Here is a 71892-nt window from a genome sequence, read left to right as displayed (position 1 = left end):
ATGGGCAGACATGGTGGCTTGGGCAGAGGGAGCCCAGCCAATGGTGGGGCGGGACATGTGTGCATTTCTGGGCACTGAGTTGAAGGCGAACATAGGACACCGGTGGTCCTGAGGGACGGGAATGTAGGGGGTGGGGAATCTCTGTGCATCCCAGGGGAAGCTACCAGAACAGGAGCGGGTAGGTGTCAAACAGTGAGGTCAGATGAGGACGGATTGGGAACTGTTAAGTGTGGTAATTGGGATGTCGCTGGTGACCTTTTCACAGTCAGTGCAAGAACGGAGATTGAGAAAAGATTTCAAATGTTCCATTTCCTAAAGAAGAACCAATGTAACCTGACTCTGGCATTTTCTATTCAGCCTAGTAGCAGAACTATAAGTGAGTAAGAAGATGGCATTTGGACACTTTATTTGCTATCCCCTCAGTGTGGGAATGAAATCCTGGGTTTGTTAGTTTCCCCTAATGGTGCCTTGGGAAATGGCCTGCCTCAAGGTCTCATACCGGGCGAGGGAATGAAAAGCTAATCATGTTCGGAGGGCAGCATCAGAGTCGACAGAATCTCTTGACCCCTGACATTCCCACGGGGCAGTTGTGATGCCAGGGGCTTCCTGAGGTGGCTATTTTGACACGGCCATTTAGAAGGAAGTGAAGAAGAGGGTGAGGCAGAAAGGAGGGTTCAGAGATGGAGTTGGAAACACCCAATAGTCTCATAACTTGGTCATTCAAAATGCCAAGTGAATGCCATGCCCTTAAGTAGCCCATTAGTCAGCTTCTCCAGAGAAACAGAACCAATAGGAGGTTACACACACACACACACACACACACACACACACACGCACACACACAGATGAGGAGATTTATTATAGGAATTGGCTAATGGGGTTATGGGGGCTCAGAATTCCCATCATATGCTGTCTGCAAACTGGACAACCAGGAAAGCAGGTGGTGTAGATACAGACTGAGTCTGAAGGCCCCAGAACCTCTGATGCCCGAGGGCAGGGCTGAAAATGGACGTTCCCGCTCAACAAGGGCACGTTTGTCTTTCCTCTGCCTGTTTGTTCTATTCAGGCCCTCAGCGGGTTGGATGGTGTCCACCTACGTTGGTAAGAGCCGAGTCTCCGCCCATGGCTTTTAAACTTGAAGCAGAGTGAATCATGTGAGGCGAGCAGTTGTCTTGAGGAAATTGTTGGGTCAGCTTTTCCCGTTGCCCCATGTTTTGGATCCAAAGCACGGTGTGCTGGAAGTTTGGGTCTGATCTCCTTGAGGCTCCTTCACTGGTTGAGGAAAGGAGGTTTCTTTTTTTAAGTTTATTTATTTATTTTGAGAGCGAGAGAAATGCACATGCACGAGCAGGGCAGGGGCAGAGAGAGAGAGAGAGAAAGAGAGAGAGAGAGAGAGAGAGGAAGAGACAGAGAATTCCAAGCAGGCTTCACGCTCTCAGCTCAGACCCTGATGCGGGGCTCTATCCCACGAACCATGAGACCATGACCTGAGCTGAAATCAAGAGTTGGTCACTCCAACCGACTGAGCTACCCAGGTGCTCCAGGAAAGCAATTTTTAAGGAGAAGAACCCAGAATGGCCACACCACTGCAGTCAGGACAGCCACGCCCAGGGTGATCCAAAAGGGATACATCCCCCTTGATCAGAAAACCTGGACAGTTATTAAAAGCCATTCTTATGAGTTTATGTCAATAAATCATTATATGTTATAGTTATCGTCTCTGAGAAAAGTGCAAGACTCATTATGGTTTGGGGAGATTGCCATGATGTCTTCACGATAATTTCACATAGCTTTGGGTAAAATAACACATTTTATTATTTAATTTTCTTGGTGCCTTGTTACTAAAACATACTCCAGAGCAATGGTTGGCTGCATGCTTTACGCAGCGTGTATGTGACAGATGCTTCGTCACTGTAGATTCACCATCAGGGCTTCATGACATGTACTAATTTAGAATTTTGCTGAAGTAGGTAGGGTCTTGGTTCAAGGGGCCAAGAAGTCTATGTGTGTGTGTGTGTGTGTGTGTGAGTGAGTATGTGGGGTAGCATGGCGGGCAAAGGGTACCAGTACATGATGTGTTTCCAACCCCCAAATTCCTCTCCCAAGGGGTCTCGTTCTTGAATCTTTGCTTTGACACAATATCATCTTTTGTACTGGTAGGTCTTTTTTCCACTAGGAAAACAAATCCACAGGAGAAATCTGGGTTGTCACGGCATTTCACTATTTGGGAATCTAGGAAAATTCCGGAAGATCCTTCAAGGAGGTCAAGGCCCTACTAACATGCACATATAATATTGTACTTTCGTGCACACGTATACATTGTTGCACACTTCTGTCTCAAAAAACGTAGTAAGTACAAGAGATGTGCCTTTCCTTTCCCAGAACAGAAAAACAAAAATTTTATGGGATCTTGGAGATCATTTACCTTATTTTAGAGACGGGATACCAGGTCCCTGAGAAGTCACCCGGCCGACCCAGCTCCATGCTGTTTTTGCAGAAGCTAGAATCCATGCCTGAGGGTCCCCCAGCTTTTTTCCATCACATCATGTTCTCCTGTGAATCTCTTCCTCTTCCTCCACACCCCCGCCCCCCCCCCCCCCCCCCGCGAGGCTCTCTGCTTCAGAACAGCGACTGTGGAAAGACAAGGGCCACCTCTGCTTTTGATGAGCCCACCTGGGGCTCACCCACTATCGTAGGCACCAGTGCAGTGAGCAAATGGGAAAAAGGAACCTCTCTACAGAACTCAGGACAGAAAAGGAGGCAGGGCCTGCTTTCAATATATTTTAAAAAGAGCCGTGTGCAACTGACCTCACGTAAAAATCAGTCCTGTTTGGTCCATTCATAGATCCCTTCTTGGAAACTTGCGATGGGACATTTCCTGAATCGGTATTTCCTTCCGGATTAGTCGTGAAATGCAGATCACCGAGAGGTGTGTGCATGGCCTGCCGCTGCTTGTCATTTTGAGCCATGGCAGGACACTAGCGGCGGGTCACAGTGTCCTGTCCTTTTCCTGAGCCCAGTGGTGACCTGGGAATTCTCCTTGACAGGTTGAAAACCAGCTGCTTGTCCTGATACTATATAGCTCGATCTGATGGAATCGGTCAGGGGTTTCATATATGTCTAATGATTTTATGTCCATCAGTAATGATGGCGATAGGAACGATAACCTTTATTGAGTTCCTACTATGGACCAGACCTTTGCTAAGCATTTTATTAGTATTGTCTCATTTCTTTTCATGCCTAACTTACACATATGTTTTGAATATTTTCGCTTTACAGATAAGGACACGGAGGCAGGGAGAGGTTAAATAAAGTACCTCAGGTCTAGGATCTGTAAGTAAAAGACCCCAGATTAACTGCTTCTGAGGTCGCACCCTTACTCTGCTGCCTTTGCAGCCTCTAGACGCTGACGAGGGAAGTGACAGCAAAACTCTTGTCTCAGATACAGATACGCACGGAGATCCACCAGGACCCTTGTTTCCATCATTTCTGTTTCTGTGCCCCTTTTCTTACCTGGCCTTCTCTGGACTGCCATCTGTCGTCAAAAGGCCAGATGTCTCCTCGCTCTTTGGCCCTGGGACCTGGGATTTCCATTATCCTGGCCTCTCTTTCACTGGCAGATATGACATTTCGGCTCAGGTCATGATCTCACTATTTATGGGATTGAGCCCAGTGCAGAGCCTGCTTGGAATTCTATCTCTGCCTCTCTTTCTGCCCCTCCCCCACTCATGCTCTTGTTCTCTCTCTCTCTCTCAAAAAAAAAAAAAAAAAAAAAAAAAAAAAAAAGATATGCCCAAGGCAGCAAACAGGCTGGTTTCACTGCCTCAAGCCGAATGCTAGTAAGCAGTGGGGGGATGGGAGGGGGGGGGTGCTGGCACCGACCCCCTGGCCCTCAGAGCCTCAGGAATGAATCCTCCTCCTTTCACCAGCCTGTGCTCTCACTCCTAGTAAGTTAGAGAACCACCCCCCCCTTCTCCCAGTTAGCCACTGGGAGCAATCAATGGACACCAGCTCACCCTGGAGGAAAATTGTGGACTCCTGCTTTAGTTCCAATGTCCAGAGGAGCCCAGAACAACACAAATGTGTCACTCATTACCCATCAGCAGGTCAGAGAGAGAAGTTCATTGGATCGGTTTGTAGAGAGAAGGTCCTTAAGAATTAAAATCGGGCACTACCACCTGTTGGCAGAGATCTGAAACACCAGACTTGCCCATACTTGCAATTGGGAGTGCCGTTGGGAAACCACTTTGACAAGCACTCTGGTGACATCTAAGAGGGACAGTGTGCATCCCCTACGATCCACCAATTCTACTCTTTGGTATTTTTCCTGCAGAAACTTGCACATAGGCACAAGAACATGAATGGCAGCGTCTTTGTGATTGTGAAAAATTAGACAAAATCACTGCATTAATAAGATCACGGAGAAGAGGGCTGTGAGGGAGGGTCTCTGGGAAGGTTGGCTGGGAGAAGAGAAAGGAAGGTCCGTTGTGGTTGAGGGGCAGAGCGAGGGCATGATGGGGTCTGGCAGCAGAGGCCTTGGGAGACAGCTTCTGCCTCGATCTGTGGATAAATGGGACTCTGACCCCAGTAGAAGCAGAGTTTCACCTTGACCGTGTTTGTGAAACCAACCCAAAGAAGACCACTGTTTTTTCACTGAAGGTTCCCCTGTCTGGAAGCAAAGAACGGGCCTGAGTGTCTGATCCATGAAGTTCCTTGAGAAGGGGAGGTGTCTGATTAATTTCCCCAAATACATTTTGCTTACCATGCTGAATGTAGAAATTTCCGAATTCTTCACATTAATAAGCCTGTTATAGATTTCTCTTAAACACATCCCTGTTCAATAGTCTTTTGGTTTGGTCAGCTTTGCTGTTGGCTGTCTTTTACATTTGTGGATATTTATTTTATGCCCAGGATATGGTCTATTTTTTTTATATATATAAATTTTTTTAAACATTTATTTTGGAGAGACAGAGGGACAGAGTATGAGTGGGGGAGGGGCAGAGAGAGAGGGAGACACAGAATCCAAAGCAGGCTCCAGACTCTGAGCTGTCAGCACAGAGCCCGACACGGGGCTCGAACTCACCAACTGTGAGATCATGACCTGAGCCGAAGTCAGACGCTTAACCGACTGAGCCACCCAGGCACCCTGGATATGGTCTACTTAAATAAATGTTTTATGTGCTCTTGAATAGAATGTATATATGTGTCACTGAGTGTCATGTTCTCTAGGTGTCAGTTAAATGAAGTTGCTAAATCATGTTGCTCAAATTTTGTACATTTATGCTGACTTTTTCTGCTTGTCTTATTAGTTACTGGGAGTAGTGTGGATTTGTCTACATTTCTGTTCACTGTTTCAAATTCTGCTTTGCGTATTTTGAAGCTATGTTACTACACGCAAGAAAATTTAGTTTTATCTTTATAGAAGATTGACATTGTATTATTGAGAAATATTCCACTCTATCTCTAGTAATGTTTCTTGCTTGAAAACCTACCTTGTTTGATAGCTACCCCAGCATTCTTTTGGTTAGTGTTTTTTCATAGTATATAATTCTCATCTTTTTTTACTTCAACTTGTATTTAAGGCGTCTTGTAAGCAGTGTGTATATTTTTAAAAATCCAGTACAAGAATCTTTGCTGTTTTTAAATAGCATCTTTATTGAGCTATAATTCCCACACCATAAAATTCACCGGTTTAAAATGTATGATCCAGTGGTTTCTAGGATATCCATAGTGTTGCAGCTATCACGTTGATCTAATTTTAGATCATTTTCATTACTCCCCGAAGAAACCCCGCATTTCATTACCCTCACCTTTCACCCCCGGTAAGCACTGATCACCTTTCTGTCCCTGTGTATTTACTTCCTCCGGACGCATTTCATATAAATGGAATAGGACAATCTGTGGTATTTGGTGACAGGCTTCTCGCATTTAACATAATGTTTTTGAGATTCAGCATCAGTACTCATTCTTTTTAATGCCAAATCACATTCCACAGTATGGGTATACCACATTTTGTTTATTCATTTACCCATGGATGAACATTTGGGTTGTTTCTACTTTTTGGCCATTATGAAAAATGCTGCTAGGAACATTCAAGTACAGTTTTTTTTTATGAGCATATGTTTTCACTTCTCTTGGATATATATGTAGGGGTGGAACCACTGGGTCATATGGTAACTCAATGTTTAACATTTTCAGGAACTGCCGAACACTGTTCCAAAATTACTGCATCGTTTTACAATCTCACCAGCAATGCATGAGAGTTCCAAATTCTCCACATCCTTCCCCACACTTGGTGTGGTCTATCTTGATTCTAGCAGTCTCGGTGGGTCTGTCATGATTGCCTGTGTTTTTGATCTATATTTCCATAGCGGCTGATGGTATCGAGCATCTTTTCATGTGCTGGTTGGCTATTGATATATCTCCTTTGCAGAAATATCTATTTAATCCTTTTCTTAAACTGCGATGTTCGTCTTTTTGTAATTGTAAGGGCTCTTTATAAATTCTGAATAGAAGTCCCTAAATAGGTATATGAATTACAAATATTTTCTCCCATTCTATGAGTTTTGTTTTGTTTTGTTTTGTTTTTTGGTAACGTGCATTTATTTTTGAAAGAGAGAGAGACAGAACATGACCGGGGAAGGGCGGAGAGAGAGGGAGACACAGAATCTGAAACAGGCTCCAGGCTCTGAGCTGTCAGCACAGAGCCGGACATGGGGCTCAAACTCACAGACGGCGAGATCATGACCTGAGCTGAAGTCAGACGCCCAACCGCCTGAGCCACCCAGGCGCCCCACTGTGAGTTGTCTTTTCTCTTTCTTGATGGTATTCTTTGAAGCACATTTTAAATTTTGATGAAGTTCAATTTATCTGGTTTTTTTCTTCTTTTGTTGACCGTGCTTTGGTGTCAACATGTAAGAAACCATTCTTTAACTCAGGTTCATGATGATTTAACCCTCTGTTTTCTTCTAAGAGTTTTATAATTTTAGATCCTACATTTAGGTCCATGATCTGTTGGGGTTTTTTTTTTTTCCCTAATCTTTTATTTTTAAAGTAGGATTCATGCCCAGCGCAGAGCCCAAAGCGGGCTTGAACTCACGACCCTGAGATCAAAACCTGAGCTGAGAGGTCCATGATCCAATTTGAATTGATAAACCTATAATATGAGGTTAAGTCCAACTTTGTCTTCATACAGGTATTAAGTTGTCCCAGCACCATTTGTTGAATTTCCCCACTGAATTGTCTTGTACCCTTGTTGAAAATAAATTAAGCGTAAAAGTGAGAGAATTTATTTCTAGACTCTCCGTTCTATTCCACTGATCTGTCTGTCCTTATGCCAGTACAAAATTATTTTGTTGTAAATTTTGAAGTTGGGAAGTGTGAGTTCTCCAGCTTCATTTTTCTTTTCCAGAATTGCTTTGGTTATTCTGACTCCCTTGCATTTCCATATGAATTTCAGGATCATGTGAGTTTTTGTAAAAATAAAAAGGCAGCTGGGATTTTGATAGGATTACACTGGATCTGAGGATCATTTTGGGAAAGTATTGCCCTCTAACTGTGTAGAATCATTTGAACTATGAGCATGGAATGTCTTTGCATATTTTTAGGTCTTTTAAAATTTCTTTTCATAACGTTTTCTAGTTTTCAGAGTACAAATCTTACACTTGCTTTATTACATTTATTTCTAAGTATTTCCTTTTTTGATGTTATCATAAACGAAATTGTTTTCTTAATGTCATTTTCAGATTATTTATTGTTAGCGCATAGGAATACAGTTGACTTTTGTATATTGATCTGGAATCCTGCAACCTTGCTGAACTCTGTCATGAATCTGAGTAGTTTTTTGTGTGTGCATTCCTTAGGATTTTTTCAATATACAAGTTCAGGTCATCTGTCAATAGGGATCATTTACTTTTTCTTTTTCAATTTGGATGCATTTTATTTTGTTTCCATGCCTACTTGCCCTGGCTAAAACCTCCAGCACATTGTTGAGTAGAAGTAGCAAGAATGAACATTCTTGTCTTATTCCTGATCTTAGGGGAAAGTATCCAGCATTTCGCCACTGAATATGAAAATTTCTAGATACCCTTTACCAGATTGAAGAAGTTGCTTCTCACTCTTAGTTGGAGGGCTTTATCATGAAAGAATGTTAGATTTGGTTAAATGCTTTTTCTGCATCTACTGAGATGATCATATGGTTCCCTCCCCTTTATATTATGAATATTATGTATTACGGTGATTTATTTTGGGATGCTAAACCAACCCTGCATTCCTGGGATAAATCCCCCTTGGTCATGGTGTATTCTCTTTTTATATAATATTGGATTTGGTTTTGTAGAATTTTATTGAAGATGTTTACATCTACATTCCTTCTGGGACTCACGTTATGCACACATTTGTATCCAAAATCGCTCTTAATTTTTTTAATTCTTTTTCTTTTTTGTTTTTTATGTCATTTCAATGGACATATCTTCATGTTTGCTGATTATTTCTTCTGCCGGCTCAATTCTGCTGTTGAGCCCTTCTAGTGAATTTCTCATTCAGTTATTTTACTTTTTTCGACACCAGATTTTCTGTTTGGTTGTTTTTAATAATTTCCATCTATTTATATTCCATATCTGGTGAGACATCAATCTCACACTTTTCATTAATTCTTTGGACATGATTTATTTTAGTTCTTTGAACATATTTATAATAGCCAATTTAAAGTCTTTATAGAGTAAGATAAATATCTGGGCTTACCCAGGGATATTTCTATTGACTGCTTCTTTTCCTGGGTATGGGCCATCCTGACCTATGTCTTTGCCTGTCTTGTCATTTTTTTGTTAAATATTGGACATTTAAAATAATATAATGTGGCAACTCTGGAGATCATACTTTGCTCCTCAAGATTTGTTGTTTCTGTTTGTTTGTTCAGTGACTTTCCTGGGCTTATTCTGTAAGTACCTATTCTTTATTGTGTATGGCCACTGAAACTTTCTACTCGATCAGCTTAATGCTCATCTAATTATTAGACAAAGATTTCCTTAAATGCCAGTAAGTATCTCACACTTGGCCAAGGAACTCTCTCTATGTGTTGGGGTATACCTTCAATGTTCAATGTAATTTACAATTGTGCTGTTGTCTCCGTTTCCTTCTTGTACACAGCCTCAAGGTCAGACAGAGGTAAGAGAGTAAGGCTTTCTCAGATATTTCCCGGGCATGCGTGTGCTCTGCCTATGAACATGACCTTCTAGATTCAAGGAATGTGTTCGAGTTTTTCAAAACCTCCTTATGGATGTCTCACTCTCCATGTTTTCCTTTTGTGTTTTGGCCAGTCTCTTGTTGGGGTCAACCAGTCTTGCTAACTGAGGCCGCTGTGTTGTTAAATTGTCACTGACTGCCTTTGATAATACCCACTGAGCAAGCTCTGAGTCAGGTCAATTAAGAGAAGGTTTATGAATGGGGCCATTCCAGGGAGCTGCCACAAAGGTCAGATCATGACAATTCTCTGGGAATGGTTTTTTGTTGGGGGGGAGGGGTGGCTTCCAACCTGTTATGCCCACTCCAGTGGCTGCTAAGTGGCTGTTTTTCCACAGCTACTGTGTTTGTGAAACTGCTGGCTTAAAAATCTACTGCATAACTGTAGAGAAGATGGGGGGGGGTGGGGGGAAAGGTAAATTAAAATGTTGTGGCACAGTCCTTACCAACATTCCTCTGTTTTTATTGAATAAATGTTCCTCATATCAGCGCAAGCCTTTGGTTAATTTCTAGACTTCCAGACAAGTTCATTTTGACAGTTTTTGCTAGAGTTCTTTTTGCTCTTACAGAGGAGTGGAATTTTGGGGGTCTTTACTTTGCCAACCTAGAAGTGCCTTCCCAATCTTTGATTTTCAAATGGAGTATTTACATTGCTTACATTGAGTTACTATTGTATTTGGTCTCATATCCACTATCCTACTTTTTATATTGTATTTGTTACAGCTATCTTATTTTCCTTTTCCCTTCATTTTCATACCTTTAAAATTATTTATTCTGTTTTACTACTTTCTATTCGGGTGTTAGAGATATATATTTCTTCTATTCTCTTAGTGTTCACCTTAAATATTACAACTGCCATTTCAAAGAATCTTATTAATTAGTAACTTTACCACTTCCCAGATAATGCTAGGGCCTTACAACCCTTGCACTCAACTTCCCTCCCTCTTATTCTTTGTGCTGTTGCAGTATGCACTTTTATTTAGATATAGAGAAAGCCACATAACACATTGTTATTTTGTCCAGTCCACACACATTTAGTTTTGCCCATATATTTACCCTTTCTGTGGCCCTTAATTCTTTCATATGTAGATATTTTTAAATTGAAGTACAGTTGACATACAATGTAAAATGAGTTCCATTCTTCGTACATCTCTAACTGCCTAAAGAAATCCCTTTAGTATTTCCTTCATACAAGTCGGTGGGCACCAATACCAAAAACTGCTTTATATTTCTCTCCCACTTTTATGAGAAAAAAAAATTGGTGTAGATTTCTATGTCGCGATTTATGTTCTTTCAGCACTTTCAATATGATGTCGGTCTTCGTCTGTTCAGGCTGCTGTGGTAGAATGCCTATCCTATAACAGGATAGAATAAATAGGGTGGCTTAAATCATAGGCATTTATTTCTCATAGTTCTGAGGCTGGGGAATCTAAGACCAAGGTGCTGGCCAATTCAGTTTCTGTTAAGAACTCTCTTCCTGGCTTATAGAAGACCGCCTTCTTGCCGTGTTTTCGCCGGATGGAGACAGTTCATCTTCCTCGTATCTCTTATAAGGGCATTAATCCCGTTCATGAGGGCTCCGCCCCACGACCAAACACTTCCTAAAGGCCCCGTCTCCTAATACCACCACACTGCGGGGCGAGGGCTTCAACATATGAATTAGGGAGAGATGCAGACTTTCGATCCATAACAACATACCATTTTCTTGTTTCTCTTTTTGTTGTTGAGACGCCAGTTTTATGTTTGCTCCTTGGAAAGTAATATGTTTTTCTTCAGGCAGCTTTAAAGACTTTCCTTCTTGTCTTTGGTTTTCAGCAGTTGAATTTGATATACGACAGTGTGGTTTTCTCTCCGTGTGTTCCGCTTCATGTCTGTGGTCCTTGTGTTTGTAGTTTGATGTCCTTCATTCATTTTGAAAAAATCCCTAGTCATTATCTCTTCATATATTGTTCCAATTCCGTGGACATTAGCTCTTCCTTCACCCCAGGCTATGTGTCTCATGCATTTTTGTTTTTGTTTTTGTTTTTGTTTTTGTATGTCTCATTATTTTTGCTCTCCATGCCAAGTCAGGATATTTTTTGCTGACCTTGCTTTCAGCCCCCGAATCCTTATTTTAGCTGTGTTTAATCCACTGTTAACTCATATACAATGGTTTCAGTTTCAGTTTTCATAATTTTTAGTTTTCTCATTTTCATCCTGTTTTTTAAAAAAATAGATTCTAGTTCTTTGGTAAAAATGTCCATTTGATAATCTAGTGTTTTGAATATATCAATCACAATTACTTTAAAATCTATGTCAGGTAGGGGTGCCTGGGTGGCTCAGTCAGTCGAGCATCCAACTCTTGATTTCAGCCCAGGTCATGATCTCCCAGTTTGCGAGTTCAAGCCCTGAGTCAGGCTCTGTGCTGACAGTGTGGAGCCTGCTGGGGATTCTCTCTCTCCTCCTCTCTGTGCCCCTCCCTCCCCTGCTTGCTCTTTCTCTTTCAAAAATAAATAAACATTTTAAAAAATCTTGGGCACCTGGGTGGCTCAGGTCATGATCTCGCAGTCTGTGAGTTCAATCCACATGTCAGGCTCTGTGCTGATAGCTCAGAGCCTGGAGACTGCTTGGGATCCTGTGTCTCCTTTTCTCTCTCCTCCTCCCCCATTCGTGCTCCGTCTGTCTCTGTCTCTCTCAAAAATTAAAAAAAAACACATAAAAAATTTAAAAAATCTATGTCAGGTAACTTGAATATATGGGCACCTGTAGGTCTACTCTCTAGTTGTTCTTCTGGTCCTATTCACTAATAATTTTAGATTGAATAGTAGATACTGTGTGTGGTAAGTTATAGAGCTCCGGATGATATTAACTACCTCCAGAGAAGGTTCACCCTTTCCCTGGCAGACAACAGAAACAAATTCAACTTGATCTACACAGGGACCGAGAAAGGTCAAGACTGATTTGTGGGTTTTGTTAGGCTCAGTCTAAGAATCGAGAAATTTCTGAGGGCTCCTTCTTGGTGAATCCTGAGGCAGGATTTTAATTTCTCAGCACTGTGAAACCACTGAGAACTTTACTCTGATTTTCAGCTCTTTCTCCTTGACTTCTTAGCATCGTGCCTGCGAAGGGAAAAAAAATGCCTCAATAGAAAAGCTGATGCTGTCAGGCTCACCTCCTGTGCTTTTCTTCTCTTCCGAATCTTGGCCTCTCGAGACCTGGCTGCTGTGGCATCCAGAATCTCCGATTTTTGTCTTCCTCGCCATGTGAGGTTTTGTAAAGCTTGGTTGGCTTTTCAGCCCCACACAAAGGTTGGCAAATGCCCTGAAGGGAAAAGCTTCATGCAAAAGTTGGGTTTCTTCAATGCAGTTTCTCTCTGGGATCTGCTGTGTCAAGTCCTGGCTTCCTTGGAAGCTCTTTAATGCCTTCAGAAGGTTTCGGGTTTTTTCTTTTAATACAGCTCCTCTTGTGTGTGTGTGTGTGTGTGTGTGTGTGTGTGTGCACATCATGGGAGCATCGGCCTACTGAGAACTTACTCCATCACAGCTAGAATTAAAACTCTGCATTTATATTTTTTTAAGAGACTCTTGTTTTTAGAGCAGTCAAGTTTCACAACAAAATTGAGCAGAAAATAGAGTTCCCATAAGCCCTTACACACAGCCTCCCCCACCGTGGGCATCTCACATCAGAGTGACGCATTTGTTACAATTGATGAGCCTGCATGGACACATTGTCACCCAGAGTCCACAGCTTCCATTACTGTCCACATTGGTCTCGTACATTCAATGGATTTTGACAAATTACATTTCTTTGAAAATGAACTTTATCTGGAAGGAATTTTAAATTGACCTAAAATTTGCAATGATAACCCATCGAGTTCTCATCTACCCTTCACCCAGCCTCCCCTAATGTTATTATCTTATATTACCATGCTATATATTTTTAGAACTAAAAGCTAGGGCACCGAGGTAGCTCCATTGGTTAAGCTTCCAAATTTGGCTCAGGTCATGATCTCACAGTTTGTGGGTTCAAGCCCCACATCAGGCTCTCTGCTCACTGCTTGGATCCTGCTTAGGATACTCTGTCTCCCTCTCTTTCTGCCTCTCTCTCTCTCTCAAAGTTAAATGAATAAACCTTTAAAAAAATAAATGAAAGCTAAAAACTAAAAAAATGCCATGCTACTATTCAGTAAACTCCAGACTTTACTTGGATTACACCAGTTTTATTATTAATGCCCTTTTCCATTGTTTGTTTCAGGATCCAACCCAGGATCCCACAGTGTATTTAGTTGTCATATCCACTTTGGCTCCCTTGCTCTGTGACAATTCCTCAGTCTTTGTTTTTCATGATGTTGAATTCTGAGTATTACTGACTAGTCATACTGTGGAAAGTCCTTTAGTTGGGGGTTAGCTGATGTTTTTCATATGGTTACAGAGGGTTATTATTAGTTTTTGGAAGACAAATGTCTTTCTAATCACCTAGTATCAGAGGGGGCTTGCTCTCAACCTGTCTTACTGGTGTTGCTAACCTTGATCACTTAGCCCAGAGATTTGGATGGTTTTTCCATAAAGTTACCTTTCTCTCCTTTCCATATTCTGTTCTTTGGAAACAAGTCATGAAGTCCAACCCATATTCAAGCAGAGGCAGTGGAATTAAACTTCATCTCTTAGAAGGGGTATCTATATAACTATTTGGAATTCTTCTTTGAAAACAATAGTCTCTTCTCCCTTATTTACTTATTCAATCATATATTTATAACAGTATGGACTCATATATAATTATTCTATTCTTTGGGTTATAATCAGTGTTGTTATACTATGTTATGTTATATTATGTTACGTTACGTTATGTTACATTATGCTATGTTATGTTACATTATGTTATGTTATGTTACGTTACATTCCGTTACGTTACGTTACGTTACATTACATTATGTTATGTTACATTAAGTTATGTTATGTTATGTTAGTTATGTTATGTTACCTTATGTTATGTTATGTTATGTTATATCATGTTATGTTACGTTATGTTACGTTATGTTACGTTACATTACGTTATGTTACGTTACATTACATTATGTTATGTTACATTAAGTTATGTTATGTTACGTTAGTTATGTTATGTTACCTTATGTTACGTTATGTTATATCATGTTATGTTACGTTATATTACGTTATGTTACGTTACCTTATGTTATGCTATCGTTGTTTGCTTAGATTGTTCCAATTTTGCCCATTGGGAGCTCTTTCAGTTTGACTTCTGTGTCCTTTTGACATGTCCCCATCCTTTTTTTTTTTTTTTTTGACATTGCCATACATTCTTAATACTGCCAGATGCTCCAGGTTCATCTCATATTTTCCCTGTCTCAGCCCTAGCTCCAGCCATTTCTCCAAGACTGTGGTTTCTTTTTATTAGAGAATGGTATTTAGAAACCAATATCTGACGACTGGCATGCTCACAGTTACTGAGGTTATGTCACACATTTTGTAAGATAGAGTCTTTCGTCAGAGTCTGCATTCCATCCTGGGATTCTCTGACCTCTGGTTGAGGGCTCTTCTTAAAATTTGTATACATTAAAGTTCACTCTTTGTGAGACAGAGTCCTATGGGATTTGACAAATGAGTAGGGTCATGTATGCACCACATAGTACCGTACAAAACACTGACACCACCAAAAATCGGCCTTGTGCATCCTTTTCGTAGCTGCTCACTCTGCTGAGCATCCCCCACAACCACATACCTATCTTCCGCATTTAGTTTTAATCCTGACTCTCTGCCTTGTTTGCAGTCCTTGGAGTGGGGAAGAACACCCAAGATGGCGTTTTAATGTCAGCTTTGTTGCAGTGAGCAGGTCTGCTGACTGGCTTGTGAGGTATTTGTCTGGTTTGTCATTATTTCTGTAGAATAGCACCTAACGTGAAGTAGGTGCTCATGAAAAAAAAAGTTTTTAATGCATAAAGTCCCAGCATGGGCCCGATGTAGCGTATGGTTAATCTGGGATCGTTACAAATGTGCTTCTTGAAAGGTTTGAGAACTCCTAAGTATTCTAAAAACCAGTAATTGAAGGCTGCTGCAGTGTGGACTGGCTGTGCTAATACCAGCTCTGCAGTTCTCTCCGTCCTCTGTCCCCAAGGCTCCTCGCCCTTGATTAAAATCTGTGCGGAGCATTTGACACTCTTACCTGGTTGACCTTAAAAACAACCCCTCCATATAGGCCATAGTTACCTCCATGACAAAAGACTGCCTCTTTTGGACCTCTAGGTTTTAATCCAGATTTTTTTTTTAACCTAGAAATTATTTGCCACTTCATCTTCCGTGGACCCAACGGTGGCCCAGAAAAGCCTTGGGGAAGCAATAGATAAGGGTTCTCTCAACCACCAGCCACTCAAAATGGCAGCAGGTAACAATCTAGAGAGAAAAGATCAATTCTTTAACAAGTCACATTCAACACATGACCTCCAGAAAGGGACCTCCACTTCTCTTGGCTCCTGTGACGAACGTCACAGAGCAGCCAGTTTTGGGATGCTGATACAGGAAGGAAATGCAAGTTCATCACCTTGGATGGGGTTGACCTGCCAGCTTGAAGCCACCAGATTCCTTTCAGGACCAGGCATGAGAGCAAGCATCCTGATGCTGTGAGCATCTCGTTGTTTTCTAACGTGATGGAGAAGAGCCACTGGGATAATGGAAGATGTGAGATTCAAGATATAGAAGGATTCACTAGAAGAACTGGGCAGTTTGCTTGTAATGCATCAGTAGTCTCAGGGCTAAATGGGCCCAGAAAAAGAAAAGTGAAGTGGAAATTTGGCAACATGCTCATCAATGATCTAATTTGGCTGTTTACTCCAATCAAGTTAATTGGTTAACTGCCAGGTTTTCACTCTACTTTGAATGGCTCAGGGACAGCCAAAGGGAAGGAGGATTAAATCATGCATCTGATGCTCTTGTATATAGCTGATGGAAATGTCTTTTTGGAATAGATATCTGGCCTTTAAGGTACTTTACGATGAGACGCTTCTTGCATTTTCTTTGCAAAATGACAGAAGAGGCTCAGCTGGATTTCCAGCCCATTAAATAACTTAGATACTGAGATTAGGCCAATTTCTCACTCACAGGTTCCAGACATTACTCAGCCACACATCCAACAAGATGCATTTATAGCAAGATTGAAAACTCCTGGAGAGGTTGGCCATGTGCCCCTGGCCTTGGAGAAGAGAATGTAGAGGCAGCATTCAGTTCGTTTTCAGGAGTTTTATGTCCCTGTGTGGAAGATTATTATATAGCCTTCCATATTCATTCATCCATCCATCCATCCATCCAACCATCCACTCATCCATTCATAATTAATTAACTAATTAATTAAACACTGGTAACATGCCAGGCACTGCACTAGGAGTGGCAGATGCCGAGATGAAGGAGACAGGTTTCTTGCCCTGAGGAGTTCAACATCTGGTTAGACAGTGGGAGCTGTGAATGAATAATGCCACTATAGTATGACCAATGTGTAGAGGCACATACGACGAACTTTGGGCATATGGAGTGGGTAGGATAGAAACTGCCTGGTTGGGTCAGAGAAGGTTTGTTTCATAGAGCTGGGCGTTGAAATTGATAGATGAAGCATCAGTGAGATCCCTAGAGGTTGGCAAGACAAGGTGTTCTAAGCATGACAACAGCACATACAAAGACACATGGAAAGGTGTGCTCTTCAGGAGAACTGCCAGGTGCTCGCTGTGCCCCGAGCTTAGGGTGCAAGCGGAAAAGTGGGGAGTCTCACTGGCAGGGCTGGAGGCAGTGCTTCGGAGAGTTTGAAAGGAGAAAAAAACGTTTGGTCATCTTTGAACGTCCTTGTAATGGTGACAAGGATGAGTAGAAATTCTGGCGACAGCCAGCGATGGTTCCAACCCACAGCTACTTTTTTTACTGGGTAGCCTTGGAGAAGTTCCCAGGTACCACCAAGCTTTTAGAAAGTAAGATAATATCCTCCTTCAAACAGTGTTGAGAAAATTAGAAAGAGCATATATAAAGTATCGAGAAAAGTATCTGAAATGTTTTGCTATAATCGTGAGGCTAATAGAATGTATCGAAAAGGAGAAGAGTTTCTGCGTCAGAGAGTCCTGGATTCTGATCCCAGTTTTGCTTCTGACTAGCTGGGTATTTTTTTTGGCACATTTCTTATCTTTCTGAACCCGTTTTCTAACTAGTAGACATCCATTTATTCCATAAACATTTATTAAAGAACCTCTGTGTGCAGTCTGGGGCTAGCAACGAAGTTACATCAGTGAACAACTAGATACAGTCTCCCCTGAAACACATAACCCAAGTTTAATATGGGAAAATAAGTCAGAAAATTTCCAGTAGTGGGGCAGCCTGCAAAATCCTTAACACTTCCCAAAACTGTCATTGTCATTTAAAAAAAGGAAAACTCTAGGAAATAGTCACAGCCAATTGAAGCCTAAGGACACACAACAACAAAATGTAATAAGGTATCCCAGGGGTGCCTGGGTGGCTCAGTTCGTTAAGTGCCCGACTCTTGGCTCAGGTCATGATCTTGCAGTTTGTGAGTTCGAGCCCCTCATTGGGCTCTGTGCTGACAGCAGGGAGCCTGCTTGGGATTCTCTTTCTCTCTGTCTCTCTCTCTCTGCCCTTTCCCACTCACTGTCTCTCTCTTACAATAAATAAACTTTAAAAAAATGTAATATGATATCTTGGATATGATTCTTTTTAAAATTTTTTTAATGGTTATTGATTTTTGAGGTGGGGAGGGGCAGAGAGAGAGGGAGACACAGAATCTGAAGCAGGATCCAGGCTCTGAGCTGTGAGCATAGAGCCCGATGTGGAGTTCAAACTCATGAAACTTGAGATCATGACCTGAGCTGAAGCTGGATGCCTAACTGACCGAGCCACCCTGGCACCCCTATATATTTTCTTATTATGTTAAATACACATAAAATTTCCCATCTAATTCATTTTAAGTGTACTGTTCAGTGGTGTTAAATACACATCAGTTAGATTTTATCACAGGACATGGGGGTTCTAAGAGGTGCCCCAGAGGACCTCTTACGTTTCAGATGTACTCCATTGCCCCCACCGAGTAATGACTACCTAGTTTCCATGGGATCAATCTCCCAAACCAGTACAATCACCCTCTTCTTTTCCTATTGGTTCATTGGCGAGAGGAACCCAAAGTAGCCAAGGGTTAATCTCAGCTTCCAGTTGAACAGAACCATGATTGCGTCTTCTGATAGAAACAAAGACATCTAGAGTAACAGGCTCCAAAATCATGGGGACAGGAAGTGAAAACCTTGCTGGTGGATCATGAAAGGTAATAGGAGAAAGTACTACCTCTTCCACCCCTTGGTGGTGGAAGACGTCTAGATACCCTAGGTATCTAAACCCGGGCTATGGCAGAAACAGCATCATATCCCGATTTAGAGGATATTCCGCATTCTGGAGTTGCCACCCAACTGGAACTACAACTGAGTCATCGAAAGGCTATTCGATCATTCTATCAGGCCCGCTGCTTTAGGATGATAGTTGAACCAGGGCATCCCACGAGCATGAGTCCATTGTTGCCCTTTGTATGCGGTAAAATGAGCTCTTTCCAGAAGCAATGCCACTTGGAATACCAGGACACTAAAGACAGTACCCCATGGGTCTATGGATGATGATGGAAGCACTGCAGGCAAGACGGGCAAATCCCTACAGACGGTGTCTATTCCACTCAGACCAAGATGCTATCCCTGCCATGATGGAAGTCCTATAGTGGAATAGATATGCCACCGTGTGGCGGGCTGGTTCTCTCTGGAGCAATAACATATCAGGAATTTGTTGTTGGTCTCTGTGATTGGCTGATTGGACGTTCAGCAGCGACTGTAGGTGGATTTGCTTTGATCAGTGGAAGCTCACGTTGTTGAGCCCACGCATAATCTTCACCCCTATTCCCCTAGCCACTTCGTTCGTGAGTCCATTGGGCAAGGACATAGATGGGCGACAAAGAGGCTGACTGATATCCACAGAATGGGTCCTCTCACCTATTTTGATTGATTCTAAGATCCTCCCCTGCTACGGCCCCTTTATTGTAAGCATTTAGATGACACACAAACATCCTTACACAGGGTGCCAATTCAGAAAGGCTGAGCTACATACCTCCTCCTTAGGTCTTCTTGTCACTAATTCCCCAGTTACGGTTCTTCCAAGCCCCTGACCTTCTAACCAAACCCTTAGCGGCTACCCAGAAATCAGTATAGACACATATCTCTGGTCATTTCTTCTTCCAGGCAAAATGAGCAACCAGGTACATGGCTTGAACTCTTGCCAGCTGGGAGAACCACTGTTCTTTGGTGGCATTATAGTGATAGAGCTATTCATCTGTAGGAACATATCCTGCAGAACCATCTATAAACCAAATCTAGTTTTTTTCTTCCTCAGTCATGACATGGGACTACGGAAAGGCCTTCAGAGAGTAATGGCTACTTCTTCCTCCTCTGTTGGCAATATGGGATTTCCCCTTTTGTTCAGCTGAAATCTGGACTCATAGGAAAGGGGGTGTGGGGAGTAGGTCCCAGCTTACCAAGTTAGTAATATTTACATAGACATTTACCATTGTTGATCCTCTTCATTCCTTCTTAAAGAGCTGGGATTTTATCTTGTATCAACCTGATACAAGGTTGATATGTCATCAACCTGAACATGTTCTTTTGCAATGATGGTCGTGCAGTTCCCTGGAAATGAATCCTCCTTTCTTATTATCCAAAAATACCTTGATTTTGCCTTTATTAAAAAAAATTTTTTTAATGTTTATTCATTTTTTGGGAGACAGAGAGAGACAGAGCATGAGCAGAGAGAGAGGGAGACACAGAATCCGAAGCTGGCTCCAGTCTCTGAGCTGTCAGCACAGAGCCTGACGCAGGGCTTGAACCCACAAGCTGTGAGATCATGACCTAAGCTGAAGTCAGACGCTCAACTGACTGAGCCACCCAGGTGCCCCTTTGCCTTCATTTTAAAAGAATATTTATACTGGTTAAGAAACTCTGGGTTGGAAGTCTTTTTCCCTTTCAATATTGTAAAGATATTGTTCCATTTTGTCTCCTGGAGTTTCTTTTTTTTTTTTAATTTTTAAAGTTTATTTATTTTTGAGAGAGAGGCACAGAGAGTGGGGGAGGGGCAGAGAGAGAGAATCCCAGGTAGGCTCTGCACTGTCAGTTCCAGCCCGACGTGGAGCTTGAACTCATGAACCATGAGATCACGACCTGAGCCGAAACCAAAAGTCAGACACTTAATCGACTGAGCCGCCCAGGCGCCCCCTGTCTTCCAGAGTTTTTTATGAGAAATTGGACATTATTCAAATCTTTGTTCCCTTGTGTGTAATGTGTCATTTTCTTCTGGCTGCTTTCAAAATTTTCTCTTTATTTTGTTTTTTGCACTTAGCTACAAAGTACCCATAAATGTGTACTTATTTTCTTCATATTTATCCACATTTATCCTGCTTAGAGTTTGCTAAGCTTTTTTGTACATATTTTCTTCATATTTATCCACATTTATCCTGCTTAGAGTTTGCTAAGCTTTTTCAATCTGTAAATTTATGTCTTTTACCAAATGGGATACATTTTACCCATTATTTATTAAATATTTTCTCTACTCCACCCCAATCTATTCCAGCTCTCCTGAGCCTCCTATTATATGTATGTTATACCTTTTGATAATTTTTCAATTGGTTCCTGAGGCTCTGTTTGTTTCAATTGTTTTTTCTCTGTTGCCCTCCCCTCCCCTCCCCCCATTTAAAAGATCCATAGTTTGGATCCATAGTTCTATGGTTCTATCTTTGAGTTAATTGACTATCATTTCCATTCTATTCTCAATCACATACAGGGAACTTTTTTTTTAATTTAATTTAATTTTTTTAAATGTTTATTTAGTATTGAGAGATAGAGACAGACTGCGAGCATGGGAGGGGCAGAGACAGAGGGAGACACAGAATCCGAGGCAGGCTCCAGGCTCGGACCTGTCGGCACAGAGCCCAACGTGGGGCTCAAACCCACAGACTGTGAGATCATGACCTGAGCCAAAGTTGGACACTTCACTGACTGAGCCACCCAGGCCCCCCATGGGAACTTTAAATTTCAGATATTATTCTCCAGTCCTAGAATTTCTTTTTGACTCTTTTTAAAAATAATTTCTAGTTCTTTGTTTTCCTTTAAGTCAATTAATATAGTTCAAAAGCTGCTTTAAGATCCAAGTCTGCTAATTTCAACATCTGTTTGGTCTCTATTGATTGCTTCTTCTCTTGAGAATAAGTGATATTTCCTTGGTTCTTCCTATGTTGGGTAGTTTTTTTTGTTTTTTTTTTTTAATTATTATGTCCTGGATATTGTAAAGTTTATGTTGTGGAATTCTGGCTTCTGTTATGTTCTTTCACAGACAGTTGATTCACTTTTGCTTTTTTTGTTTTAGCATCTAATTAATTTGGTTGAACTCAAACTACAAATTCACCTTCAATGCTCCAAAGCCCTGTTGTCATTCCTGGGATGGGTTTTTTTCAACTGCACCACAATAACAGGTGTAAGTGTGAGTCTCTCCCCTACTGAACGGTAAGCTTGTCAAAAATAGTAACTTGGTCTTATTCATTTTCGTGTCCTTCGCATATAGCTTACTGTTGCACACAGTGGACCTGCCGTGATGCTGCATGCATGAAAAAGCTAATGAACCATGTAATTCAGGAAACATCCACCAAATCAGGACACTGTTACTGCGAAGATTCAGGAACCAGGAGGGAAAAGCTGAGAGCTTTGCATGCATATACAAACTTTCACCTTCTTGGGCTTCGTGTAATTTTCAGTCGTTAATCCACTACCAAGAATCTGGGTTTCAGTTACATTTAGTCTTCAATATTTGTACCCTCATGTATTACCTCCTCCAGAGTACACATTGTAGCAAAATCCCATTATAGTAAAATAATTAAATCAGCAGACAATGACTGTTCCATCATTCCTTTAGCCACATTTCCATTAATGTGGGAATAATCTAAAAGGTATACATTCGTGCCCACAGCTCAAGACTACTTTATTTCTTCATTTGGTAGACCTTGAGTGCCTGTGCTGTGATAGGTTCCAGAAATATGAAAATTAATCAGCACAGTTCCTGTCCTCAAGAGGTGAGGGTTAGTCATTTAATTGGTTATTCGTAGATCCTACAAGTATGTATTGAGAACCTATTTTGTGCTGGGAACTTTGCTAGGATCCGGGGACACAATAATGAGAAGATGGGCAATTCTGTGCCCTCAGAGAGTTTAGGGTATCTCTGGAAAGCATTAACTCCAGGACAGCTTTCCCTATATTACACTCATTCAAGTATCACCCTCACATTTTGTTTCTGCCTTGGCCTATACATGTACTGCTAATTCATGTTTTATTTGTCTCACTCTTCAAAAGCTTAAGTCAATTTAATTTTAAAAGAAAGATTATAGGGGCGCCTGAGTGGCTCGGTCAGTGAAGCGTCCAACTTTGGCTCAGGTCATGATCTCATGGTTCGTGGGTTCGAGCCCCACATTGGGCTCTGTGCTGACAGCTCGGAGTCTGGGCCCTGCTTCAGATTCTGTGTATCCCTCTCTCTCTCTGTTCCTCCCCTGTTTGCATGGTCCCTCTCTGTCTCTCAAAAATAAACGCTTAAAATTTAAAAAAAATACATACAAGATTATATCACAGATTGGACATGCTACTTATGCTTTTCAAATTCACATGAGCATAAATGCCTAATTGTTAAAAAGCAAAATGACTAAATGCAAAATATCAAGTATCACATGTGCCACGCTCCGAGGAACACTGCTTTAAGTCTGTTAAATGTTGTAAAAGAGACGTTTGTAAAGTGCAAAGAGTGTAATGGGAATATAAAAGGGACTATTAATCCTTCCCGTGTTTATATAAGGAAGGCTTTGCAGGAAAGTCTTTTTGAGGGAAGCGACAGTATCCTCTTTACTGTCTCATCCTCCGTGGTAGTCAGAATAATGTCCCTCCCCTGGTCCAATCCACATTTTGGTCTGAATGCATACGTGTATTACATTACAAGGTGCAGGGGAATTATGGTGGCCGATAGAATTCAAGGAAATAATCAGTGGGCCTGAAGATAAAGAAATTAATCTGGATGGTCTGGATGGGCCCAGTGAAATCATGAAGAGCCTTAAAAGCAGAAGAGGGAGACAGCAGAGGGTCAGCCCGATCCGATGTGACAAAGAGGCTGCCATTACCGCAGGCTATACACATGGAGGCCGGGGACCATGGGCCTCGGGCCCATGTGGCCTCTAGAAGCTGGAAGAGGCAAGGAAACGGACCCTGACCTCCAGAAAGTCACACAGCCTTACCAACACCTTGCTATCTGCCCAGCAAGGCCTGTGTTGGATTTCCCACCAATGGAACCATAAGATAATGGATCTGTGCTGTCTTAAGTCACTGAATTTGTGAGCATTTGTTATAGCAGCCCTGGGAAGCTAATACGACCCATAGTGCAGATACATCTTAGGTTTTGGCTGAAAGTGAATCAAACAGAATGGAGTCTCCCCTTTAAGTTCGTGAAGGGCGAGGGCCTCATCTTTTTGTCTATTGTAGACCTAGTGCCTACAATCACACGTAGCAGACAGTTGGCCGCAGTGACTCTTTTCGGCGAGTTCTGAAGAAAGGCACTGTTTGCGCCCGATGATCAAGAATGGGTGGGAGTTTCCAAGGCATGGAAGTGGATTGAAGAAGGGCTTTGAAAGTGAGGGAGATGCTTGAGCAAAGAGGAGAGAGGGAGACATGGAATCCGAAGCAGGCTCCAGGATCCGAGCTGTCAGCCCGGAGCCCGACGCGGGGCTCGAACCCACGAACCGCGAGATGGTGACCTGAGCCGAAGTCGGACGCTTCGCCGACTGAGCCACCCAGACGCTCCGTGTTTGTGATGTGTTTAGAGAAATAAACTACCATGTGGCAGAAGACAGCATGCTCAGGGAGAGTGAGTGATACAAATCCAAGGCAGTGTCAGGGTGGGGCAGGAAGGGCCTTGTGTTGGATACCCAAGAGTTTGATTCAAGTCCTGAGGCCGCAGGTAGCCACGTGTCCATCTTGTGTGAGGCATTAAAGGCAATATGGGCTTGCCCTCTCTGGAGCCGTAAGCTGGAATCTTATGTTTCTGGAACCAGGATCTGCGATCCATGCAGAAGTTTGGGGAGAAGGTCTGACCCTGAGGACTTGGATTCTTGGGCTGGGGGGGGTCAAGTGTTGCACGTGGCCAGACAGAGGAAGGCAGCAGCCTGAGAAGCTGGGTGACCCTCACGCTCCCTGGAACTTCCTCCCTGCAGGAGCCGACAAGCTGTCAAGGTTCCGTCATAAACCCCACACTCCATGTGTTTGCAATGTGGCCGAGGAGATGCACAGGGGAATCGGGGGCTGGGGTGTGAGGGCTTACTGCTGGAGGCACCGCTTCCTCTCTCTGCCCGTGCATTTTGGAGAGAACTTATTTTGCTTTCTTAAAGTTATGGTGTGGAATAAAGGGACAGTAATGAGTTCCAGATGCTTTTATTTTTCTCCTTCTATAATTGGAAACAAAAATATAGCATGGCTTTTAAATCGAAAGTGCCAGAGAGGAATGGTGCTTTTAGCTCTGGGGTTTTAGCTGTGATTTAGAGCCCAGCGTGAGGCTGTGGCCCTCATCACTACACAGCAGCTCGCTCGCTCTGCTCCCTGCAGACCCGGCTCAAGACTTTAACTCAGAACCTGAGTGAGGTTCAACCGTGAGTCCTATTTTAAGAAACTCTAATACACGAAACGCAAACTTGCGAAGCAGACAGATTTGGGCAAAGTGAGCCTCCGCGTATTCAAAGGATGATTGTTTTGCAGAAGATCCCCACCCAGGCCTCTTTTAATTGGAGCTCCCCCCAGTGCACCTAAAACTTTCCCCACACGCCATTAATTTCTGAGGAGCGGGACAAAGAACCTTCTGGCCGAAGCGTTCCAAGTGTGAAGTGCTGAGTGAAGATCGATTAAAAAGTCAAGGGACCAGAATCTTGAAGTATAAAGTGATCCGAAGAAGAAAGAATGCTTGAATTACCCTGGGCTCATTCATGCCGCACCCAACTTTACGAAAGTCATCGTGTGACAGCTTGACTGTGAGTCCTAATTGGAATTAGAGCCTCCTTGTTAGACAAAGAGATCGTCCTCACCATGCAGGAGGAAATGCCTATTGTTAGACTCAGGTCTTTAGGTTGCTTTTGGACTCAGGTCTGTAGGTTGCTTTCCTTTGGCCAATTGCTGCTACAAAATGGAGCAGTGGGGAAAGCAGGATTCAGACGGAGACCGTGGGAAAGCAGTTGGCCTCCACCTACGAGACATAATAAGACCAGATTACGCTCTCTCCAGGGAGATAATCTTTAACACAAAGCAGATCCCAGCCCCCGGTTAAACAGCAGGCCAGCAAGGGAAGATAAAACTAAATGGCCACTCAATCCTTATATGATTTGCACAGCACACTGGTAAAAATAGGCATTCTGGACCCCAGAGCTGAAATTTAAGACTGGCCTCTCGCTTTTCGTTCACGGCAAAGCAGAAAGCTCAACTGCTCTTTGGTGCCAAGACTTTCAGGTCAGTCTCGAGGAGCAAGAGACTGTCTCCTAATCCTCTCCCTGCCCCTTCTCCCGTTGCTTTTTATATTTCCCTCTCGCAGCCTCGAAAGTAACTGCTCTTCAGCACATCGGGCTGCCATTCATCAAGCACTCACCGCGTGCTGGCCCCCTTACAGTGGTGTGCATCATTGTCCACGATGACTGCCGTTCTCCAAATTCTTGATCAGCCAATTCCAAAGCACAGAGACTTCCCGTATATTCTGCTCTTAAAACATGTGTAGCCAGTGATGTGGGTCTAAAGGGATTACTCAGTGGTTCTTCACATTTTGAAAATCTGACCAAGGCTGGGGCTCCACCCTGAACCTCTCCAGAACCTCTGGGGCCTCAGCCTTTGTGTCTTAAGTCTGCACACTGTAATTCAGATGCATGGTGGGCTGGAGGACCAGTGCGAAAGCACCTTAGGGGCTTAGGGGGTCATTCGGAGAGCGGAACCCTTTTCAGGGAAGCCCTCTACTCTGCTGTGGGTACTGAAGCCTGCCTGCCGCCCCTCATTGGGCCTGAGAGAATAATAGGGGAGACCAAAGCAAGAGGCAGGTGACTTGACCCTAGTCCGGCTCTTTCCTGACCTTCTGAATTGGGCCAACTCCTTCCCTTTAAATCCTAGAGCTAGGCTTCTGCCCCTTTCCTCTGTCTTTTGTTCCTATTGTTTTCTGGACGCTTGAGGGGGCCCTCCAAGAAGTCTTTCCCAGCCCTTGTGAGAAACTTGCTGAGCCTTAATAACACAGAATGTAAACTATAGAAGAAAAGAGGAGGAAACTTTAGTAGGAGTCACCTACTCCTCCCAAGGCAGGAGAGCCCATCCCCAGTAATGTAGGGTGTTCTCAGTCCTTTTTCTTCCAAATGGCTGGGATTCATCTTGTCTCCCCATCTTCCCATTTGGTTGGTGTCTCCATCGAGTATTGATTGACAAAGCCCATCCACCCAAGGGCAGACGCTCCACACTGATGTGACTTTCTGGGTTGGGGGATTCTTTGGGCTCTGACCTCCTGGCCCACAGGGGCTGTCTGGGGGGATTGCCAGAAGCAAACATCTAAACACAGACATGAACATGCTCTTCCCCTATGGGTGAATTTACTTCAAGTCGAGGTCCCCTGAGAAAGATGTGGAATGTGTGATTTTTCTGAAAAAATGGCTATATAGTCATGATCGCCTTCTTGGAATTTAGCTTAAGTAAATAATTAAGGATGTGTTCCCACAAGCGGTTATAAGGGTGTTCACTGTTGCATTATTCTTACTGAACAAACCGGGAAACACCCTAAATGGCCAATAGCAGAGGATTGGGTGGATGAATCATGTCACGACGAAAAATCATGGTATACATTCCTGCTTTGGGACACGGAGAGTTATTTATTGTATTTTAATGCCAAAAGCGGGTTACAAAACAACATGGACATTATGATCTCATTTTGGCATCTGGGAAGATACATATCAAACTATTAATAATTGCTATCTCTGAGCTGGGGCTAAAGGGGGTTCTCATTGCCTCTTTCTTTGCTTGTTCGTATTTTCTAATAATCATAGTAGTTAGTAAAGAGTGCATAGTACCTTGTTAATTGGGACAAACCTAATGTTGGTGTTGAGGGAAGGCAGGTATCTGAAAGTGAGGCAGAAACAAGAACATAGGTGCCCTGTGGGACCCCCTGAAGGCATAAAGGCCGTGCTCCCACACAAACTCTACCCGCCAACCACCGTTGACATCAACGGGCATTACATGTGTTACTTACTAACGAGACCTCCATAGTTTTTCATTAGTTGAAGAGAACACAGATGGAACGAGACTCCACCATGGCCACACCGTTTCTGAGGTTGCCAGAAAGAGTTGCAAATCTTCGAGACAAAGAGATCCAACGCAGAGGTCGGCTGAGTTGAGAAATAGACTCCTACTGTTGGAGTTGGCCAGGGAAGCAGTCTCCTACGTTTGGAATAATTGAGATAAGAGACAGGTATCGAGCAGATATAGTCACAGTGTCACCTTCATTTCTGATAAAACTAGATTTGGAGACCGTGGTTATTCCTCTTAGTCAAGTGGGCCTGATGAGACCTCACCCTGGAATCAGGCTGCAACCGTGGCTCTGTCACTGGTGGCAAGAATAGCTTTAGGTGTCCCGTGGATGTCCTGCCCCATCCTGTCCCCTGGATGTCCTGTCCTCGCCATGGAGCAACCCCCCCCCCCGCCCCCCGCAGTCGAGCAGAGCTACCCCAAAGAAGGGATGGCCCCAATTCTCCAGGGAAATACCCATCAGTCCCAACACCTCCCCGGGAGTGGGGGAAGGAAAGGAATAAGGAGAACAGGCCCCCAGAGCGTTCCTCTAAAGGAAGGGTCTGCAAACTCCTCCCTGGGGGCAAAATCTGGCTCTCAGCCCATTTTTGTTGGTGAGTTTTACTGGCAAGCACACACAATCGTTTATGAATTGTCCAAGGCTGCTGTCCTGTTCCAGCAGCGGAGTTGAGGAGTCTTGGCAGAAACCGCGTGGCCCGGAAAGTCAAACATTGCCGGCCTCTGCTCTACAGGGTGTCTCTCTGGGAACACCCCGGGAGAGGGGCATGCGTCTCCTCTAACATCCCTGGCTACGTCCAATGCAAAGTGTCCTGGCCTCTCTCCCCTGTCTGGCTTTCCAGCCTGGCTCTTGTTGCCATCCTGGGCATTAAAGTTCAGCAAGGCTCACTCCTCAGCCCTTTTCTCTCTCGCTTCACATTCTCACGGTCTCCTCTTGGGTGTCCCAAGGGCCTTTCAAATCGCACAAATCTTAGCCCAGGGTGACCATACAGTCTATGGGTTCAAACCAGGACATTTCTGGGGACTAGCATTTCTGGACAAGACTCTGAGGTAACAGGCATAATGTGGATTGTCCCAGGGACAATGGAGAAGTCAGATCTTTTTTATTTTATTTTATTTTTAAGTCTGTTCATTTATTTATTTATTTTGAGGGAGTGCGAGCAAGCGGGGAGGGGCAGAGAGAGGAGACAGAGAATCCCAAGCAGGCTCCGTGCCGTCAGCGCGGAGCCTGATGCGGGGCTCAAACCTATGAACCGGGAGATCATGACCTGCGGCCGAAGTCAGACGCTTAACCGAATGAGCCACCCAGGTGCCCCGAAGTCAGATAATTTTAAAGGAAAACACGAATTATCTTCTTTCCCTGAACCCGGCTCCTTCTCCAGAGTTTCCAGTGGCTCTGGCGTCACCATTCTGCCCATGGTAAAAACAAGAAGCCCAGGCCCTATCCTTTACACCGCCCCCTCCCTCACCACCCACCTCCTCTCCGTCACCAAGCCAGACCGCCTGCCTTTCTTTAGAATCCACCCACTTCTCCAGTCTCAGCTGCTACATCCCAGTCCAAACCACCACGATTTCTTGCTTAGGCTACTCCAGACTCCTCCCTGGCCGAGGACCACTGGCTTCCGCCCCTCTTTTTCACGGATCCCCGTGAAACGTTAGTCTGATTGGGCCACCCCCCTGCATGAAACTCGTAGTCCCCATGCCTTTAGGATAGAGATGTCAGTCTTCTTTCTTTCTTTCTTTCTTTGACAGAGAGAGAGAAAGGGAGAGAGAGAACAAGTGGGGGAGGGGCTCAGAGAGAGAGAGAGAGAAAAATCTCAAGCAGGCTCCACACTCAGCACAGAGCCCAACACACGGCTTGATCCCACAACCCTGGGATAGGACCTGAGCCGAAGTCAAGAGTCAGTCAGTCAACTGACCGAGCCACCCACGTGCCCTAAGATGCAAGTTCTTCCTCTTGGACTCTGGGGTTGGCATGGGCTGCCTTCCACCCCCACCCAGAACCCTCCTTCCCTTCTGCCCTTTGGGAATGCTTGAACACATGCTGCACCTTCCTCCTTCTGGGTCTTCCTGCAGACTTTTCCACGTGACCTCCCTTATTGGAGTCCGAGGCCGTCTGACCCTCACTCCCTCAGTGTCCACACTAGGCTGTGACCACATCATCACCTGTCACCGTGCCCTGGGCTCTGCAGACCGTAATGACAGCGGTGTTATTTGCTTACTGACCATCTCTCCCACCGTAAGCTGCCTGAGGACGGGGTTCCTATCCTTTCGCTCACCGTCGTATCTCAGCATCTATAGCACTCAAGAAATATCCACTGAAATGATGACATTCTCTGTATGGCTTATTTCACTTAGCATCACACTCTCCAGTTCCATCCACGTTGCTACAAAAGGCCAGATTTCATTCTTTCTCATTGCCACGTAGTATTCCATTGGTTTCACTCTTATGTGGATCCTGAGAAACTTAACAGAAACCCATGGGGGAGGGGAAGGAAAAAAAAAAAAAAGAGGTTAGAGTGGGAGAGAGCCAAAGCATAAGAGACTGTTAAAAACTGAGAACAAACTGAGGGTTGATGGGGGGTGGGAGGGAGGGGAGGGTGGGTGATGGGTATTGAGGAGGGCACCTTTTGGGATGAGCACTGGGTGTTGTATGGGAACCAATTTGACAATAAATTTCATATATTAAAAAAAAGAAAAAGAAAAAAAAATAATGATGACACAGGAAAAACAGCCTCCACGATTTCAGAGTTTGGGGGCCTCCGTTTAGCCTGGATGGAACATTGCTGGTTTTCTATGGCTTCTGTAACAAATTGTCATAAACGTGGCCGCTTACCACAACAGAAATCTCTCTTCTCACAGTTCTGGAGGCCAGGAGTCTGAAATCAAGAGGTCAGCCGAGCCACAGTCCCTGTGTGGGCTCCGGGGGAGAAGCTCTTCCTAGCTTTGGTGGCTGCAGGCGTCCCTTGGCTGGTGGCCACGTCACTCCAATCTCTGCATCCACCTTTACACCACCTTCTCCCCCTCTTTGTCCAAGCATCCTCCAAGGACACTTGTGATGGCACTGTGGAGCCACCCAGATAATCTCCTCTTTTCAAAATCCTCAGCGTAAGCACATCTGCAAAGACCCTGTGTCCCAGTAAGGTCACATTGACAGGTTCCAGGGATTAGGATATGGACACATCCTTGGGGGCGGAGTGGGGTCGTTTCAACCCATCAGAGGGACATAAGCTTAGATTTGGCCCAACGGGTCTCGGGCAATTCAGTGTCAGGATCTTGGCAAACTAGGAGACAGAATAGACTCAGCGATCGTGGGAGAGAAACATCCTTATAATTCTTCCCACCGGAGCCAAGACAGACACTATTATTGTCCCCTTACCCATTCTTGCTTTCCCTGCCCACAAAGACCACTCCCCAGGCAGAAGGCTTGGGTGAGAGCTAGCTCTTACTGAACTGTTGAGATGCTCGCCTGACAAGTCAGTGGAAAGGAGCCAGAACAAAGGACCCACATTTGCTGCACAATATTGGGCAAATAGCTTCATCTCCATCAGCCTCCTTTGTAAATCAAGTTCCCTTTCCTCCAGGGAGCAATCGGGATGTTTTCCTGTCATTTCTCATGCATCTTGGGGGTAACAGTATTAATACAAAACATCAGTATTATCTGCCAAGTCAGTGCCTTGCAAGGACTGAATCTTCCTCCCAGGGCGACTTCGTACTGCCCTCAACTCTCCGGCTGCCTTTAAAAATAACAACAAAAATCCACCCAGACCTCTCAGTCGCCACACACCTGTGTCTTTTGTACTTCCACGAGGTGTCCTCCTCCAGGGTTTCAGTGTAACTGGAGCCTCCAGAACCATCCACAGTCTTCTGCCGCCCTGGGAAACGTCCCTTCGTGGCTAGGGCACCAGAACGCATTTTGGAAGGAACAGCTTCCTAAGAAAACTAAAAGGATGCAAACATAGGCGCCTGGCCGGGAATAAATACTACTGTATTTTTAGAAACCTGGGTCCTTTTATTTTTAGGTAAGGAGTTTGATTCAATTTCTATAAATCCCGTTGTCCTTTTGGGGTCTAACTTCAACTGAGCATTTTGGAGCTTCTAGGCAGCCTTTCTGAAATGGCAGGCCTGCGCTGCTGGCTGTGCTATTTAGGAGGGAGAATTGGGGTGAGGTTCCATTTTTGGCAGAGGGTAAAAATAAAGAGTTTTCTTCTGAGTGGGCCCCTCTCTGAATCCAGCCTGGCTGCTCGGTCTACACTGGGCACACGTGCACAGCATATGTCAGGCTTACCGCTGCAAAGAGAATGAATCACTCTGCCTGGCGCTTTTCGGAGGAGCTTTAAATCATGCTGCTCCAACAACATGTAAAGCAGCGTTTGATTTTCTGGGAGGGAGGTTTTGCAACTTTTTTTTGCAGTAACATATGAACAGTCAGTACCCACTGTGAGGACTTCAGAGAAAACAAACTAAAAGATGACCGTCGGATGAGTTCCCTGCCACAGGGAGCTCCCGGATGCCTTTCCTGGGGGTGTCGGTGTGGTGGCAGCCTTGTGAGAGGGCAAGGTCCTTCCCTCCATCAATAAACACTTCTGGAAGCCCCCGGTGTGCATTGGGGTTGTGTAGGAGACAATGAGCTGGGTGTACATAGCCGTGTGTTTGCTTTTAATGAAGTGGGTCACAGCTCCTCCAAAATCACAATCCCAGCAGCAAACTGGTTCATGATAACCAAGTTCAAGTTCAAGTTCAAGCAGGGTCGGTTTATCCATTGCATGCATGTGCTTCCCTCCCTCCCTCTCCCCTGCAAGTGAAGGGGGCTGACCTCATCTGTATTACAATTTTGGGGAGACTTTGGGGGTTTGGGGAGATTCTGGAAAGTTAGACCGAATCGAATTTTGTATCTGCTGGGACACCTCTCCTCTGGGACACTCCAAGTTTGGGCTCAAAGCCACTCAGTCCCCTGGGGGTGACCCTGGCAGAGGTTAGTTGCAATCTGCCAGGGTCCCAGTGTGAACCCCCAAGGTGCCAAAGCTCCAGCCTGCCTTAGAGGTCTGAGGGTGTTCTTGAGGGGCAGGGCTCGAGGCCCAGAGGAACAAAAGTGGGTCCATCTGACCATAGCCCAAAACAAGAGGCAGGAGGTCCTGGTGATGATGCTCCGTGGCCTGAAATGTAGAAGGGCGCAGAGTGACACGTAGTCAAGAGCCCAAACCAGGTGCTGGTGAGGCCAGAGGGGGGGAGGGTGGCGGTGAGAAAGGGTTGAGAAGGTGGGGGAAGCAGAGGAGGGGAGGAGGAGGACTAGGAGGGAGAGAGGAGAGAGTCTTCCTGCTTTTATGTAAGAATTCCACCCTTCTACGAGAGGAATGGTGTGTGCAGACAGGGATGGGGCGAACTGAAGAGGCCTGCCCCAGGGAACCCCGGGGAGGCGGGGAGGCTGGCTCACCTAACTGAAGAGGAGACAGGGGAGGACTTCCCTCCACCACCCACGGGGGCCCCGCGGGTACCAGGGGACGTGAAGGGACGCCCTAGGGGACGCGCTAACGGAAACGTCAACCCTCAACACCAGCACCTGCTGCTGTGCTGAAGGGGTCCTTTTCCTCACGGGAGCTTTTTCAGCCACTCACTAGTGCCATTCTGATCCTTCGTGGCCGCTGCTGCGATCCTCACCGGACCTCCAAGCTCACACGTGCATACACACACACACACACACACACACACACACACACACACACACAGAGTCATTTCCTGGAAAAGTCAGCAGCTGAAGCGCTCTGTCTTCAGAACAGGGTCACCCCAAGAGCAGGGAGCTCCAGCTTCCTTCTCAGAGGGGCTGGCCCCGCACACACCTCCCCCTCCCCCCCCCCCCCCCCCCCCCCCGGGCCTTCGAGATCCCGCCTCCGTGTAGCCACCTTGGGTTTCTCAGCTCCATCCAGAATGGCTTCGTCCCTCGGGCTCCCGTGGAATTTTCTGGAACATAGCACACAGACTGACAAAACCCAAGGAGGCGTTTCTCCAAGCACAGACCCGGACGGACCCGTGCCAGTTTCTCTGCTCTCCCTAGTCAGGCATGGGTTGGGTCTGATTCGTGTTCGGGCTGCCTTCCCAGCAGGAAATGCAGAAGCTGCCTCGGGGAACACAGAGCAGGCTGGGGATCCCGGGGAAGCCCCCTCTCCGCCGGTGGCTTAGGGCGCCCGAAGTTGGGGTTTCCGGCCCTTCGCTCTGTTCTGAGCCATCAGGGGGTGTCTTTGCTGCTATCCCAGCAGACAGGCCGGCTGTGAATTTCGGGGACACAGGAGAATCCCCTGCGAAGGGTGTCCCAGTGAAACGCTTGCCTGTGTTTGCGCACAGCCCCCCCCCCCCGAAGATGCCCACATCTGTTTGAGACAGGAGGCAGTTAATTCTCTTTACTGACAAGCAATGAAATGCCAAAACAGAAAGAAAAGGAAAGCGATGCAAGCACCAGGCACATACCACCTCTTTCTACTTCCCTTGTATTATTAGGGGCCCAGAACTCACCGTCTCTGTTCTTAGCTGTTTTTAAACAAATGGCCACTGTTAATTTCATGTCCGTTCTGTTGTACTATTAAGGTCTGAGTGCCCTGGTCCTCCAGTCTCTTCTTTCTGGAAGAGTCTGGAATAATCTTTCTCCTGAAGTGTATGTTTCCCTAAGAAAACCCAGGGTATTCAAGGAAAGAGCCCAGGCTCGGGGATCAGACTTAGGCATGAATCTTAGTGCAGCTCTGTGTCCTTCGGCAAGTGATTTAATATCTGGGAGCCTCAGTTTACTCATCCATGCATGGTTGAACCAAACTCCATCGCCTACTAGCTGTGTGACCTTGCACTAGCTACTTAACCTCTCTGGGCCTTAGCGATCTTTTATAATATGGGATAAACACTGGTATCTATCTCGGGGTCGTTGCTATTATTAACTGAGTGACTATGTGCAAAGCAATTAGCACGGTGCCTGGCATGGAGAAGCATGATGGGAGCGTTTGCTGTTAGGATCACAATGGGTTGCTATGGGGACCGAATGAGATGACGTGTGTCAGGCACCTGGCACATGGTAGGTATGTGCCCAACCCACCCCCCCTCCCAGCCTCCCCAGCATCCTCAGCTTCTTTCTCGTTCTTTCTACGAACACATTCTCAGCCAGGTGCCTTTCCACGGCAGGCCTTCCACCCTGGTCTTTCTCTTAGCTGCCCTGCCCTATGATTTTGCACTGTCCTGTGTGTCGGCACTGACCCCAGCATCTCCTGTCAGGACCAGTTACTCTCTTCAGGCTGAAGATGAATGGATGACTAAGCATTCCTCTCACAGAAACCAGTCCTACTCTTCAGCACAAATAATATTCGGCAAGAAAACTAACCCCAAATATAGCGTGGCAGACTAAATATGGCCACAGGCTCTTTGTAGCTCAAGAACTGCAGTCTATTTGCCCATCCCTCCAAATTGGGCTGGCCTTGTGATCTTCTCTAATAGATGTGGTGAAAGTGACTTTCCAAACGAGAACACAGCCCTGAGGATGTCACGTAAGGAAGCTGGTCCAACCAACTGAAGATGAGGGGCCGTGGGATGAACGGAGGGGCCCCAGGTGAGGCTGGTACCAACCGCTTCTAGTAAATCCCTCACCTGTCCTGTGGTCGGTTGTCTCTAACTCAACCTGACTGGCATCCCAGAATGCAGAAGGTACACAGAATTCTTCAGAGGCATTTCTTTTGGAAAAGGCATTCAATTCCACATACGTATCTTGAGGTCTTCTCGAGGGAGTGTTGGGAGCCAGAGATGGGGATGAGATGCAGGTTTTGGTACTGGAAGGGTTAATTCAGGACTGCCGAGCATTTTGGAGCATCCATGGCGAAGGGCACGCCCTGAATGGAAAATGCTCTCCGTTAAATTGCAGCTGGGGCCGGGAGCAGAGAGGGAGCAGAGAGGGACAGCCACATTTCATTATTAGGGTGAGTGGAATGTTCTCTGAATTGTTCCATCTCTGCCATTCCAGCGTGATTGAATTCTGCACACGTGTTAAAGACTTTGGAGCCCACGGACATGGAGATGAGAGCAAGGCTGGGTCTGCCGTTTCAGTCAGCATTAAACTGTTTTTGTTTTTGACGAGGACTCTGTCAAAAGGAGTCCAGAGCCCAGGGTCGAAAGGAAAAGCACCAGGGTGGCAAAGGGAATTCACACAATCTGAGCAATGCAAGTCTTTTTCCAAGCCCAGAAGAAGCATGTGTTTAAGGAAAACAAGAATACCATGGTGGCATGTAGTGATTAAAACTTGGTCTTTGGGGTCAAAGAGATCTAAATTCAAATTCTGCGTTTGCCATTTACTAGCTAGCTGTAGCAGTTATATACTGCTGTGTAACAAACCACCCAATTCTTAGTAGCTTAAAATAACAACCATGTATTTGTTCAGAATTCCACAGTTGGGATTGGGCTCAGCGGGGAGGCTCTTCAGCTGGTCTTTGTGAGCAGTCATTCATGTGGCTGCAGTGAGGGCTGGTTGATCTCAGATATACTCACTACCATGCCCCGGGGGCTCAACAGGAATGTCTGGAATAATTGGGACTGCTGGGCGTCTCTCTCCATGTGGTCTTTTTTCCCCCTGGTCTCTCATCCTCAAGGAGGCTACACAAAGTGTCTTCACATAGTGGAGAGACGGTTCCAAAAAAGGGAAGCTCCAATGCACACGTGATTATCAAACCTTTGCTTGTATCACCTGTGCTGATGTGCAAGGCAAGTAACATGGTCAAGTCCATAGTTAACACGGGGTGGGGGGGTGAGGATTATACAAGGATGTGAATCCTGGGAGGTAGAATGCATTGGGGAATTAACATAACAATCTCCACACTAGTGACCCTGACCAAATTCTGATCTCTCTGAACCTTGGTTGGTTTCCTGACCGGTAAAATGGGAAAATAACATGTGTGTTCATTGGAAATAGACTGGATTCATGTAATAAAAACCCCCCAATAAGTATGGTGTGAATGATCCAGGGGTTATTATTTTCTCCAGGGGTAGGTGGTTGGCAGTGTTAGCTCAGAGACTACATGATGTCAGGGTCTAGGTGTCTGCAATTCTCTTGGCTTTTTCCTCGGGGTAGGAAGATGGCTGCAACAACTCCAGTCCTTCCAATGCCTTTCCAGGAAGCAGGAATGAGTAGAGAAAATAGCAAAGGCAGGCACCAGCTGGGTCAACTTGTCTCTGAAAGAGCTTTCCCAGAGCTCTACCCACTCCCATCTCATTGACCAGGACAGTGTCACATGACCACCCCCTAACTGCAGGGGAGGTTAAGAAATGTCACTTTTAAAGCTGGGTCCAGAACCCAAATAAAGTTAGTAACAAAAGAAAAGAGTATGTATTGGGTAGGCTCCTAGAAGTAAGTGCCAGCCCTCACCCCTACCTCACAAGGTTGTCTTCCACATAGTAAGTGCTCATTAAACAGTAGCTATTTTCTTATTTAGTTAATAGCTTCTGCTGGCTAGCTGGCGCATCTGAGGGGGGAAAGAGGGAGCTCTGAGCTGTCCCATGACTCTTCCCTTCCTGGTGTCCCAGTCGTTCCTGTAACAGTTAGTACATAACAAACCGCTCCAAATCTCAAGAGGGTAAAGCAAGCCTTGTTTTATCCACAGGTAGGCTGGACCAGTCTCCAGACTCTGCTGGGCTCATTCATCCCTCTGGGGTCCGCTGCGGATCAGAGAGGCGGGTCAGGGCTGCAAAGCGACATCGGGAGGACTGGACACAGGCAGAGGTGAAAGATTGCAGCCATTCTGTAATCAGTGTATCCCAGGGTGAGGGATGCCATAGTGCCCTGATGTCATGGAAGGACCCAAGATAGTCTGTTGACTTGTGAACTGCACCTCCTTGGTCCTGCTATTTCCCTCACCAGAGCTTCCTTGGATCCTTTGTTTTCTGCAGAAACTTTCACGGACCAGCTCTTACCTTCACTTGCTCAGTCCTCTTGCTGTCCTCCCCTGATGTCCAGGGAGCATCAGGACATCAGACAATTAGAGTGTTTTCACCCAGGAGCACCTCACGGCTCCTCCCTCTGGCCCACGCCCACTTGTGCCTGGTCACTGTCTCCCATCAGCTGGCTCTTCCCCCGTCAGGCTCAACATCTGGGAGGCACAGGTAGCCCTCCCCCTGAACAGCTGGGGGCCCTGGGGCGAGGCCCCCAAGGCTCCCGAGAGTTTTCATCCTACAAGCCCCCATTTAATACTAAAGACACCTTCTGCTCTGGCGTTTTCTTCATAAGGTCCCAGTAATTCACTTTTGCTTTTAATTCCCTTGCCTTTGGGGATGTGCCGAGTAGGAGATTGCTACGGCTGAGGTCAGAGAGGTCTTTTCCTGCTTTCTCCTCTAAGGTTTTGATGGTTTCCTGTCTCACATTCAGGTCCTTTATCCATTTTGAGTTTATTTTTGTGAATGGTGTGAGAAAGTGGTCTAGTTTCAACCTTCTGCATGTTGCTGTCCAGTTCTCCCAGCACCATTTGTTAAAGAGACTGTCTTTTTTCCATTGGATGTTCTTTCCTGCTTTGTCAAAAATGAGTTGGCCATACGTTTGTGGGTCTAGTTCTGGGGTTTCTATTCGATTCCATTGGTCTATGTGTCTGTTTTTATGCCAATACCATGCTGTCTTGATGATGACAGCTTTGTAGTAGAGGCTAAAGTCTGGGATTGTGATGCCTCCTGCTTTGGTCTTCTTCTTCAAAATTACTTTGGCTATTCGGGGCCTTTTGTGGTTCCATATGAATTTTAGGATTGCTTGTTCTAGTTTCAAGAAGAATGCTGGTGCAATTTTGATTGGGATTGCATTGAATGTGTAGATAGCTTTGGGTAGTATTGACATTTTGACAATATTTATTCTTCCAATCCATGAGCAGGGAATGTCTTTCCATTTCTTTATATCTTCTTCAATTACCTGCATAAGCTTTCTATAGTTTTCAGCATACAGATCTTTTACATCTTTGGTTAGATTTATTCCTGGCGTTTTCTTAACAAGCCCAACCCAGCGGAGGACACACAGCCAGATCAGCTCCCTGGGGCTACAGCCCTTGGGCAAACCTCACAGACCCTGGAGCCAGGTGGCCTGGGTCCTAAACCTGGCTCATCTATCACTCGTTTCCTGTGTGATTTGAGGCCCATTACTTCCTTCTCTGTACTTGGGAGCAGTGTTAACCTGCCTCATGGGTCATCATGAGGATTCATTGAGCTCCCAGACCAGTGCCTGGCACACCACGACACTATATACGCGACGGTCCTTGCCATATTCGCCACTATTTATTAAAATGGACCTCTTGGGGCGCCTGGGTGGCTCAGTCGGTTAAGCGTCCGACTTCGGCTCAGGTCATGATCTTGCGTTCCGTGAGTTCGAGCCCCGCGTCGGGCTCTGTGCCGACAGCTCAGAGCCTGGAGCCTGCTTCAGGTTCTGTGTCTCCCTCTCTCTCTGACCCTCCCCTGTTCATGCTCTGTCTCTCCCTGTCTCAAAAATAAATTAAACGTTAAAAAAAAAAATTAAAAATAAATAAATAAAATGGACCTCTCTTTTTGGTCCTTTTCATTATGCAGCATTAATCCCGGCAGCTGCTTGGATTATTTCCTTTTACATTCATCCATTCCTCCCCCTTTCTTCACCGATTCAAACCCTGCCTGCGTGCCTTCCCTATATTGGTATACCCCGCGTTAGACACAGGGGACAAAAAAAAATAAAATAAAAATAAAAAATCAGTCAGCTGTGGTCTTGGTCCTCATCAAGACAGTCCAGGAACCCAACTCTTTAAAAACCCCAATGGCCAACAAATACAGGAGAGGATGACAAGAGCCTGGGTCAGGGCAGGGGGAGGTTGTGAGAGTCCGGTGTGGAAAAACAGCATTAACTGTTTTAGTGCTCCGAAATGCCGCTACAACAAATCATGCTGGGGGAACTAGGCCATTACCTGCGGCTTACAAATATTTTGGCCACGCTTCACTCAGATTCTGACTGTAACCGGATTTGGCTTGTTTTTAGTGGCTCCGTTTCCTCGGGGTTGAAAGAGAGGTCCCATCTTTCAGGAATGAGACTTGACAGCAGTAGCTTTTCCAGTCCATGAAGCACTTAGAGGAAGGAGGACCATCCCGTGGCACTGACTGTAACTCACTTTGTTGAGGCCAGATTGCAGTCATGGAGGGGCTTTAAGAACCATTCATCTAGATTTTTATTCGAGAAGTCTGTGGCCCTAGATTAAAAAAGCAAAACAGTGCTAAAAAGCCTCTTGAGGGGCGCCTGAGTGGCTCAGTCCATGAAGCGTCTGACTCTTGGTTTCGGCTCAGGACGTGGTCTCACGGTTTGTGAGTTCGAGCTCTGCATCTGGCTTTGTGCTGATAGTGCAGAGCCTGCTTGGGATTCTCTCTCTCGCTCTGTTCCTCCCCTGTCACGCTCTCTCCCTTTCTCTCAAAATAAACTTAAAAGAAAAGCTGCTTGAAAACAGCAGTCCCTTGCCCCCTACCCCCTCAAAAGTTCTTCTCCCTTGAGGCGAATACTTCCCAATCTTTTGAGGTGTTCTTCTGGTGTCTTCCTTTGGGTTTCTAAATAACACGTGCGTATTGCAATTTCTTGCTTTCTCTGCACTGGATGTTGGTATACCCTGCTATTGTATTGCATACTTTTGGTGTTTATAGCCCAATACTCTTACTTTCTCTGTGCCCCAGCCAGCTGATTTTCTATAATGATGTCTGGTCAAATTAGCATCCCGGATTTGTATTATTTTGGCCATGTAAATATCAATCACAGGTATGCCATAGAACTCACCAGGATTACTTTTTCTTTTTCATACCTACCATTAATAATTACCTCATCTAAAAATTTTGCTTACGTTTTCATGTCCTTACCATTAATTGGTAATGTTGCCTCTACCAGAGCTGAGATTTCTTGAATCCCTGCATATCAGGTTCCGTTTTTATCCTAGATACATCTCTTCTAGACAGTTTCTAGACCTGCCTCCAGAAAGACTCTAGACGACAATTCTGTCATTTCTTTTTATACTCATCATAGGATTTCCCTTCAGGACCATTCTGGGGGTTCTTTTAACTCTTCCCCATGTTGAATCCTTTATTTCTTTAACTTCATATCATTTTTTTTTTATTACATTCTCAAATCTGATGGTCTTTACCTGTTGGTCTTGTTTTTTGCTCTGCTTTAACCTTTATTATTTATTTTTGAGACAGAGAGAGACAGAGAATGAATGGGAGAGGGTCAGAGAGAGGGAGACACAGAATCTGAAACAGGCTCCAGGCTCTGAGCTGTCAGCACAGAGCCCGACGTGGGGCTCGAACTCATGGACTGCGAGTTCACGACCTGAGCCGAAGTCGGACGCTCAACCGACTGAGCCACCCAGGCACCCCTTCATATCATTTTTTTTTTAAATTTTACTTCCTTGTTTTGGTGGATTGTTTTAGTAAATGGAGTTTATAAACAGCTAAAAAATAACTTCATTCTACCTCCACACTTGATTGCTAGATTAGCTGGTGTGATACTTAAAGTTTTTCTGTTGTTTTTTTTTTTTTTTTGCTTTTGTTTTGTTTTTAGAGAGAGAGAGAGTACGAGTGGGGGAGATGGGCAGAGGGAGAGAAAGAGAGAATCCCAAGCAGGTTTCACACCCAGCATGGATCCCAACTTGGGGCTCAACCCCACAACCCCAGAGTCATGGCCTGACCCAAAATTGAGTTCGCGCTCAACCAACTGAGCCATCCAGGTGCCCCAGGGAATTTGGTGTGATGGTTAAGTTTATGCATTAACTTAACTGGGCTAAAGGATGCCATATGGCTAGTAAAACAGTATTTCTGGGTATGCCAGTGAGGGTGTTTCTGGAAGAGATGAACATTTGATTCAGTAGACTGTGTAAAGAAGATCCATACTTACTGGTGTGAACAGGCCCAAATAGAACAAAAATGAGAGAAGGGCGACTCCCCACTCTCTCTTCTTGAGCTGGGAGATCTATCTTCTCCTGCCCTTGGATGTCAGAGCTCCTGGCTCAGGCCTTTGAACTCTGGACTTACACCAGTGGTACCTCGGTTCTCTGTCCTTCTGCCTGAGGCTGAACTGTATCACTGGCTTTCCTGGTTGTTCAGCTTGCAGACAGTAGACTATGGGACTTCTAGGCCTCCGTTACCATGTGAGCCAATGCCTATAAAAAATCTCTTCTAATCTATATCTGAATCTATAGCGGTAGATAATCTGTATTTATATAACCTATTGGTTGTGTTTTTCTGGAAAATTCTAACACAGCTGGGTATAAAACTTTAGCTTACAAATAATTTTCACTCCTAGTTTGAAAAGCATTTTTCCCTAACTTTCCAGATTCCATTATTACTTTTCATCATTCTGATACCATTCTGATTCCAAGCCCTCTGTATGTTTCCTACTTTTTTTTTTTCCTCCTTGGAATTTTAGGATACTTTCCTGTGACAGTTCTTCTAAAATCATGCAATCGTTTGCCTTGATGTGGGTCTCATTTTCATTCTTCATGCAGGAAACTCAAGTTAGCCCTTTCAATCTGGAGACATATGCTTTCAGTTTCGGAAATTTCTCCTGTATTCGTTCTTTAAGAAAATCTTTCCCTCTCTACAATTTTTTCTTTCTAGAACTCCTATTATGCAACGTTCGCACCCTTTGACTCACAGACTGTAATTGTTTTAGCTTCTCTTTCCAATTTTACATTTTTTTTTTTTTTTGTCTTTCTGGGTGATCGTTTCCACATTATCTTCTAATCCTTCAATTATTTTTTTCCTTTTGCATTGATTTTTTTTTTTTTTTTAATTTCTGTTCTCAACAAACTTATGGCTTCCAGGGAGGAGGAAAATGGAGGGGTGGGCAAAATAGGTGAAGCGGGGGAGGGAGATACGGGCTTACAATTGTGGAATGAAGAAATTGTGGGGATAAAAGTTACAGTATAGGAATACAGTCAATGGTATTGTAATAGTGCTCTCTGGGGACAAATGGCAGTCACACTTGTGGTGGGCACAGTACAACATGCAGACTTTCCAGATCACTAGGTTGTACACGAGAAACTAATGGCACATTGTGTGTCAACTATACTTCAATAAAAAAATAAAAAGAGTTCTGTTCTCATACTTCAAATTTCCACAAGCTCTCACTCATTCTCTACATTCTACAAATATCACCTCTCCTAGGATCAGCTTTTTGTTTCAAACACGCAATACCTTCTCATCTTTCTGAGGATAACTTTTTCAAGTTTTGTTTTAAAAATGTTCTACTCCAGGGGTGCCTGGGTGGCTCAGTCCGTTAAGTGTCTGACTTTGGCCCAGGTCATGATCTCACAGTTTGTGAGTTCAAGCCCCGTGTCGGGCTCTGTGCTGACAGCTCGGGGCTGGAGCCTGCTTCGGATTCTGTGTCTCCCTCTGCTTCTGCCCCTCCCTAGCTCACGCTCTCTCTCTCTCTGTGTCAAAAATAAACTTTAAAAATAAAATAAAATAAAATAAAATAAAATAAAATAAAATAAAAATGTTCTACTCCTGGGGCTCCTGGGTGGCTCAGTCGGTTGGGCAGCCGACTCCGGCTCAGGTCATGATCTCGTGGTCCGCGAGTTTGAGCCCTGCATCAGGCTCTGTGCCGACAGCTTGGAGCCTGGAGCCTGCTTCGGATTCTGTGTCTTCCTCTCTGTCACTCCCCCATTTGCACTCTGTCTCTCTCTGCCTTTCAAAAATGAATCAATGCTAAAAAATAAATAAATAAATAAATAAATAAAAATGTTCTACCCCTTTACAATAGCCAAATTATGAAAGCAGCCCAAGTGTCTATCAATAGATGAATGGATAGGGGCGCCTGGGTGGCTCAGTCGGTTGAGCGGCCGACTTCGGCTCGGGTCGTGATCTCGCGGTCTGTGAGTTCAAGCCCCGCATCAGGCTCTGTGCTGACAGCTCAGAGCCTGGAGCCTGTTTCGGATAATGTGTCTCCCTCTCTCTGACCCTCCCCTGTTCATGCTCTGTCTCTCTCTGTCTCAAAAATAAATAAACTTTAAAAAAAAATTAAAAAAAAATAGATGAATGGATAAAGAAGATGTGGGGGTCACCTGGGTGGCCCAGTCGGTTAAACATCTGACTTCGGCTCAGGTCGTGATCTCACGGTTCGTGGGGTCAAGCCCCACATCCGGCTCTGTCTGACAGCTCAGAGCCTGGAGCCTGCTTCGGATCCTCTGTCTCCTTCTCTCTCTGCCCCTCCCCCACCTGCACTCTGTCTCTCTCTCAAAAATAAATAAACATTCAAAAAGCTAAAAAAGAAAAGAAGAAGTGGTTTATATGCACAATGGAATATCATTCATCCATAAAAAAGAATGAAATCTTGTCATCTGCGACAACATGGATGGAGCTAGAAAGCATCATGCTGAGCGAAATAAGTCAGTCAGAGAAAGACACTGCATGATCTCACTCATGTGTGGAATTTAAGAAACAAAACAAATGAGCAAAGGGGAAAAAGAGACAGAGAGAGACAGAGGCAAACCAAGGCTCTTAAACCAATGGGCTCTTAACTATAGAAAGCAAACTGATGGTTACCAGAGGGGAGGTGGGTGGGGAACGGGGGAAGTAGGTGATGGGGACGAAGGAGCACACTTGTCGTGATGAGTACCAGGTGAGGTACGGAAGTGCTGAGTCACTACACTGCGCTCGTGAAACTAATATAACAACAATTAATATTTATCAGAACTAAAACCAAATAAATAAATAACGGAGAGGTCTGCTCCTGCCCCTCTCTCTGTCGTTTGAGTTCCTCTTACCTGTTGTCTTTTTCTGTCATTCACGCTAGAACTTTTCCCTCAGATGCCTGGTGACACCTGGTTGCCCACGTTTTAGTCAAAAGTGAAGCACAAGGATTTCTTTTGGGGCGGTGAAATGTTTTGGAAAGAGACAGAGGTGGTGGTTGCACAATATTGTGAATGTACCAACTGCCACTGAATTGCTCACCTTAAAATGGGTAGGTTTATACTATGTGAGTTTCATCACCATTTTTTTTTTTCTTTTTGCAGAGAGGAGGGGTACATCCTGCTTTGGACTAGGATCTCTGTTGTGCCTGGGTTGAGCCCATTGACTGGTAGACCCGACCCCAAGGGATTGGCCAGGAATCTTGTCATCTCACTGGGGATTTCCAAGTGTCAGTATCTGTTGGCTTTTCCCATTGGACGGTTCGGTTTCCGCAGCCAGGAGTGCTCCAACTTCCTGCCTGGGTTGGGGTGCAAGCCTGGATCCCAGTGTTCGGGTGTCTGGGAGCTCCAGAGGGAGTAAAAGGCACGCTGACTTTCTCCCAACCTTCCTTCCCTCAGTGTGCTATCTCACCCCACTAGGCTCCTCCCGGTATCTCGGAGTCCAAGGCACTTGGGTTCAGCTTCTCCAGGAGTAAACTCTGATGTAGGTCTGGCCGGGTCAGGGAAGGATAATCTCTGGGCTGCATCCATCTGGGAGGTCTAGTTCTTTCTTGTGCGGATATCAGTTTTAGTCCCACCCACATCCCTGCTATTCTGGGTTCTTGGGGCCTCCAAGTCTTGAGACCTTCCAAATTTCTGCTTCTTTCTTACTACTCAGCTGCCTATGGCTACCTCCCTGGACACAGGTCTCTTCATTCTGCTGACCAGGTTGTGTATCTTTTTTTTTTTTTCCAAGCACAAAGATGCCATCTTGGTGGCTGAAGATGTTCCTCCAGCAGGTTGCTCCTGAAGCTCCAGCCTTCGAAGGAGGGCCGTGGAGTGAGATGTGTGAACTAGGGTAGGAGTTCAGAGTTAGGATTTAGCCTTCGCTCTGGCACCAACCGGCTGCTTGTACTTGAACATGGGACAGGACTACTCTTCACTCCAGTTTTGTGACTATTTTTCTGAACTGTGAAATGGTTGGTTGCAGGCAGATGCCGTTCCCAGGACTCCAAGCCAGGGCTTGGGCAGAGGCCTTTCGAAGATCAGGTGTATGGCCCCCCTGGGAAGTCAAGAATTGCTGGGAGTCCCTTTGAAACCCAGGGCAGTCATTTAATCCGGCCCGCACCTTTGGAGCAACATTTTCAGCTAAAGGTACAAAGTGCATTGAAAGTAAAAGAATACTTGAAACACAAGAGAATCCCCAGGGGACAGAACTATTGACCAGAATGGGTGACTTAGAACTTAACCTGTTGGCTGAAATTGATATACTTTAAATTTTCATGCATCACGCATGGCTCATAGTTTGATCTTATGTTCCTCTACTCGACCACCCTTCTCCTTCCTTAGATCACATCCTGGCTCTCCCTGGCACCACACAAACTTTCCAAATTGCAGTGGGAACTAGGGTGTCTGCAGGACTATACGCAAGAGGGGCTCAACCGGCATTTCAGAAAAGCCAAGCCCAGGGGCGCCTGGGTGGCTCAGTCGGTTAAGCGTCCGACTTCAGCTCCGGTCATGATCTTACACTCCGTGAGTTCAAGCCCCGCGTGGGGCTCTGTGCTGACAGCTCGGAGCCTGGAGCCTGCTTCGGATTCTGTGACTCCTTCTCTCTCTGCCCCTCCGCCTCTCACTGTCTCTCTTTCAAAAATAAATAAACATTAAACAAAATTTAAAGGGGCGCCTGGGTGGCTCAGTCGGTTAAGCGGCCGACTTCGGCTCAGGTCAGGATCTCGTGTTCTGTGAGTTCGAGCCCCGACTTCGGCTCAGGTCAGGATCTCGTGTTCTGTGAGTTCGAGCCCCGCATCGGGCTCTGTGCTGACAGCTCAGAGCCTGGAGCCTGTTTCAGATTCTGTGTCTCCCTCTCTCTGACCCTCCCCTGTTCATGCTCTGTCTCTCCCTGTCTCAAAAATAAATAAAACGTCAAAAAAAAATTTTTTTTTAATTAAAAAGGAAAAGCCAAGCCAAATCAGTGAGGCAGAACAAATATTACTATTCTAAAATGTTATAAAAGGCACCCTCATTTACATACAGACCATCCTGGAGGGGAGGGGGGAGCCAAAGTGACTCAGCAGGGGAGGCTGGGGCGGTGAGGTGGCGGTGAGGTGGGGGTGGGGTGTCTGGGGTCCAGAGAGAAATAAACAGCATCTCCTTCCGGACGTTCACAAAAAATATGCAGAGCCCTTTAAAGCTGCATTCACAATCTAAGCTACTTCTGCGACTCTGCTGTTAATTTTAGAAAATAAGAATTGGAGGAAAGAGCGTGGTTGGATTTCATAAGTCTTGGGAGAAACTTCCCTCTGGCTTGTGTACCTCGAGTGGCTCTTTTCTTCCCCGCCTCCGTCTTTCGCTCTCCCCTCCTCCCAGTGTTACCAGGCTTTCTCCATAAAGCTCCCATCCTCCACCCCTCCACCGGTTCCCCACCTCCCTCCCCGCGCTGGGGGGGCCTGTGGGAGACACGCAGACCTCCCCCCTCGGTCTGCCTTTTCCTCTAGCCCTTCGGCCTCCGCTGGCTGCTTCCGGGCCGACCTCTTAGCTGTCTCCGTGAGGCCTCCGAACCCACCCCTTTGGCTCCCTGATGTTTACCTTCCAAGTTGAAAAGTTTAATTGCAGCCCCAAGTGAGGCCTAGGAGGCGGAGCAGGAGTGGGGGGCGGGGAGGGAGGAAGTAATAAGGTCCCGACCTGCAGGAGGCCGTCCATTGGCCACCGAGGGGCAGTGACTGTGCCCGGGGTGGGGTGGGGGCCCTGGGGTGCCCACTGCTGATTATGATTAACCAGCCCGCGAGAGCCAACGGCTGCTCATTCCTTCTCTGAAAACGCACGTTTCCCCCCCAAACCCTTTAGCTCGGGACTCTCGCTTTTTTCTTTCTGAGGCCGATTCTCCAATTCCATATGTCTGTTTTAACTGAGGAGTGCTGGGGGAGCACAGATGGCGAGGAAGAAGCTCACGAGGTAAAGTCGCACTGTCCCACTGCGTCCCAGCAAACCCTTGGTGGTTTGGCGGTGACATGTTTGCAGCGGCCTGGAAGGGGAAAGAAGGGAAACTCTGCTTCCCTGGACGTGTGAAATCCAGTCAATCTTTTTGCCATCCTTGAAAAATGAAGGGGTCGGTGAGCTTGCTTTTTAAATTTTTTTTAGTGTTTATTCATTTTTGAGAGAGAGAGAGCATGCACAGGGAAGGGGCAGAGAGAGAGAGAGAGAGAGAGAGAGAGACAGAATTGGAAGCAGGCTCCAAGCTGTCAGCACAGAGCCCGAGGTGAGGCGCGAACTCACGAACCGTGAGATCGTGGCCTGAGCCCAAGTCAGATGCTCAACCGACTGAGCCACCCACGTGCCCCGTGAGCTTGCTTTTTAAAAGAGAGGTGTTTTGGGGCGCCTGGGTGGCGCAGTCGGTTAAGCGTCCGACTTCAGCCAGGTCACGATCTCGCGGTCCGTGAGTTCGAGCCCCGCGTCAGGCTCTGGGCTGATGGCTCGGAGCCTGGAGCCTGTTTCCGATTCTGTGTCTCCCTCTCTCTCTGCCCCTCCCCCGTTCATGCTCTGTCTCTCTCTGTCCCAAAAATAAATAAAAGAAAAAAGAAAAAAAAAATAAAAGAGAGGTGTTTTCTAAGCATACCTGTAGTCCAGAGGCCCCTAGAGTGCCTGTCGAAGTGCCTCCAACTCCTGAGCCAGGGGAAGTGGGCATCCAGGTGAGGCTTCCCGGAAGTGGAGTCCTGAGTTCCTAGGTTCGGGTGGGGAAGTGCCTGGGGAAGCGCTTGGATCCCCCATTCGTTCCCCAGCTGGTTCATTGTGCTGTTTGGAACCATCAGTCTCCCCTCGGCTACTTCCTTATGCGCAAGGTCTGCAATTGGAAAATCAAAACGGAGATGAATTTTTCCGGCATCTGAGGTCTAAGGAGGAAATGTTTTGCCGCGTGGGCCATCGCCTCTGGGCAAGGTGGGATTGGCCGGAAGGTCAGTTGTTGGGCCCGCTTCTAAAGGCATTGGTGCCTCGGTTTCTCCATTCGCTCCCCCTTTGCTATCAACCGGTCCTAAGCAACCAGGTCGGAAGACATTTAATACTTGTATTCACGAAGATTCCCTCCTCTACCAAACTACTCGGCTCCGCTGAACGTCGCAAGCAGGACCTTGACTTTCGGACTCTCATCTTCACCTCTGCATTGCCCCATTTTGGTGACAATCCTGCCGAGTCAACACAGCCAGGATCCCTGACCTTTGCCATCTGGATCCAGTTTCTTATCCTCCACCATCCCGCAGAGGATTTCTGATCCCCTCAGCCTGCCTTCAGCAAGAATCCTCCTTGGTCCACTTAGCAAGAATCTCCCTTTACCCCTGATGTTTCCTCTTAATAATATCCATCCACTGGCTCCCACCCTGCCCCGTGGCTATCAATCTCATGTGCCCATGTGGTATTCAGACTTGAGTCCAATGCTCCCCATTACAGTGGTCCCTAGTCCTTATTGCCTTGAATAAAATCTTCCTTGCCGTGATTTCACAAGGGTCATTGAATAATTTTTTTCGTTAGTAGTATTTATTTATTTAAGATATTTATTTATTTTGGGGCAGAGCGCAAGCGGGGAAGGGGTAGAGAGAGGGGGACAGAGGATCCGAAGCAGGCTTTGCACTGACAGGCTGACAGCAGCGAGCCCGATGGGGGACTCAAACTCACAACCTGCGAGATCATGACGTGAGCCAAAGCCGGAGGCTCAACCCACTGAGCCACCCAGGCGCCCCAGCAGTATTTTTGATGTAAAGGGCTCTCACTACTTGTAATATCGGCCCGTGACAGAGCTGTTATGATTACTATTGCTATCTCACAGATAAAGAACTTAAAACTCAATTAGGTCAGGTGACTCACCCGACAAGTCCAGGACAGGCAGTCACCCCCCCCCCCCACCACCTGGGTCTTCTGACTCCCACATGCTTGCTTCCTACCAGAGGCAGAAATGAGGTGCTCTCTAGTTTGAAGAATGCTCGGAGCCAAGAGAGTTAGTGTCAGCGCTGAGTCTGAAGTATGACTTTGATGAATTCCCTGCCCCAATCAACAGGGACGGTTGTCTCTGCTAAGACAGGGAAGAGCCCCCCCTTATTATGTAACAGCAGCTGCGTTTCCCAGGAAGATCGTCATCCTTGCAGCATCTGAGCCTTGAGAAGCGCACTGGGAATGGACTGTTGGATATTTTGGGCCAGAGCTCTACCAGGGGAAATAATCTGAGTGATTGGAAAGAGCTTTTTTAAGCCCACCACGTCCTGTGAGGAGGTTGTGCGTCATCGGAGACATCACTTGGGTCTCAAAGGCTCTGTAAGCCTCCCCTTCTCACCAGCATATTTCAGGCTTATTGCCACTGGGCCAAACCAGGAGATAAAGGACACTCTGGGAAAAAAAAAAGAAATGGGTTTGAAAGGAGCCAGGAGACCCTCCCATTAAGTCAACAAGTTCAAAAAAAAAAAAAAAAGGAACAGAAGAAAATTTGTAGTACTCACCTGTGCTCTGCTGGGGTCTCCAGAAAGGTGTCATTAAAGTAACGGCAGTGGTTTCGAGATGAAGTTGATCCTTATAAAATGATCCAGCCAAGATGTTAGAGAGAAAGTCTGGGGAAAGAAAGGAGGAATCATGTAACCTGGGTCCAAATTCTGGATCAGTTACTAACTACTCACTTGACCTTAAATATGTCACCTCTCCTTTCCTGTCCTTAGCTTCCTTATTTGTACAACAAGGTAGTTGGGCAAGGTGACCCCACTTTTTAAGGCTCCTATAACCACCTGACACTCTTTAGCCCTCAACTTCCTGCCACAGCACCAAGGAGAAGGGTCGTGGCAGGCTGAAGCTATTGCCAATGGGCAGACAGAATACCTACCAGCATCCTGTACCCAAACACACTAAGGAAATAATAGTGTCGCTGCCCCACCCAATTCACATCCAAATGGGGATTCACACTTATAGAGCCTTCCATGCACATTGTCTGAACTATTATGGTAAGCATTTCAGGCTTACTGGGAGACCCGACACAGATGTGAGTATATGAAAAAGATATGTTCTTTCACCAACTGGAAGAAGCAGATGAGCTTCCAGAAGCTGGCCATGATCAGGCCTGGACCAGCTGCTTCCCAATACAAGCTTTTGATTAAACCCTGAGGTGATGATTCCATTTTTGTGGTTATGTGTTTCTATCCCTCCTTCTCTCCCTTTAGTCCTTCATTCATCTACTCATCCACACATCTATCCATCCATCCCTCTCTCCACCATCATCCATTCATCCATCCATCTATATACCCATCCACCCATCTATCATCCATTCATCCATTTATCCATCCACCCACCCATCCATCCATCATCCATCCATCTATCCACCCATCTATCCATCCAGCCATCCATCCATCCTTCCATCCATCTCCCACCACCATCCATTCATCCATCCATCTATCCACCCATCTATCCATCCACCCATCTATCTATCCATCCATCCATCTCTCCACCATCATCCATTCATCCATCCATCTATATACCCATCCACCCATCTATCCATCCATCCATCCATCTCTCCACCATCATCCATTCATCCATCCATCTATATACCCATCCACCCATCTATCATCCATTCATCCATTTATCCATCCACCCACCCATCCATCCATCATCCATCCATCTATCCACCCATCTATCCATCCAGCCATCCATCCTTCCATCCATCTCCCCACCACCATCCATTCATCCATCCATCTATATACCCATCCACCCATCTATCATCCATTCATCCATTTATCCATCCATCCACCCACCCATCCATCCATCATCCATCCATCTATCCACCCATCTATCCATCCATCCATCCTTCCATCCATCTCCCCACCACCATCCATTCATCCATCCATCTATCTATATACCCATCCACCCATCTATCCATCCATCCATCCATCCATCCATCTCTCCACCATCATCCATTCATCCATCCATCTATATACCCATCCACCCATCTATCATCCATTCATCCATTTATCCATCCACCCACCCATCCATCCATCATCCATCCATCTATCCACCCATCTATCCATCCAGCCATCCATCCTTCCATCCATCTCCCCACCACCATCCATTCATCCATCCATCTATCTATATACCCATCCACCCATCTATCCATCCATCTATCCATCCAGCCACCCATCCATCTATCCACCCATCTATCCATCCATCATCCATTCATCCATCTATCAATCCATCTATCCATCCACCCATCCATCCCTTTATCTATTATTCTCTAAAAATATTTACTGCGCACATAGTTGTAGGGGTTACGGAAAGACCTGTGTAGGATATTAGGGACAGGTGGAAGATGGGCCCTTGTACCAGAAGAGTCCTTTTTCAATCTGGGAAGACACACTTCAGCAAAAATTGTGCAGCTAGGATCACCAGTGCTGATGAGGAGTACAAGAGAGTCATGGGGCAGTCTTTGCCCTTCTTTCCCTCTCCATCCCTTTCATTCTCTTGGACACCTATATAGCAGGTCTATCTCTGTCAAACTTCTTCTTTAGCTGCAAGTAATTATGTGGTCACATTTACACAGCAGAGAAAAGAATGGTAGGGAGCTATTTCACAAAGGAACGTTACTGAACTGCTTCCTGAATGATTGGCATTACTATTGCAGCTGGGCCCTCCTCCTTGACCAGAGGAAGGTCGCTGTAGTAAAATGGGCCCTTAGTTTTCTCAGAGCACATTAGTATTTTTTTTAAAAAATGGATGTACCCTCTTTTGGACACCTCTTCTGGAGCTTCTTAGTACGATTCTCATTCAACTTGTTGTCTTATCATTAATTATGCTATAAATGAATAATTAAAAGGATAAGTACTTGCTGTGATAGTCTCCCTGACCGTCCCACTTTTAGGATGGTTGTGGTAAACTGGAGTTTGTCAGAGGGAGATGATCAGGATGGTGAGAAGGACATGGGCTAGAGATCACACCATTGCATCAACAGCCTCTGATGGTGAACATCCACACCATGGGGATCTTGCAAGAAGAAGGAGGATGTTTGTCATGGGTTAACCTAGAAGTTCAAAGCTAAGACAAAATTCCAAGGCAGATTGTAGTGCAACATAACAAGCTACTCTTCAAAATAATCAAAATGTCCATCAAGTGAAAAATAAATGAACAAGATGTGGCATATCCATACGATGAAATATTATTCCGTGACAAAGGGAATGAAGTGCCGATAACCTGCTACAGTATGGATGAACCTTGAAAACACTGTGCCAGACACAAAAGGGGACGTATTGTGTGATTCCATTTATATCAAATAGCCAGAATAGCCAAACCGAGAAACAAAGTAGATCCGTGGTTGCCTGGGGCTGGGGGTGGGGTGGTGGTCGGAAGAAAATGGGGGGTAATTGCTAATGGGCATGGGGTTTCTTTTTAGGTGATGGAAATGTCCTAAACCTGGGGTAAGGTTTGCACAACCCTGCGAATATATGAAAAACCACTGACTTGTACACTTTAAATAGGTAAATTGTATGGAACATAAATATCTCAAAAAAGCTACTATAAAAATTAGTTTGCCTGTTTTTAAAGTCTAAAAAAACCCGAAACTACCTTTTAACAAAGAGAGTGAAAGAATACAGTAGCACGGCGCTCGACCCGTGGGAAGTCCTGGATGCCCTCTGCCTCACTTCCGTCCCCCTGACTTGTCCGGCAACGAGAAGACTGAGCTGAGGAAATAAGAACGCTTGTCATCCCTGGAGATACCAGCAAATACACGGTGACCGTCCGAAGGGAGTTGTAGAGGGTTCCTACAGTGAGGAGAAGGATGGGTCTGAGTTTGAATTTTCTTGAAAGTAGAGCCTTGAAGCCTGGAGTCGGGGCAAGTGATTGATCTGGGAGGCGATGCCAGGAGCCCATAGTTTGCGACAGGACAGGGGAGGCAGGGAAAGGGGAGCTAACATAAGGAACATTGTCAAGGTCGCCGCGGTGGTCCTCTTGAGAAGCATACAGAATGCTTCTGCAGGTGCTCTGTTTGAAGGTGGGGGCTGGGCCACCCATCGTCCAGCTCTTCTCCCCACCGACTGAGGACTGCCCCACACTTCCAGGCTGTACTTGGTTAGGAGCCAAAGGGACCACCACAGGGGCCCGGGGTCTGTGCACCCCATGCCTGGAGTGAGATGGCGTGAGTGAAGTGAGCCTGAGCTCACACAGAACATTCCAGCACAGCTGTGACTGAGGGAGATGTGTTACAGGCACCAGACACATCGGCCATCGTGGGCAATTTTGGCTCAAACAAGCAACCTAGAGCATATGACTAACATTTTTCAAAATGAAGTACAATAAAATAGAAGTGATCGAATGTATTGCATCTGAGAAACATCATTTCAGGAAATTTTTGTTTCATTACATGCTAAACATGTTTGCATGCATATGTATGTATTGGGGGGGCGGTATAAGAAGTATTTGTGTCCACGCCTCGCAGAGAAAAATGCTGCTCTGCTAGAAGAATCTAAATTCTTTCAGGAAGGGAAGTTCAGTTTAAAGTAAGGTTTTAGGTTGTAGGTCACTAACTGGATGAGAGGTATGTCCTGGTAGGAAGAACAGGAAAGAGGTACGAGCCCAAGGAGATCTGGGCCCTGGGCTTGTCAGTTTCTTAGCAATAACAATCTAGGACCACCTACCTTATGAAAAGAGATTTAAGAAACTGGCTTATGCAATTATAGGAACTGGCAAGTTCAAAATCTGCAGAGGAGGCCACTAGGCTGGAAACTCAGGCAGGGTTTCTATGTTAACAGTATTTTTAAAAAATATATAATTTTTTAAATGTTTATTTTTGAAAGAGAGAGAGAGAGACAGACAGACAGAGCATGAGCAGGGGAGAGGCAGAAAGAGAGGGAGACAAAGAATCGGAAGCAGGCTCCAGGCTCCAAGCTAGCTCAGAGCCCGTCATGGGGCTTGAACCCACGAACCACGAGATCATGACCTGAGCTGAAGTTGGACGCTCAACCAACTGAACCACCCAGGTGCCCCCTATGTTACAGTCTTGAAGCAGAATTTCTTCTTTCAAAAATCTGATTTTGCCTTTCAAGACCTGCAACTGATAAGATGAGGCCCACCCACATTATTGAGGGCAATCTTCCTCACTTACTAAAAACTGATTATAACTGTGAACCCCATCTACAAAAATACCTTCACAGCAACACCTAGATTCAAGTTTGATTAAATCACTGGGTGCGATAGCCTAGCCAAGTGGACACATAAGCATGACCATCACACCTGACATGCAGGGATTTGGACCAATAGAGCTCTTGGTTCCTTTCAGTTCTGCAGCACCTTGAATTCGAGCTCATTCTCTGACAGCCTCAAAGCTAAATGCTTTGAGAATGGACTTTGCAGCCGGAGGCTTGTGCTGCATTATTCTGAAATTCCAGAATATTCCATCCGAGCCCTGTCCCTAGTTTCACAGGTGAGGGAACGCAGGTACAGAAAGTCCAGTTCATTCTGTAGAAGTCCCGCCATGAACTTGTCGCCAAGCCCTTGCTGTCAGTGACACATTCTGTCATTCTCAGACAGCATGCGAAGGGTTCCAAAATGGTAGTTTGCTCTGGAAAAGTAGGGAAGGAAATACTCTGTTTTAACAGAATCTCGACATTACTATGAGTGGTTCTCATTCTCTTGAACAAGGGGATAGTTGTGTTTTCATTTGATGGTGAACATTATTGAGAGCACATTTCCTACGGAGAACAGGCCTGGGATCCTTCCTTATGGGAGGAGGAGAAGGACTTTTCCAGAAGAAGGAGAGGGCAGCAGCTGTTCTGGGAAACTGAAGCCACTCTGCCTTGGGTGGGTTTTCCCTCATCAGAACCAGATGTGCAAATGTGTCTGGGCCCCTCCACCTCGCCACAGGGTGACCAAGCCCGGAAGGGGGGATGTGGCCTCAAGAAGGCTCTTCTGCGAGTTGGATGCCTGTGATCCCCCGGTGCAGGCTGGAGGAGGGGGCCCTGTGGCCGGGAGTGCACTGGCCTCTCTCCCCATTCCTTCCTCTGTGCTCTCTGGCCTTCTAATCGTTTAAACATGGAAGCAACCAGGTCCCCATCTTTATGCGTGCTCAGTTCTTACTCTAGCATCGTTTCGGTAAGGTTCACATTGGTCAAGGCCCCAGTCTCTCGTCTGTGGTTTGTAAAGAACTTAGCTTAAGCTGTACTTTTATCTGTTATATGTTGAGGATCTGTGTAAGATTTCATTTGAGAAAAACAAGTTCCACTGCATATATACATAATCTGAAAATCAGCACTGAGATAACAGGAAATTATTTAAGGTGATAGTCTTAGATGTGATCAATGTAATATAACATTAAAACATCTGGGGAGGGGCGCCTGGGTGGCGCAGTCGGTTAAGCGTCCGACTTCAGCCAGGTCACGATCTCGCAGTCCGTGAGTTCGAGCCCCGCGTCGGGCTCTGGGCTGATGGCTCGGAGCCTGGAGCCTGTTTCCGATTCTGTGTCTCCCTCTCTCTCTGCCCCTCCCCCGTTCATGCTCTGTCTCTCTCTGTCCCAAAAATAAATAAAAAACGTTGAAAAAAAAAAATTAAAAAAAAAAAAAAAAAACATCTGGGGAAAAATTACCCAATTGCATATGACCCTCCAAAATACTCTTCTCAATTCCCTTATTTACAGTCTCCTCTATTAAGAGTCAAACATTCCTGTATACAGTCAGAAATTATTAAAGAAGGAAAGGTATATGTGACACAAGGCAAAACCTGTCCTATTTGGACAAAGTTGGGAGACGAGCTCCCGAATAGGGCGTCTTACCCGAAGGGGCGGGGCTACTCCAATCTCCCCTCCCCTCCCTCTTTCTCCCCCCACCCCTCCCGCCGCCCCCCAGCTCCCAACAACGCGCAGCGCGTCTGCCCGTTCCAACAGACCTAGCTGGCTTTCCATCAAATGGACAATAATCTCCCAAGGGGCTCGTTTCTCGCTCAGACAAACATAACGTGTCAAGCCAGGAACGCAACCCACATATTAGGTGGGAGAAAGTACTATTTTTTACAGGAACCTCAAATACCTCTAGTTTCTGATTTTTTCCCCATGTGGATGCAATTAAACAAAATAAAAAGATATTACTTGGCTTTGGAGGGAAAATAAACACCTTCTGAAATTAAAGAGGCTTGGCATGATGTTGACTTTTAGTTGTACTTCTGCTCGTGAGAAATAGTAATTACTTACATTATAACCAGATTTATTCAGAGAAGGCGTTCTGGCGTTTCTCTTTCACCTAAAAGGGGGGTGACTGCCTGACTGCTCCATAGTGGGCCTTTGCTTGTGCTGTTTGGAGTAATGGCGAATAAGTGTGTGCTCTGGCACAGGGGTCGATGCCAGGAATCCTGAGGAGCATCCGGTGAGGAAAAGGGCCAGGACAGGGTGCCCCTGTGACAGCTGGGGATAGCACAGCATGGCGGCAGGGGAGCAGGGCTTGGGCTCTGGGTTTCCACCAGCAACAGCATCACACAGCCACGTATATTTCACCAAGTCCTGCACAGGAGTTTGTGGATTTCCCGTCTCATGCCTTCTCCCTGCACAACACTCCTCCTCCTTCAATCATACCATTAGGGACCGCAAGGGGGAAGAGTGTTCTCGTCTTGGCCCTGTTCCAGGTCTTCTCTCTTTAGCCTTTCACTTCCGTGGGCACCTGGAGGATAATGATGACCCAGTGCTTGGCTCGGATTTCCTAGTTCCCCACCTTCCTCTACTTCAGCTTCTCCCAGAGAAACCCAATCGCTCCTACCGAGTGTCCCTGCCTGGGGATTTGCAAGCTTTCCCTCTTTTGTCTCCCAGCTCCCTCCCTCTGCGGGCGGAAGTCTTCTTTGCCAGTTGCCTGACGCTCTACGGCAGATGTGGGTCTGGGTGAGGACCAAGGCACTATGACACAGGTAACTTCAAACAAGAGAAATTTATTCTCACAGTTCTGGAGGCCAGAGGTCCAAAATCAAGTTATCTATCACTAGAGTTTCATTCCCTCCAGAAGTTTTTGGGGAGATCCTGTCTGTTGCCTGTTCCAGGTTCTGGCAGATGCCAGCATCCCTGGGCTTGTGGCTGTGTCACTCCAGTCTCCGTCATCGTTGTCACGTGTCATCTTCTCCTCTCTATTGTGTGTCTCTTAGAAGGCTATTTGTCATGGGATTTAAGGCCAATGCAGGTAATTCAGGATGATCTCCTCTCAAGACCCTTAATTTAATTACATCTGCAAAGACCCCTTCTCCAAATAAGGTAAGAGTCACAGGTTCTGGGGATTAGGACATAGACACAACTATTTTTTGGTCTGGAGTTGAGGGGAGGGGTTCACCCTTCAACCCCACCATAAGCATATAGGGCTCTTTTGGTTTTATGTGACAAATAAGCGAAAGGGAAATTTGTGTGTTCGTGGACATGGCAAGTATAGGGGACACTCGAGCTTCAAGTGGACCTAAGGGCTCCAGTGATGCTAGCAGGGCTCTTTTCTAGCTTTTGTTCCATTTCTCAGCTCTACTTATCTCAGCCGGACTTTGTTCTTTCCGTAAACCTTTCCCATGGGCTATGTATGAGGTCCCCAGAGACTCACACTCATGACCTTGCAGTTGAGGAAGACAGTCTTCCTGGACAGCTCTATAAAACATTCCCAGGAAAGACTCCGATTGGCCAGCCTGAGTCACATGCCTCTTTCTGCCGAAAAAAAAAAAAAAAAACGTGTAGAGAGGGACTTTACAAGGACTGACAACCCCCCTCGAACTACGTGGAAGAGTGGAAGCATCGTTCCTCCAAGGAAGGGATGCTGGGTAGGCCAACTAAACCTTCTTCTCCCCTCCACCATTGAATGAGGCACAGCTTTACATCCGGAAGACTCCAGGCCCCTGCTCCCATGTGAAATAACCAGCCGATAACACCCCACATTGCAAATTCGCATCAGGAAACAGTGGGACTGGCGTGGCCCCTGAAGAAAGAGAACTGACTCATGGCCACGTCTAAGAAAGACGCCTATGTGGAGTCTCCAGAACACTCGACGTGGAAAACCTTAAGGAAAATGAGAACCTGTGCATAAAATTTCCAGACAGGTGGCACCTGGATATAATAACTAAAAGGAATCCAGAAAAGTCCTGAATGTCTGAAAATTAAGCAACACGCTTCCAAGTAACCCACGGGGCCAGTAAGAAATCACAATGGGTATTAGAAAATGTCTAATATTTTCTAAGTGCTGAGTAAATTAGGTAATTTACTTAGAGTGCTAAGTAAATTGTGACATGTGACAGCTTGTGGGAATGCAACAAAAGCCACGCTGAGAAGCAGATGTATATCCTTAAATGCATATATTGGTTGGCATGGAGGGCTAAAAAAATGAGATAGACGTAAATTTCAAAAAGCTAGGGGCTTGGCCACGCTGGGGGAATTGTTGCCTCCTGAAAAGTCCAAGCGAGGTTCTGTTTTCGGGCACATCTGGATCGGGGTATCAGAACGTGTCACGAGGAGCCCACTCACCCTGTTTTCCCCACTTGCTTCCATGTTGACTTCGTTCTCGGGTAGGTTCTATTCGTGGGATGATGAAGACACCTCAGCTCTGTGTCCCCCAAGCTTGGCCATTTCATGAAGGGGGGGGGGGGATAAACAGTCCTAAATAGCCCCAGAAAAGGCTTCTGGGTTGACTCTGATTTGTGGCGCTGGGGTCACGAGCCCTCCTCTGAAGCAGTCAATATGACTGGGGGTTAAGATAGTCCCATTTGATTTCAACGTGACACCGATGATTTGGACGTTTTAAAACCCAGCCGTCACCAGGAATCAGCATGTACTCTTCAAAAACTAACCAACCTCATTTGTTTTTGTGTTCGTGGTTTCGGAGGTATTCGTTTTCAAGCTCAAGAGAATGATCTGACACGTGATCCGATTCCCATGAAGCAGGTGATGAAGGCTGCCATGATATCTTTGTGGTGGAGGAGATGGAATCGTAGTGCACTTACAGCTGAGTTGAGCCAAGCCGGCTCGTTGGCTGCTGCTGATCACTTCACCCTTTTCCAAACTGCCAAGCCATCTGCTTCAAACGTGTTGATGAGCAGTGTGGCGGGATGCCTCTTCAGTTGACGTTCTTAGGAGAATTCTCTTTAAAGGGTAACCCAGAGCTTTTTCTCCTGCTTCTGGCAGAATCTCTTTTCAGCATTTCTCTTGGACAAATCTCCAAGGGGATTTTTTTTTTTTTTCAGCTTTGAAGACGATAGAAAACAGAAAGACTAAGATAATGTCGTTGATCAGAGAGCACGTTGAACACAGATGCCCGGGGAGGACCCGCGAAGGAGAGAAAATCCAGGTTGGAAAGAAAGTGGGTCTCCTCTGACAACAGTTTCTAGACTATTTTGCCAAAGGGCACGCATCTACGGAAGCCCAGGCCGATAGGAGTTGAATCTCACGGTGTTGGGCATGGCAGGTTATCTTTCTAAGAATTTGTTTGCATGCTGTGAAATGATGTCCTAGGAAGAGTCCTGCTAGGGGATGGGGTCCCTGCAGGGGACAGGTACACTGGGTGCTGGCTCTGGTCCGGTAACAGGGACAGCACTGACAAGATGCTTCTCTTGGGGAACTCACAGCTGAGCTGTCTACACTGGCAGCTAACCTCACGGTTAACCCCCTCAGGCTCTACCTGAGTTTGCTGCCAGAGGCCACTGGCTTCTGAGGAGGAGGCTGGGGAGAGGGGACTGGTTCGCCTTTTCGGTCTCGTGGGACCAACACCGGAGCGTTGGCTCCCCCACTAAGTGGCTTGAGGGGAGATGGGAAGGGGGCATGTCTATACCAGGAAGGCAACCATCCACTGAGAAAACTAGAACTTCGAGAGGCAGTGAGGAACAGCTTCGTGAGGCAGCCAGGACCAGGCCTTGAATTCCATCTCTGCTACCCGAACCTGTGTGAACTCAGGCAAGTGACTTGGTCCCTTCGTACCTCCGTTTCCTCATCCACACAATGAAAGCAGTAACAGTACCTACCTCGCAGAGCTGTTAGGATGCAGTGAGATAATACTTGTGAAGTCATTAAAACAGTGCCCGGAGCGTAGAACATGCTAGAAAAGTGTTAAAAAAAAAAAATTGAGGTTAGATAGACTCTGGTTCATACCCCAGTTCTGCCACTTTCTGGCTGTGTGACCTTGAGAAGTGTCTCAACCTCCCTGGGCCACTTCTTCATCCATGAAATGAGATGGGAAGGACGACCCACAGGTGTGGATAGTACGAGGCAGCATGTGAACTAAGCGGGGCAAGCTGGCCCTCCGTCCACAACCCTGGTTAGTAACCAGAGACGTTGAGGATAAGCAAGAGTGACTGCCCTTGACCCTTGAAAAACACGGGTTTGAACTACATGGGTTTGAACTACACAGGCCCAAGCATATATGGGTGTTTTCCGATAACTACGGTCCAGTACTATAAATGTATTTTCTCTTCTTTGTGATTTTTCTCAAGAACATTTTTTCTCCAGCGTACCTTATTGTGTATTTATTTGTAATACATGTAACATACAAAATGTGTGGTAATCAATTGATTATGCCATCAGTAAGGCTTCTGATCAACAGTAGGCTATTAGAGGAGTTAAGTTTCGGGGGAGTCAAAAGTTACACACAGATTTTCAACTGTGCAGGGTGTGGGGGTCAGCACCCCTCAAGGCCTCGTATTTCAAGGGTCAACTGTACTTGACTTCGCGATACTGTTTCCCCCCAAGTTTCCAATAAAAACAGGCTCAGAGCCTTTATCATTTTACAGATGAAGAACGTGAGCCCAGGAATAACTTGTTCAGCCTCATGGTGCTTTTCAGGGGCAAACCCGGATTGGAATGGAAGTCTGCTGCCTCTACCCCCACACTCTAAAACACGGGGCACACAACCTCTCAGTCCCTGAAGACTGAATTTATCAGAATCTAAGCATCCCGTGAGGAAGATCCAAGGGTCTTAGTGCAACACAAGACTAAATGAGCTGAAACTATGACATAGATATCAAAAAAGTAAATGTGATCATCTCAGACAGTTCTGGGTATGTTCTCAGTGTCATCTCATTGTCATCTGCCCCACCCCGGACTGGCTCTGGATATTTGAACACAGTCACATTTGGTTGGCCTAAGTTAACTAGAATTTTCCATCGTCCTGGAACGCCTTTAACCAGGGTTTTTGAGATAATTCTTGAAAGGCAAATACTCCAGATCTGGATTGTAACTTCACTGAAACTCACAGATCCCGAGGAACAAATTGCCAACATCTTTTCTTTTGAACAACGCCTGACCCATGTTGAACCACCTACAGCGGCAGAGGAGATGAGAAGACCCAGCTTGGGGGGCTGCGGGCTCTGAGGGTATCCAGCTTGCATCTTTGCCTGGGGCTATGGGATGTAATCCTTCAAGACTGTCTCTTCCTGCTGGAGCTTCAGTGCTGGTTCCAGGCTATTCTCTGAAAGTAACTTCTCCAAGGTAGAACAGCTGACAGAGAGAGAGAGAGAGAGAGAGAGAGAGAGAGAGAGAGAAATGAGAGAGGGAGAGAGAGAGGAATGAGGGAGAGGGAGAGAGAGAGAGAGAGAGAGAGCTCAGATTCCCAATCCATAAAGGAGTCGGGGTGGGAGAGCCACAATCCAGAAGGAAGGAGACTGTAGCCCATGAGGCTGGATGCTGTGCGGAGAAGGTCCAAGGAAGGATGCTTCCACAAACAACATGGTGGGAGGAAGGCAAGAATTTCTGATGAAGACTTTTCAGCAACAGGGGAATGGCAGTGATAACCAACGCTAATGTGCAATTGCGTGTCAGCCAGTGTAGTCCCACTCAGCCTCGTTTTATGTGTCTATCTCAGCTTACCAAGACAAAGCAAGTAAAGGATGAAGCAAGCTTTCAAGAGGAAGGGGTTGGCTCAAGCCTAGCTTTCATGCTTTTCCGAGACCAATAATAACGACCCTAGTAGACAGGAAATGTTACTGTCCCCAATTTACCGAAGAGAAAACTCAGACATATAATCTAGGTATCTTGCCCGCGACAGAGCTGGAATATGAACCCGAGTGTTTTGGCTCCAGTGTGCCATATCATGCAGAACTGCCCAAGACGTGAATGAGTGGTTGGCACTGGGTTGTGGATGTAAACCTCTCTGTCTTCCCTGTGAAGGATTCAGCAAGGTCATTCTTGCTTACCAGTTCAGGGTACCGCCTTCTTTCTGGGGCCTGGGAAGAGAGGCTACATCCTGCCTTAAGGCAGACCAGTGATGAAAACGGAAGGCGCAAGTGGAAACAGCTGACATCAAGGATACACCAAAGCCATTATAAGGTTGGGGAGGCGGGGGAGGCGGGGGGGGGGGAGATTCTTTCCAAGGCACAGAGCAGAGGTAAACTAATCTGTCCACAACGTAATTCTCATGACACTACAGTCTCCTCACCTGTCCGATCCAAGACCAGCTAACGTAGCTTCGTAGGAAGAGCAGCCTGAGCCCGTGTCCACATATGCTCTGGAACGCTCAGAAAAGGCCGAGTTATGCTTGGTTAACAATGATCCCAACCTAGAGTGACTTACAGCCACGAAAGCTTATTCTTGCTTAAGCTGCGTGTCCATCTTGGGTTGACGTCCCTGCTCTTGTCTTGTGTTTTGGAATCTAGGCTGATAAAGTGCCTCCTGCTGCATCATGTCCACTTTGTAGAAGAGGGAGGAGACCCCCTAGCACCCCAGGCACTGGTTCCTAAAGCTTTTGCCTGGACATCACACATGTCACATGACTTTTGCTTGCATTTGTTGGTGAGAGCAAGTGGCAGTGACTGTCCAACCCAATGCTGGGGGTGGGGAGGGTGACGATGGAGCATCATCTCCCTCTGGAAGGACCAGCATCTATTTTTCAATGACACCATCTAAGACAGTCTCAAAGCACGAAACCCTCGAGGACAGGCAAAAATTTCCACCCCTAGCACCATGACCCAAAAAAAATGTCCTCGCCCTTTATCATGATGCGTCCCGTGGGGAGGAGGGAGGAACAGAAGGGATGAGGGGCAGAGAGGGGACCCCTGGAGGCCAAGAGCATAAGTTAGTGATGACAAGAAAAAGGGGACATCACAGCTCTTGCTGGTAAGTGACAAGGATGAGTGCCCTTGGCCCGGAGAGGAGGCAAGGTTGCAGAGACCTGTCCAGAAGTTGGGCCCAGGGGAGGGGAACCTGGCACGGCCCGAAGCTATTGTCTGATTAGAAAACAGAGCAACTACTTTCTGTGACCCAGTTTTCATCCTGGGAGTTTGTAAAGAGGCTGGGGGAGACAAACTTTAATCTTTAAAGGAGCTTAATTTCTCAAGAAAAAAAAAAAATAGGCAAAAGCACTTCTCTACAGATAAGTGCCGTTCAGTTCAAGGCTTAGAACAGAAAAAAGTAAGTCAGAGAGCAGGCCAGGGCGAGTGGCTCAGAGGGAGCGGTCCCCAGTCTGCTGAGGATATACCTTCCGGGGTTGACTGTCCCAGGACCAGGAGGACAAAATGCAAAACGCAATGTTGTCCAGCTGAGGGGCCATGGGGAACCGTGACCACAATTCTCAACCCAAAGCATGGCACACGCAATCACAAAGACATTTCTGTAAACTGGGCCAGAATATTTTAAATTCAAATGGTCATAAAAATCTGGGATATAAGGTCATGGCGCCCCGAGGGCTTCCTACAACTCCTGAACGCAAAGCTCCCTCTGAAGTTTCCTCTCTGGGATGGAACCATCTGATCTGACCTCTCCCTGGGCTATCTGAGAATCTGAATATTTTTAAAAGACTTCTGGGCCAGCTTCCTGGACGTAAGAACCCCTCTGTAGGGAAGGGGTGGATTGCATTGGTTAGCAGGAAAAAAAACAGGCAGCACGAGAGCAGAACTTTCGACAGGAACAGGTAGGTTCAAGTTTAACGCTCGTGGGTTTTGGCGCCCAATGAGCATGAGTGATAAAAAGCAGATTACTTATTGATCCCCTTAGGATCTACTGATTCAGATGCTTTAACAGGATGATAATAGGAGTGCCTTAAACAAGATAGAAGGTTTAGTATTCTCTCGTGTAAAGTCTGAGCTGTGCGGGGCAGTCTGAGGGGGAGGGCAGGAGCTGTGAGCCACCAGGGCGTGGAGGGATCCAGACTCCTTCCTGCGCCTGCTCCACTGCGCCCTGTGACGCCATCCTCATTGGAACCGCTTCACTGTCCCCGAGTCCACTTTCCAGCCCAGATAAGATGCGTGGAGGGCAAGCAGCCTCCCTGAAAGGCAGGACCCTGGAAACGGCGCACGTCACTTTCGCAACATCACCCCCATTGCTGGCGCTTAGTCACGTGGCCATGGCCACTGCAGGGGAAGCTGGGAAATGTCATCCAGCTGGGCGGTTCTGTTCCTACCAGGAGGAAAGGAGAGCAGGTCCTAGAGCGTGTTCGGTAACCAGTAAACGACATGCATCCCGGTGAATCAATAAACGAACATTGCGGGTTGTCAAAAATCCCTAAGTAGGAAGCTCTAGCTAATCACTGCAATCGTGAATATTTCCCAAAGTTAAAAGCGTTCATTCATAGTCTCCAGCCCCGGGGCCCGTCTGTGGTCCCTGCAAGGCCTTCAAGGCCGCTCACCAGCATGGCAGATTCAGAAGGGACATGCCCTTTGGGCACTGGCCCGTCAGCACTTGCTACCTGGTCCCGATGTTCTCCAGTCAAGGCAGCAAAGCCCTCAGAGGTCCTGAGCTACACCATGACTGGGGACAAAACTGAGGAAAAGAGGGAGTCGAGGGGCCCCCGCCCCACACTGAACCTCCAAGGCCCCAGCTGGTGCCGTGGGGGCTGCAAGACCCAACGTGCCTCTGTTCAAAACCAAGCCTTCTGCCCATCCTGTGCCTCTCTCTCTGGAGGAACTCGGCACCTGCCTCTCCTCCGTCTCTCTGTCTCCCCATCACTCCCTCCTACAAGTGTAACCCCAAGCACCCGTGGACGGCAAACCCAAAGCCCCCAGGCAATTGGCAAGGTGGTCCATTTAAGTGTTAGCTTGTGGTTGTGCTTCTTTTTTTTATTTTTATTTTTACGGAGGTATAATTAACACGCCGTTACATTGGTTTCAAGTACACAACACAGTGATTCAACAATTCCATCCCTTACTCAGTGCTCACCACTAGAGCGGTCCCCGTCGGTCACCAAACGTTTTCACAGTCTCGCTGACTGTATTCCCCATGCGATATTTTCCATCTCTGTGACGTATTTATTTTGTAACTGGAAGTGTGTGCCTCTTAATCCCCTTTATCGATTTCACCCAACCCCCCTCCTTCCTCTGGCAACCACCTGTTCGCTCTCCATATTTAAGAGTCTGTGTTCGTCTTTTGTGTATTACTCGTCATCCCCATCTCGAGCAGGTAGCCAGGTTTTGTAATTCTTCACCAGAGAAGCAAGTTGGGGCCCCGTGAAGGTGAGTGAGGACGTCCCTTGAGCCACAGACGACACCTAACACAGAGGGTTGATCACTGTCCCTAAACTCTTGACATCTTGTCCAGGGCCTTTCCAGCGGTCGATCAGAGTCCCACTAGCGTCCCCACAGGCACTTGGGTTGCCACGGCAACTGCAGCGCCGGCCTTGGCTGTCCAGGCAGATCCCTCACAATGTCAGGAAAGCAGGCTGGCTGTCAGCGGGACAGCGGGTGTCCTGTGACAGTGGGGTAGGAGAGCCAAGCACCGCCCGCAGGGTTGGGATGACAGCACCAGGGCCAGGGCAGTGTCTCTGCAAGTTGAGCTGCTGTTAAAACTGGCAGAGGAGACAAGTTTGCAGAGCAGAAGGACATTCAGATTGAGACTGGCCTCCTCCCCCTTCCCTCGGGCCTGCGAGCGGTCTGCGAGCTGCGTCCGGCTGATGCCATTCTGGGTAGCCTGACACTCCTCATCTGTGCATCTCACTGGGCCTCCTAAGGAGATGGACGGATGGACAGATGGATGAGGGAAGGGGCAGGGACAGAGGTAATGGAGGGAAGAAACGAGGGGACGAGAGACAGAGGGAAAGAAGCAAGAGAAGGTGTGAGAGGGGAGGAAAAACAAGAAAGGAGGAAGGATGGAAGGAAGGAAGGAAGGGAGAGAGGTAGAGAAAGAAGGAAAGAAGGAAGGAGGGAGGGAAGGAAGGAAGGAAAGAAGGGGAGGAAGGGGACGAAGGGGAGGGAGAGGAGAGGGAATCCTATTAATTCAGCTTAGGGGCTCCGGCATTTCCAATTCAAAATCCCTCTAATCCCAGTTGTTACAGGTTAAATTATAACACTGACCCTCACTGCCACCACCACCAGGGGAAAAAAAAAAAAAAAAAAAGATACGTTGCAGTCCTAACCCTGAGGTCCTCAGCCTGTGCCCTTATCTGGAAATAAGGTCACTGCAGATGTAATTAGTTAAGATGAGGTCATACAGTAGAGTCCACTCAACTCCGACATGACTGCTGTTCTTCTTCTTCTTCTTATTGAAGCATAATCAACATCCAGTGTTACATTAGTTTTCAGTGTATAATGATTCCACGCTTCTATACCTTACTTAGTGCTCATCGGGAGAAGTGTGCTCTTAATCCCCTTTACCTATTTCATCCATCCCCCCACCCACCTCCCCTCTGGCCACCACCAGCTTGTCCTCTACAGTTAAGAGTCTGGTTTTTTTGTCTGTTTGTCTCTGTCTTCTTTATTTGTGTTTCTCGAATTCCACATGTGAATGGGATCTCTGGGATTTGTGCTTCTCCGACTGACTTATTTCCCGTAGCATCATGCCCTCCAGAGCCATCCACATTGTTGCAAATACCAAGATTGGTGTTCTTTCAAAATGGGCACAGAGACAAAGGAAGGCAGTCATGCAAAGAAGGAGACAGATTGGAATGATGTGACCACAAGCCAAGCAATGTCTGGAGCCACCAAAAGCCGGAAGAGGGGAGGCAAGATCCTTCCCCTACAGGTTTCAGAGGGAGCGTGGCCCCTGCCGACACCTTTGGACTTCTGGCCTCCAGAACGGTGAGACAGTAGGTTTCTGTTGCTCTAAGCCACCTGGTTTATTGTACTTGGTCACAGCAGCTCCAGGAAACTGAGACACAAGATTCTGGGATGGGCGCTAGGGGCCCTCCAAGAAGGTGACCCACAGTGCAGCTGGCTAATCCTAGTCAAAGGTAGGCAGGTCATGGGGGTTGAGTGATCATGGAGAGGGTCCTTGGTGAAGAGCCCACTCTTCGGGTGTGGCAGAAGAGGTGAGGGCCCAGAGCGAGGACACTGGCAGGTGATGGAGCATTCACAGCTCATGACTCTGGAGCCGTCAGCAGACTATGATCCTTGCTCTTGGTGGCCTCTGGATTCCAAAACGGGTGCCCCTTGTAGTTTGGTAGTGGCCATGTTTTCAGAATGCCTTAAATTCGCCTCGTCCTGTCCCCCTCCATTTCTACCACATCCCCTCTTATAAAAACTCCCTTCCCCTACAAGTGCTTTTGTAGCTAGATCTAGAAAATCCTTGGTCATTCATTAAAATCAGAACACATCGAAGTCCCCAGGGGGGAAACAAACAGTTCCTCTTTCTAGAGCATTTCCAGGGGAACAGGGAGGGTTCTTTTCAGAAAAGTCTATTTGCTTCTTGCAAGAGATGGAGTGCTTTTATTCCAGGCCGGGAAAGATTTTCCTCTCCTGCCAAGAGCCAAATGACGTATCTAAAAAGAAAGATAGGTTTGCAAGGAAGGGAGGGAGAGGGGGCAGGTAGTCTGCTTTTCACAAATCAACCACGAAAATTGTACTTCTTTTCAACCTGTGGTCAGGAAAATGATCATGGGTTGAAAATTCTTGAAATTTCATCAGAGTGGAAACTCTGACTTCAGGATGTTTCAACGTCTTTGACGTTTAACAGACTTTGCTTCTAAAATGGGTTGAAACGAAAACCCTTCAGTCCCTGCTCTCAGAACAAGTGAAGTTGGGAGGACCAAGTATGGCCGAATTGGAGTGAACCCCGGACTCCGGGCTTTCCACATGCCAGGGCAGAACAAGACACCGACATTCCTTCTCCATCAGAAATGTTTATGCTAGGGGGTGCCTGGGTGGCTCAGTCGGTTAAGAGTCTGACTCTTCATTTCGGCTCAGGTCATGATCTCACAGTTTTGAGTTCAAGTCCTATGTTGGGCTCTCTGCTGACAGTAGAGAGCCAGCTTGGGATGCTCTCTCTCTCTCCCCCATCTCTGCCCCTATCCCACTCGTGTGCTCTCTCTCTCTCTCTCAAAATAAATAAACTTAAAAGAAAAAAGAAATGTTTGTGCTACTAAATGTTGTTAATTGTACAGAAAATATTAGCCAAGTTTAGGGTCCATGCATTCTATCCAGAGCATTCTCCATAAAAACTGACTTAGGAGGGCTTTTCTCAAAATACCACTTCTTGGGCCCCACCACAGATCAACGGATTCTGATTCCTTGGACAATAGGGTACAGGGAACTGATGTTTTTGCAAAGCTCTTCTAGTGATGCTTGCCCACTGTGAAGTGAAAACCACTGGTCTGAGGTTTGGAGACAGAAAGATAAAGAGAGGAAGAACTCTTGCTCGACAAGACGATTCCTGCCGAAAAGGAAATACAGACAAAACACTTCCCAGAAGGAAAAGGTATTCATCCATCCGGAAACACAGATTTCATTTTCCATTTCTTTCCTTACAGCCTGTGCATCAACAGTCTCCCTGGTTGGACAGGGCTGCAGGATTGGAAGGGACGGTCCATCGGTTTGCAGCACAGTCCTCACCGGGTGGGAGCAAGTTGGCTAAGGAGGTTCCATGGAGAGAACGGTTTCTCGACATGTATAATAAACACAACTGATGTTGCAGCTAAGCCTCGTTCTACAGTTTAGAAGCAGGGAATCCCCTCTAAACCCAATTCCAGACCAAATAAGTTGCACTTTTTAAGCCCCGAACCCTTCAATGGCCGTGAACATCATTTGCCTTGTCCAAGGGTGCCATCTTGTTAGCAGTAGGGCTGGGATTCGCCTGTGCGGCTGAGTCTCCTTGCCCTCTCTTATAGGGATGGCAAGAAGAGGAAACAAGAGTTGAAAAATCAGACGGTGACAAAAATTGACTGAAAGTGGATCCTGGACATAAATGTAATACGCAAAGCTATAACATTAAAAGCGAACAGATGAAAATCTACATGACCTTGGGTATAGTAATGCCGTTTTAGATATGATGCCAAAGAAAGAGTTGAGAAACTCACTTCGTAAAGATGAAAACTTCTGTTCTGCAAAAGACAATAACAAAAGAATTAGAAGATAAGCCACAGACTATGGAAGGGAGTAAAGGACCATGTGGGGTCCTTACCACAAAATAAATAAAGATTTTCTTAGCCAGAGCACATATAGAATAGATGGAAGTCTGCCCAGGAATAACCTGATCAGGACTCTCTGATCTGTCTCCCCAGCTGTCCTCTCCATCTTCATAGTAACTGCCCTAGTTTGGGTCCTTAAGCCTCTGGACTATTTCACCCGTGTCATAATTGGTCTCTTTAACTCATGTATCTTTCCCATATAATTTTCTATATCACCTACAGTATTCTAAAATTGCATTGTAAAATACAAATCTAATTATGTCAGTTCCCTGCTTAAACCCCTTTGATGGCTCCCCCACTGCCTACAGAACCAAGTCCAATCTGCTTAGCAAAGCACTAGAATCCTGGTCAACTTCTAACTCTCATCTTCCGCTGCCCCTACATCATTGCCATAAGCTGTGGGCAGATGAAGTCATTAGCCATTCTCAAAATGTTACAACCTCACACTTCATTGCCTTTGTGGGATGTTTCGCCTGCCTGAGAGGCTCATCCCTGCTTTGTCCATCTAGTAAGTGGATTCAGCTCTGTCTTCAAGGACTGAGGCTCAAGATGTGGCTCCCATGTCCTTCCTCCGTAAAGCGAAGCTTCTTTGAGTCCCTGGGCAAGGTCAGTCACACTGGGAATAGTGAGAAGTTAGCAGACCTTGGAATCAGACACACCTGGTTTCAAGAGCCCACCTTTGCCACTTACCAGCTGGGTGAACCTGAACAATTTCTTATGCCTCGTTTTCCTATCTGCAGGACAGAGCTAATCATACCTACATCATAACATTATTATAAAAATTAAATAAGATATGCATATATAATCCTGACACATAAAAGATGTTCAGCTCATGGAGCTATTATTAAAATTATTACTCTGTGTGAGTTAGGGTAAAGCTAAATTGCTGTAACAGAAATACTCTAAAAGAACATCTAAAGAAATGAAATGAACTTTATTTGATAGGGGTTTTGGAATGTGGGTGTAACGTGTGTCAAAGCTCAACAATTATAATTATACAATTACAGTTTGTGCATTTTGTTGTATATAAAGTTTTCATCAAGAGAAAAACAATTATGGGGGAGCCTGGGTGGCTCAGTTGGTTGAGCATCTGACTCTTGATTTCGGCTCGGGTCATGATCCCAAGGTCGTGGGATGGAGCCCTGCATCAGGCTCTGTACTGAATGTGAAGCCTGCTTAGGATTCTCTGTCTCTGTCTCTGCCTCTGTCTCTGTCTCTGTCTCTCTCTCCCTCTGCCCTTCTCCCCTGCTCACACTCTCTCTCCCTCCTCTTTAAAATAAAAAGAGAGAGAGAGAGAGAGGGAAAACAATTATTGAAGCCTAGTTAATAATATGCATGGTGAAATACTTAGAAATCTGCAATATACTGTGAATTATGTCCAAAAAATAAAAAGGACTGATGGATGAATAGATGGGTAGAAATATGGTTAGATGTGTAATAATGAAGAAATGTATAGTAAAATGTTAGTGGTGGAATCCAGGTTGTGAGCAGATGGGTGTCCACTGTGTCACTCCTCTCGCTTTGCTATATGTTTGAACATTTTCATAATAAAAATAAACAGACTCCATCAGAAAGTGGCTTTAAAACTATAGTTGTTCCCCCCCCCTCAAGTAACAGAACCAAAGTGAGTGTGCCAAGTGTGTGGGCACTTCTGTTCCATCTGTTCCTTCCGGGGTGCCAGGCTGGTGGGCAGGGACTCAATTTCTTCCAGGTTGTCCAGTCATTGTTCTGTCATTCCCTAGACCCAAGGACGTTGCCCTCATTTGTGGCCAAAGCAGGACCACTGTGTCTCAGTTTCAAGGAGAAGAAAGAGTGCAGGAGAGTATGCTCATCTCTTAAAGCCTAGACCCAGCTGGAGCCAGCATGACACCTGTCTATATTCCATTGTGAAAACTGAGTCATGTGGCTACATATGACCTTAAAAGAAGGCTAGAAAATATCTCATTCTAAGCTCAGGAAGAGGGTGAGTGTCTCCTATCCTGGGCTCTGTGAGAACACACCAGGAGGCCATCTATCCCAAATTGTAGTCCTTTGGAACCCCCAGTGGACTTCCTGAGGACACAGTGCTTTACACATGTTGGCATTTCCAAAACTAAACAGGGGGCCTGGCACG

General features: G+C 46.1%; 2 long non-coding RNA genes across 3 annotated transcripts; one reads left to right on the top strand and one right to left on the bottom strand.

Moving 5' to 3' along the window:
• Positions 1-24741: 24741 nt before the first annotated feature.
• On the bottom strand, positions 24742-60555 carry LOC131512778 (uncharacterized). Of its 2 annotated transcripts, none has more exons than XR_009262306.1 (7): positions 60481-60555; positions 53095-53210; positions 49998-50105; positions 48131-48355; positions 27585-27772; positions 25956-26065; positions 24742-25559 (listed from the first exon to the last, which is right to left on the bottom strand). It is a non-coding gene; the product is annotated as an uncharacterized LOC131512778 (long non-coding RNA). The 2 variants fall into 2 exon arrangements; XR_009262307.1 differs by having other exon boundaries at positions 25956-26060.
• LOC131512777 (uncharacterized) lies at positions 47634-49003 on the top strand. Its single transcript, XR_009262305.1, has 2 exons — positions 47634-47879; positions 48114-49003. It is a non-coding gene; the product is annotated as an uncharacterized LOC131512777 (long non-coding RNA).
• Positions 60556-71892: the final 11337 nt, after the last annotated feature.

Source organism: Neofelis nebulosa, chromosome 5 (genome assembly GCF_028018385.1).
Source record: "Neofelis nebulosa isolate mNeoNeb1 chromosome 5, mNeoNeb1.pri, whole genome shotgun sequence".
NCBI lineage: Eukaryota > Metazoa > Chordata > Mammalia > Carnivora > Felidae > Neofelis > Neofelis nebulosa.
The sequence above is the reverse complement of the archived record's forward strand: the minus strand, read 5'-3'. Positions and strand labels throughout refer to the sequence as shown.